This window comes from Triturus cristatus, chromosome 8 (genome assembly GCF_964204655.1).
Source record: "Triturus cristatus chromosome 8, aTriCri1.1, whole genome shotgun sequence".
Taxonomy (NCBI): Eukaryota; Metazoa; Chordata; class Amphibia; order Caudata; family Salamandridae; genus Triturus; species Triturus cristatus.
In genome coordinates, this window is record NC_140591.1 from 374080408 (window position 1) to 374152496 (window position 72089).

The window sequence follows — 72089 nt, forward strand, 5'->3', positions numbered from 1 at the left end:
ACTACCCCACTTTACTCTACCCTATTCTACCCCTCTCAGCTCTACCCAATATACCGCACCCTAGTCTACTCCGACTACTACAATCTACCTCACTCCACTCCAATATACCCCAATCTATGCCACTCCAATCTGCCCCACTCAACTCCACACTAATCTACCCCACTCCACTCTACCCCAATCCACCCCACTCCAATCTACCCCACTCCACTCTACGCCAACCTACCCCACCCAAGCTACTCCTATCTACTGCACTCCACTAAACCCCAATCTACACCACTCCACTCCAATCTATCCCATCCCAATCTACCCCACTTCACCCCACTCCACTCTACCCCACTATGATCTACTCCAATCTTCCCCACTCAACTCTACCCCAGTCTGTCCCACTCTACTCTATTCCGACCTACCCCACTTCATTCCACTCTAATCTTTCCAAATCTACCCCACTCCAATAAACAGTTCTGCATCACAATCTACCCCACTCCAACCTACCCCACTCAAATCTATCCTAGTCCACTTTACCCTAAATTACCCCACTCCAATCTACCCCACTCTACCCTAATGTACCCCACTCCACTCCAATCTACCCCTGTCTTCTCCTCTCTATCCCATTTCCGTTTACTCCACTCCACTCACCCCAATCTACCCCTATTGACCCCACCCCACTCTAGCACTCGCTTTTCTACGCTACAGCACTCTAACTCCTACTACTCTACCCACTTTACTTTACCCCATTCTACCCAACTCCACCCCAATCTGTCCCACTCCTGTCTACTACAATGTTTCATAAACTACCCCACTCTTCTCCAATCTACCCAACTCCATCTATGCCCTATTCCACTCCACACCAGTCTACCCCACTTCAATCTACTCCACTTTACCCCAATGCTCCCATCTCTAATCTACCCCACTCCACTCTACCCAACTCTACCTCCACTCAACTCTATCCCAGTCTACCCCAGCTACTCCATTCTACCCCACTCCACCCCAATCTACCTCACTCCACTCTACTCTAATTTATCCCACCCCAATTTACCACACTCTACCCCACTCCACTCTAACTCCACTCTATCGCAGTGTACTCCACTATGATCTACTCCAATCTACCCCACTCAACTCTACCCCACTCCACTCTTTTCCAATCTACCCCTCTCCAACCTAACCTACACCAATCTACCCCAGACTACCCCACTCCATTCCACTCTAAGCTTTCCAAATCTACCCCACTCCAATCCACCTCACTGCACCACAATCTTCCCCACTCCTTCCTACACCAATATACCTGCTCCGATCTACGCCCCTCTACCCCTCTCCACAGTACCACAATCTACCCCACTCTGCCCTATTCCACCCCACTTCACTCTATGCAGATCTACCCCACTCTACTCTACCTCAATCTACCCCACTCCAGTCTCTCACAATCTACCCCAATCTATCCTACTCCACTCTACCCCAATCTAACCCACTCTACCCCACTATACTTTTAATAATTTGGCAGGAAACAGCAACAAGGAGATAGGACGGTAGTTTTTCAAAAGTAACAGATCTTCGCCTTGATTTTTTAATTTTAATTTTAGGGGAATTACTAGAGCCTCTTTAAAAGGTGTAGGTACAATTGCTTGAGCCAGAGAAGAATATAGAAGAGACATTAACGGGCCAGCTATTTCAGAAATAAACAGTGCTTTAAATGGGCCGGTACTGGCCGGTACAGAGTACCGGCACTTTTTTATTGTGAGAGGGAGAGTACCGGCACTTCTCAAGAGAAATGCAATACTTTTAATTGCAGAGTACCGGCACTTCTCCGAAACAAGCAGGTACTCTGCTACAGAGTACCTGCACTTCTATTTGGTCATTTCAAGCACTGGGAATAAAAGATTTAAGAACCTTAGTGGAACAAGAATCATTTGGTGAACCAGACTTTACTTTAGCCATTAGCTCAAGTGACCGTTCTTCACTGAGAGCAGGGAAATTAGAGAGTATAGTAGGGCTCATCTCAGAAGGAGATATATGAGTCTCCTTCAAGCCCGACACAGTACTGCATTTAATTGTTTAAATTGTTTCAATAAAATATGTATTTAACAACTTGCAGAACTCCTGAGTAAGGGCTATTGCCAGAGACAATTTGTCTGGGCTAGATAATTCAGTCACAATTCTAAAAATATCCTTGGATTTATTGACTGACTGCAAGATCTTATTTGGAACAAAAGAGAGTCTTCAAATGAAAAAATAAAACTTTAAACCCTTTTTAAGGAAATTTAATTGTCAAGGGCGTAGTCTTTGTACCATTTTCCACTCCAGCTGCCGGAGTTTCAATTTAGCAAGTTTCAGTTCCTTGGAAAACCACGGTGAGGATACTGTACCTTCCATATTTTTGGCTTTATGTAAGGGAGCATATTTATTACTGGTGTTTAGTGGCCAGAGAGAGACTTCTCTCTCCATTAACTAAACATCTTGGCAGAAACTAGGTGCAGAGTCCATAAGGGGTGCAGGAAAATCATTTTTATCTATACTTCAACTATTACGGACAAAGGGCCTGATTATGATGGCGGTCGGACTTCCGTCCCACCAGATGGTGCTCCTTTAGTTCAGCTGAGCTCTCAGGTGCTAAGTGCCCAAGACTCCTTCTTGTTGCTAGCCGCCGCACTGCTCAGTGAGTCCCCAGCGAGATTGGCACAGTGCCTTGGGCTTTTCATAGTGTGACCACCCAGACTAGATGAGGACCCTGGTGCACATGCTGTCAATTGACCAGAGGGCACAGGTGGGTTCTTGTTAACTCAAGCTCAGTCAAAAACATCCTAAGTGTCTGGGAGGTTGCGTGGACAGAGGAACCAGTGATTAATCCCGGCCGATCTCGAGGGTGAACTAAAAACCCTTCTACGCAGGGCAGGACTTTAGCATGGGCGACCAAGGCCAGGATCCAATATTCGGAGGGGCGCACAGAGCTGTGTGCATTCAGGTTATGCCAACAGCAGTGCTCCAGCCTTTCTGTGTCCCTGTCTGTTCGTTTCTGTCTGATTTGCCAGATTGAAGTGGTTTTACTCCTTTATTATCCTACGGCGGGCGATGTTTTTAACACCCCTTTAGCCTCCTTCCATGCCCTTTCATCACCCTCTGACGCCTGCAGGAACAAATCAACAAAACCATCTTCTACATGAGGCAGCGAAGCTGTCAGTGATTTAGGTGAGCTGGGGGAGGTCCGAGGATGTTTATTTCAGGGGGCCTACTCATCCAGGTACTGACCAGTGAACACAAAATGGAACCCCTGCTTCCTCTTTAATTCACTACCATCAGCAAGGGCACAAATTTTCTCTCTGCTCACGCCCAGGGCGCTATCTAAGCAAAGGCCGGCTCTGCTTCTATGCCATGTGCAAAAACAACAATTGATGGACAGAATGCAGAACAATGTCATACATTCACCCCAGTACAGAGATCTGGGCCTAAATCCATCGTTTTTTTGCTCACCATGCCATTCCAGTTTGAACCCAGCCATATGCAAATCAGTCTTGACCCTGTGCCCAATGGGAACAGTCCAGCCCGAACTGCCAAGCCAGGTCCTCCCTGGACTGGAAACAAGCATCCTAGGACCGGTTTCGGGGTTTCACCCCTCTTCAGCCAGGATAGCTTGATTCCAGTGGCATGGAGAGCACGGGACTCACGTATTTTTCAAGCAAGCCTGGCTGAAGACGGCTGAAATGCCAGAAACCGGTCCTAGGAAGCTTGTTTTCGGTCCAGGGAAGGCATGGCTTGGCAGTTCGGGCTGGACTGTTCCCATGAGGCACAGGGTCAGACTGATTTGCATATGGCCATGTCTGAACTGGGGTGGCAGAGTGGGCTAAAGAACGGTGATGGATCAAACCCAGATCTGTTGACTGGGTGTGAGTGTTTGATTGGTTCTGATGCTCCGTCCATCACCACCCCCTTTTGTACCGCTCTGCTTCTTTGCCATAGCCACTGCCCACCGATAGCAACCACCACAATCTGGTTAGTCCAGCAAGCACCTGCTTGAGCGGGTAGTGAAAGGAGAGGAAAACAATTATGAGCAGCTGCTGGCCTGCTGGGCCTGGAATAGAGAAGACACCCAGTCCACCTGAATCTGGATCCAGAGCCTATGTTTTCAAAGAGTGACGCGCTGGATCCACTGGAGGCTGTAGTTTAGTTTGGTTGTTACAAAGTAACAACATTAAGTTCTAAACTGAAAAGGGCCAGGCCATCACATAGCAACTAGTTTGACACCTCTCCTCTCCACGATCTGGGACCGGCAGTTTGTTATCCCTATTGCCAGAGGCAACAATAGCAGCACACATGCACTGTGGTGTTAGTTGCTTTGTTTACTGCCGCTCACTGCCTGCAGTGCCTAATTGCTCTTCTAGGAGACAGTATGCATGACTAATGCAGTTCAGTGCAGTGGTGCGGACACCATCACAAAAAAACGTTAATGTAGCCTGTGGGGCGTGGTACTTGGCACGGCTGCCGTTTGCCTAATTGTGGTTAAACTGTAATGTCACCTATTATAACATGATTGTTAATGAACCCAGTGAGTCCCGAGGCATTGAATTTGTATCATTAGGCCTGGCTGGTGTGTCCTGAGGCCTGAATAGTTTTTTCAGAGGCTTGCGTGATGCCTCTAGAGGCCTGGAGATACTGCCCTGTAGCTTGGCTGGCATGTCCCAAGGTCTAACTGGTGTGTTGCAGGGTGTGATTAGTAAGTTCCAAGCTGGTGAGTTGCTACGCCTGGGCGGTGTGTTCCGAGGCCTAGCTGATATGTCCTGAGAACTGGCTAGTGGGTGGCAAGGGTTTTCATGCCTGGCCGATGGGTCTTGATGCCAGAGTAGTATGTTCAGGGCAAGAGGCTTCTGTTTAGAGGCCTGCATGATGTGCTTCGATGTCTGGATATTGTCATGATGTCTGGCCGATGTGTTCCTAGGCTCAGCTGATGTGTCCCAAGGTCCGATTGGTATGTCTGTAGGCCTAGCTGGTGAGTCTCTAGTCCTGGCTGGTGAGTGGCAATGATTGGCTGGTGGGTCCAATGGCCTAGGTGGTGGAGGTTGAGGTTTTCAGGCCTCAGCAAATCTACACGCCCACTTGCTATGGCAAGTCAGATTATTTTAGGGCAAGCTATATTTAGGGCCTACTCGCCCCTTCTGGCGAGCTGACAAACAGCAGGTGTTCTATTCACTCACAAAGTGAAGAAGAATTAAAGATGCCTTTATATCTAGTTTTTATCTTGTCACATTTATTGTGTGTTCAGAGAGAGAAAGAGGTCCTAAGTCAGTTTACATCTACAATTACTCTTCTTTTTCTGACTGTAAAGTTCAAGGATTTTGTAAAGTGACCTGTCTGACAAATGAGCTGTAGAAAAAGTGTGAAATTAAAGGCTGTAGAAAGTCATGTTATATTCTAACACACATTTAAATAGCTTAACCCCTTGCGTGCTCATGACGGAACCACTCCGTCATGAGCCACGGGCGCCGTGTGCTCATGACGGAGTGGTTCCATCATGCTGCGGCCGCTGCGGCCGCTCCGCCCACGCGGCGCTGATTCCCCGCCTGTGCGGGCGAATAATGCGAGCGGGCGGAGTCGTGACGGAACCACTCCGTCATGAGCACAGCGCGCCCGTGGCTCATGACGGAGTGGTTCCATCACGAGCATGGCAGCGCCGCGCTGACCCCGAACCCCCCCAGCGCCGCGGCGGAATTCGTGCCGCGGCGAAGGGGTTAAAAGTAAACCATACAAACATTTAAAAATAAATTGCAGTAGTTATGAAAGCCCTTGTTTTGTAATTCTGTGTGATGAGAAAAATATTTTATTATGATGAAAACAAATCAGAACGCTTTACATGGTGATGTGCAAATGAAAAATATGTTGGCTGAAACCCAATGTTCACATATTATTGTTTATACACTATATAGCTTTATAAGTAAAACTGCATGTTAGTGGAAACTTTTTGGCCATTTCAATTAAAAATGTGCTGTCTGTAAATGACAGTGCACTACCACCTCATGCTTTAGAAATATATTTATTAAAAGAGTTTTTAAAGATGAACTGAAAAACATTCCTTCCTCTGCTCTGACATGATGCTATTAGTGAACTAGGAGGCCAGTCAGTCAGGGGTCATGTGTACCCTTTTTTGGCTAGATTCTTATTATGCATGGAACAAACGTTTAGTCTATTAAATCAAACCAAATAGTTTTTTTCTGCATAGCAGGAATGCTGAACTCACATATTGGAAGGTGCTCTCATATTTGATCATATTTCTTTTAATAAATCTCTATATTGGCATTTTATATTTTTTTACTTACATTGTGGTGTATGCAGATGGAATATTACCAGTTCAGTATCTGACAATTAACAATGTTCAATCATCTTACAGTGATATGTATACATTTTTTCAGTAAAACATACTTCCCATTAAGCTTATCTGGTATACATATCAAACTTACAAACCCCGTAGTGGTCTCCTCATATAAGTCCGCGGTCTGGAGTCCAACAGTTGAGTCAACATAGCCCAGCGTCGGAACAGTTGCAAGCAAGATATTTTTAGATCCAACAATTCAAACATTAATATAACAAAGTTGCCTAGCCAATCCCCGATGCTTAACATTTGCGATTTACGCCCCGGCCTCCCCACTTGGGGTATCCTGTCAGTGAAGTGCGTGCGTGCACCTGTATGTTTTCATATGGCACATTTAGATCCCCTGGGCCATCCAGACACCCATGCAGAATACCTCTGCAAGAACAGGACCAGGGCATAATTATCTCAAAAACGCACAGAAGAGGGGGGACTGGGAGCAAATTGGAAAGAGAGGTCTAGTACCTCAAAGTGTAAATCACAAGAGGGTAGCTGTTCAAACACCGGTCAAGTGAGCAGCGGAGGGCAGGTAACTAGTTTGCTTCACGGGGGGTCAATGTTCACTTCCCTAAGTCGTGCTCCTAGCTGAAGAGACCTTCCCTTACAACTCCTGGGGTTGGATTTTACAAATAGGGTTGTCATATTCATTCGGGTACAGGGTCCCCCGACCACACCTGAATCTAGGTATCATTATAGGGTTACTGGGTGTCGCCATCCGAGACCATTATTTTTTCTTTACTTTATACACTTTTGCACTTCCTGCGGAAACGCCACTGGATCCACTAGGGACCACAAGAGGCGTGAAACATGTCAACCTGATACCACTATTCTATATCACCATGAGCACTACAAATATGCAGAAGGTGAATACTCCAAATCCTATCCCCCTTGTCAAGAGTATTCCCCTTGACACCAGTTTTAACCATATTACACAGACCCAAGAATTAAATCTCTCCAGGGTACTAGTGTGATATTTTTAACCCACCTAGCACTACATCCCACATACCCGCACTCACCACTGTGGCGTGCCTCAAAAAGATCTCAGACAAAGAGCCTTCTCCCAGAGCCCGTGGGGGACTGCAGAGCCACCCCCACGAGGAGCAATGCCCGATGATGATGCATGACACTCGCTTGGGTGTGTGAGGGGACTTCATTAACAAGGAGGAATTCCCCCCTTTAAGAGTTCTCCAACTTACACTCCTTGGCAGAGTTTGTGTCACCAGTTGCCTCTTGCGACTGGACTGGTCCACTATAATTGTCTCTAACCATGTTCTACATCCCTGGCTGGGGAATCTCCTGCCATGAATCTTGAAGTTACTTTGTGCTTCCTGGATCTGGGAAACATTCCCAGTACACACTACTCCTAGGTGCGCAGTTCCACACGGTCTGTGCATGTGGCTAAGCAGGACGTGACTTCCTGCCAGAATCATTGTAGAGCGTGGCAGGACCACAACATATGGAGGAGGTCGGCACCCACTAGGGGGCAGGCAGCAGTATTTTGCCGAAAGTACCTATATGATTTGTCAGGCAATAAGTACGCCCTGTGTATAATGAAAAATTGTATAAGGCGGAATTTAGCGTTCAGTGGGACTTGCGTAGCACTTGCTAATATCATATCCCATTCTTTGTCCACCCATGGCTTTTCACTGTCTGCTTCCCACTTGTTATATAGGAATATGAGTGAGCCCCTTGAGTGTTAATAATGCAGCGGTTAACCAGGGTATGCTATGGCTGCCCGCACCCATGACACGTAAATATTGCACAACCAGGTGAGGCTGGGGCTCGGTGTTCAGGTCTCCCCAGGCCTGTGTCACTGCGGTCATTATTGAGTTGTATAATAGTAATTGGCCCAGGGGAATATCCATGCCCCGGGGCAACCCCTCATATGTCAGTAGGCCCCCCTCTTAATACAAGTCGCTCAACGTCTGTATCCCAGCAGTGTGCCAGGATGCAAGCTCTGCTCTTGCTGTGACCACCCTGCCCCTTGGTGTGTCAAGTAGGGGCAGCGCAGGTGTGTATGGAATCGTCTCCCAAGTAAGGTATAAACTGCGCCTATAGCAGTGGTGAGCCAGAGCCAGCTATCTTGACTGGTGTGGGTGCTTTGGCCATTGGGTGAAACAGGTGATGAGTGCTGACCAGCGGCCATGCCGGTAGTAGTGTTACTGTGTCGTCTAGCAGCAGTCCCACCAGCCATTTCGATACCCACTGTAGTTGTGCAGCTGGGTAATATAATTCCAAATTTGGAACAGCTAACCCACCTTGCCCTACCATTGCATACAGCTTCCATTGTGCTTAGTGCTACCCTGTGCCGCCCCTTATTCCAGATAAAATCTCTGACACATTGTTCGAATTCTTGAAATGTTTCGGCTCGAATGTATACAGGCTTGTTAATAGCCTGTATACATTCGAGCCAAAACATTTCGAGCCAAAACATCCCCTTACCAGTATAACAGCCTGGCAAGTACAATCATTTTTAACAGTGAAATCCGACCCATGACGAATAACTGTAATGTTTGCTAGAATCTCATTTGAGATCTGATGGATGAGATTGCTCTTGTGAGATTGCCATCCAAGATATAATTGGCAGAGTGATAGATGCGGATGCCTAGACATCGAAAGGACATTGGTTTCCATAGGATTGGCACCCTGTTGACCATGAGTCCCGGTTTCTCGGTCTACAAGCTAAATGGATATAGGCAGGACTTCCTCCAATTCACCCCCACTCCCGACTGTCTGGCAAATCACTGCAGGGTCTCTGCGACCATACCAGGCACATTGTGGACGTCCCTCAGATATAATAACAGGTCATCCACGTATAGTGACACTGCATGTTGGTCATCCCCCAAGCAAATTCCCCAGTCCTCTCCTATCTCCTGCAGCTCCGCCGATAGGGGTTCCATTGCCAATTATAATAACAAAGGGGATAGCGGTCAGCCCTGTCTGGTGCCTCTACCGATTGATACAGGCTCAGATATTTGTTGACCGATGCGTATCATAATGAGAGGATTTGTATCTCATAACCGCATGAGCCACAGGAATCGATCTCCAAATCCGTATTGGCGGAGAACCGAGAATAAGTAAGACCAATCCAGCGAATCAAATGCTTTTTCTCAGTCTAGGACCAGACAGTCCGATTGAGGCCCGAGCTGTGGTGCATATTCTTGGATTCGAAAGCACCGCCGTATATTTAGTGAGATATTGCGGGCGGGTACAAAGCCATTATGGTGAGCGTGGATGAGTGATGGGACCTGGGGAGCCAGCCTTGCCGAAATGATGCTAGCTTGTATTTTGTAGTCTGTGTTGCGCATTGCTAGTGGTCTATACAACCCCATTTCCGTCATATCTCTGTCAGGCTTGGGGAGGGTAACTAGGAGCGCCTCATTCTGTGATGTTGAGAGGATAGAGTCCGAGAGCGCGGCATCATATACTATTTTCAACTGCGGCACTAATAGTGTATCATAGGTCTTACAGAATTCTGTTGGTAATCCACTGGGACCAGGAGTTCTTCCTGTAACCAGAGCGCAGATACCGGCATGTATTTCCTCGGATGTGATCAGCTCATCCAGCTCTAGACGCTGCTCGGGGTGAGACAGGGGAGCCTAACTGTAGTGAGGAACTGCTGTATTTCCAGCAGTGAGGCTACAATTGTTGAACTGTATAATTCCATGTAATGACGTGTGAATTCGGAGAGTATCTTGGTTTGTGTATACACTAGCGTGGCATCTGACGTACGGATTTATGTGATGGGCATCTGGGCGTCTGCCTGCCTGACAGACGAACCAGGCCAACAAGTGGCCTGCGCGGTCCGCTGTGATATGTGTGCGGGCTGAATGTGACTTGTAATTTAGACAACACAGTCTCTCCAATAGAGAGTTGAGCTTCACGCTGTTGGCAGTGAGTTGAATTTGTATTATTGGGGATTTCACTACCTGGGTTTCTAAGCAGAGTAACCTGTGTTCTTTCTTCTTGAGATCGGCTTCCAGGGATTTTCCCATTCCTGTTTGCGCACTGAGACAGTGGCCTCGTATTAGTACTTTAAAAGCGCACCTTTCCATAAGGCGCGAAGACACTGTGTGTGCATTGTCGCTAAAGTAGTTAGCAATAGCAGAGCATAGGGCCTCACGAAATGGTGGGTCTTCCAGAGTCTGAGTCTGCAGGCGCCATCTTGGAATGGCGGTCGAGATCGAATCCCAGGACAATCGCAGGTACTGTGGGTTATGGTCTGAGTGAGTCCTACCCATGTATTCTGTTTTGACCACCGCCAGAAATATTTCATTTGTACAGATCAGCCTATGGAGTTGCACGTGGATTCCGCGGGGGCCCGAATAGTAAGAATATATCCTTTCTACCGGATGGCGCTGTTGCCAAATGTCCACAAGACGCCAGTGCACCATCCATGTTTTCAGTGCTTTAGCAGCAAGTACTGTGGGAGTGTCGGGGTGTGGGGGAAAGGAGCGGTCAATGGCTGTGTCCAGCACACAGTTAAAATCGCCGCCCAGTAGCCAGGGCAGCCCGTGCCAGTTGGAAAGTTTCCTGGTCAGTGTGTCAAGGAAAGACGACTGATCTGTGTTCGGCGCATACAAGGATCCTAGTACAATGTGCCTACCATCCAGCCGGCTCCTTACCAGTATGTACCGACCCTCAGTATCAGTGACTGTTTCATCACCAGCGAAAAGGGTACCCTGCTTGACCCAAATTAATACCCTCTCTTGCGTTACAGAGCTCCCTAGCCCAACCAGACGTGTTGCTACCAAGGGGGCTACACGTCCCCGTAAAACAGGTTTGTTAACTAGTTTCTCCTCGCCTTCACAAGTGCAAGCCTGTCTATCAAAACAATAGAGCAGCTCCTCTCCCAAGTATTCAGCATTTGCCCTTCAAAGGAGGCTCTTCCTTAGAAGTTTTACCTCTGGACTAACACCCGTATGGCTTCCTACCAGAGAGATTTAACACTTCTTTTCCCTGCTGGCTTCTATTGACTCCTTACCTGGGATTCAGTTGCACATCTCTCCTGGAGGGTAGAAGCTGTTTGGAGGACAAACTCTGTGTACAATTGTCAAGGGGCACTGAAAACCTTGGTCAACCAAAGGGGAAATGTCTAAAGTTGTACTTTGCATACCAGTGACATTAAGTTTGATTTAACCATCAAATGGGATATAATGCACTGATTCTTATGATAGTGTACCAACTTTAGTAGTCCAGTTCAGAAGTTTGGATGTCAGCCTGTAACTTTGTACTTGTCAATGGGACTACTAACCTTTTCCCAGTAAAAACATCAATTTTGGATTTTTACTGTTGGAACATGTTAAAGTACATATTCTACCTTTTAATATACAGCACCCTGCCTTCGGTATCAACAGGCCTCCCTTAGGGTTGATATATGCATTAAAAATAGAGGACTGGGCTTTGCAAATACCATAAATAGCAAAGTTTAGACAATACTTAAACTACCCTTCCAGTATGCAGTGGCAGACCGGGAGCCACTTTTTACTTTATCCCACTCAGGGTGCAAAAACAAGTGCTGCAGCCCCTGAGGAGACACTGTAACGTACAGGCCCTGGGTACCCCTGGTACCATATACTAGGGACTTACAAGTAAGTTAGGCTATACCAAGTTGGTATAAACCAATACACCATGTACCTTTTTAAGGGTCAGAGCTCATGCACTGAGTCCTGATTAGCAGGAATTAGCAGTCATTCCGTAAGAGACTAGTGATCACAAATGGGCAAAGATTGTGTGGGAGGTGAGGGGTGAAACCTGCAAAAAGCTTTTTTCCTTACACTCCCATACCCTTGATTCCTCGGTTCTGAGGAAGATTCACCAAGACGGGACCAAAGTCATTCTCATCACCCCAGGTAGGCCAAGAAGGGTGTGGTATGCAGACCTCCTGTGATTCTCCATGTCTCCTTCACTCTGCCTGCCATTCAGCCCAGATCTTTTCTTCCAGTCAAGGGGAGTAGTTTTGCGTCCCAATCTCTGAGGCCTCCAGTTAAATGCTTGGAGATTGAGAGGGTACAACTGAGCTTTTTTCAGCTGCCACCAGAGGTGGAAGACCTAATTTTATCAGTGTGTCACCCATCCACTAGGAGCCTACTCTGGCAGATAGAACTACTTTGTTGCATGGTGTACAGACATTGGTTTGGATCTCTTACAGACCAAATGATCCCAAGTCCTGCAATTTGCGCTGTCCCTAGCTCAGAGGGGATGTGCCGTTGACACTGTAAAGGACTATTCAGCCGCCTTGACTGTCTTCCTCTGTCTGCTGAAGCAGCCATCCCTATACAAGTCCCCTATTGTCATGTGTTTTCTTAAAGGCCTCACTAACCTTTTTACTCCCATTCCTTTTGTGGTTCCTGAATGCACCTTACATTTGGTCCTCAGGTTCTTAATGGGAGCCCGTTTGAACCCTTGTATAGCTGCACTCTTCACATGTTGACCCTCTGAACTGTATTTTTGGTTGCTATCACATCGGCTAGATGGATCAGTGAGTTACAGGCCCTTCTACACCCCTCATCTTCCCATAAAGGAGGGGTAACGGTCGCATTGGTGGGATCCTAGGCAGGAGGATAATTACTACCTGGACCGCATCAAATAGTATTGGTCAGATGACGAGCTTTTTGTTGGCTAATTTGGAGCCAAAAGAGGAAAGGTGGTCCAGAAGAGGACTGTATCCTGCTGGACTATCCTATGTATGAAGAATTGTTATGCCCTAGCCAAGAAGGGCCCACCTGAAGGGATCAGGGCTCATTCCACCAGGGCTAGGTCTACCACTTCTGCACTAACTCAAGGTATCCTGATTGCTGAAATATGTAAGTCAGTGATAGAGGCTTTCTTATACTTTTGCAAAGTATTATTGGCTTGATGCAGAGATATGCAGGGACAGACACTTTTCTAGATCTGTCATGCAAGATTTCTTGGGTTAATGGTCTATCAACCCTCCTCCTGGACAGGGCATTGCAGTGAAATCTGGCCTACAGGTGAGGAATATTCAGGTAGAAGTATCTATCAGAAGAAAAAGTTACTTACCTGTTGTAACAGTCTTTCTGGTGACTACTCTATCTACCTGCAGATTCCTCACCCACCCGCACCCGCCCCCATCTTTAGATGAATGATTTATGGGGAAAGTTAATAATATCCCAGTTTGCAAGTAAGTTGGAACTGCAGCATCTCATGAATTAATCTTCCTTTTGCCTTGAAGGCTTGGAGACAATGGAGGGTAACTGAATTTTGTGCACCATGGCTGGCGCTTAATGGCCTTGGAGACATCGCCTAACATCACTTTCAGCGCTGACTGTGTCCAGTGTCCTCTACTGGGGACATTGTGTCTTTGTAGTTTTCCTGATCCAGTCTGACATCTGGGTTTGTTCTACAGGTGAGGAATCTGCAGGTAGATAGAGTAATCAACAGAAAGATTGTTACTGCAGAGAAGTAAAATTTTCTTTTCACTCTTGTCAAAGTTTCAGGCCGATGGTGTTGGAAGTCCCTGTCAAGACTTTACAGTCGAACTTAGAAACATTTCTGGTTCTTTTTCTCATCAACCATGAGGTCAGTTGTGTCTTCCACTGCTTGAGGCAGGCGTTAGGCTCGACTTTGATGGACAGGCAAAGTCCAGAGATCCAGTGCAGTCTTTGTTCTCAATGGCATTTGAGGCTACCCACGTGGATGGGCTTTCCTATTCGAACTGGCGTTTGACTTGAATTCATAAGCCCAAATTGCTAGTATCCCTGAAGAGGAAAAAGTAATTTTGGAATTGACAACTTCCAACTCCTTAGAAAGATCAATAAGAGGGGCGTGACCAAGATGGCGGCAAGCACGGACGTGCAGAGCTGAGCTCCGCTCTAGGCCCGCCCAAAAAGAAATCCTCCATAACGCCTGATCTGGCCAGGCAAATGAAACATGCCACACAGCGGTGACATCATGACTGCTGAACCGACCCTTGCAGCCGAAAACCGTTCAAAAAAGGTGCCACTGGCCTGGCAGCATTCGCCCTCGACCAGCTCGAAGACGTGACCTCGAGTAGCGGTGACCCGCCTGTAGGAGAGTAGGATCTGCTTCACATGGTTACCCCCACTTTTTGCTGCTGTTTCACTGTTTTTCGACTTTAGTCTGGCTGGGACCCTGCTATTAAGGGCCCCAGCCTAGCTGCTTCCTCTCTAAATTGATTGCATGTACTTTAAGTACACTCCAGATTGGATTCTGGGGTACCCTTGTGAGTCCCTAGTATATGGTATACTATGTACCCAGGGCATCAGCACCCCAGAGGACTACCAGGGGCTGAAGCATGTATTATGCCACCCCTGGGAAGCCCTCCAAAATGACTCCACAGGTCTGCTACTGCAGCCTTGGTAAGGTGGTGCATGCACCCCTTACTGAGTTATAGGTTCACTGTACATCACCTATCACTGCACATAGTAACCTATCAGTCACCCCTATGGCAAGCCTTATCAAACCTGAAGGCAGGGTGCTTGGTTATATGTAAGAGGGTGCCCAGGCATGAGCTGAGCCCCTCTGCAGCCTTCAGAATCTCTGGTTGTCAGTGGTGCAGCCGGAACATATACTCTTAAGTGCATTATATCTTAAACGGTTAATGCTAACTTTGGACTGACTGCACGCAAACATGTTGTGTTTGGTGTCAAACACCTTGGAATCATACCTCCAAATCAATTCCTGATGTGAGGATATGATCCCACCCTTCTAGAGGGAGACACATGACAGTACTGGTATACCCGCTAGAAACTTAACAGAGCCCTGGCATCACAAAATGGATGCTGCAGCCACAGACACAGGTCTGGCCTCCTGCTGCTGACCGAAACTCCGGCAGGGGAGGCCTGGACAATAGGTTTCCTGTCACAGGGAGGTGTTAACACCTCCCAGACAGGATGATGTGTATTGGGGCTGGGTGGGAGCACTCTCAGAGTGCTTTGAAGTCCTGCACTGGGGGCACATTTGGTGTCCCTGTGCATAGTCCAGCTCAAACCGGTTCAGGGCCTTCCAGCCCCTGCTCTGACGTGAAACTGGACAAAGGAAATGGGTGTAGCCACCCCTCTTTCCAAACCCTCCCATAGGCGGGTCCCCAGAGTTAGTCCAACCCCTTCATTAGGTATAAGTCAGGAACCCCTGGCAACAGGACTTTAGATATCCCTGGATGAAACTCTGCAACTGAATCCTGGAACTTCGACGCTCTACTCAAGATTAGAGGACTGAAGAAATCTTCCTTGGGGTCAAGGAGTGACTCCCCTGCTTGGCAGGCACCATAGAAGCAATTGCTGGTCTGCATCTCCGAAGCTCCCGACGGACTCCGAAGTATCTGCAGCCCAGGAAGAGGATTTCCAGACATCTCAGAGGCCGACCCGAGTCCCCAGCAAAGCTGAGACCCTCAGCCCTCGTGAGTAGCGTGGAACCGGAACTCCTGGTCACTGTGCACTTTTGCAAGTGCATTGACTTCTCGACGTCTCTTGAAATCGTGCTTGGGGTTACTTATAGCCCCCACCTCGAGTAGAGAATCTACCGAAGATTGTCAGCCTAGTCACCCCGAGTGACCCGTGGGCTGCCATTTTGTGTTTCCTCTCGAGGTCCCTTCGCGATCCCTGGTCCGTCGACTGGTGGGTCCCTGTGAAGGTAACTTTGATTTTACTTGGGCTTCCCTGGGTGCTCCAGACATGCCCTGACTCCCAACCAAGTGGTGAGTCCCTCAGACCTTGCTGGTCTGTACCGAAGCATCTTTCTCCTTTCTGCATGGGCTGCTGTTGCCAAGACTTGTTGTGTCCAATCCGGGCACTGACGCTGCAGCACTCGACATCCTTCATGGGACAGCTTGAATCCAGCTCCTGGTCATCCTCGACGCCTCCTGGTCCTCATGGCCGAAGAGTCAAGCTTCACCTTCTTCACCCTAAACACCCGGCTTCGGTGGACATTCGCCTATCGTCCTGCTGGTCACTGGCAAGTGACCCAGACTCTGTCCCCTCTGCTTTCAGGTTCTTCTCGACTTCGATCCAGGCTTGGATCTCTTTGGACACTTCTCATCGTCCTGGCAGCAGCACTTCTTTGCCAGCTCCCATTGAAAATGACGACGCGACACGACACCATTTGACACCTATGCACCCGGCTTCCCTGGGTGAGGTAACACAAGTACTCCAGTGCTCCCGTAGGTGTTGATCCTAGAACTTCCTAAGTCCCACAGGGTTTGGTCCTAACTCATTCCTAAGTGTCCCTAATCTTTAAAAATATAACCGCGACTTTTCCCCATAGAAGCTAAGGGGAGCTTGCGGCTGTGTTCACACACTGCACACGGCCCCAGTGGGTCCCCTGTTGCACTACCTTGGGTGGTTCCTTGGGGTCCCAGCGATTCTACAGGCTCTAGGCCTTGTGTCTAGTTAAGTCGTGGTTCTTATACCACTATTTTAGTAAATGGTTTGGCTCGTCCCTGGGGCCTGACATGTATTTGTGCTATATTACTGTACTATTTGAAGTGTAACTTATGTGTTTTGACCTCTAGCCTCATAAAGAGACTAGGGGTGTGTTTAGAAAAAATACATATATTTTATATATATACCTGGTGTGGTTGTCTTTCATTTAGCCATTCAAGAGATTATAGACTGGTAAAACAAGCTGCTTTACATTCCTTCAAGACTTAGCCTGAAAGCTTCTCTCCATTGCTACCAGTAGGATAGCTTTCAATAAAAGGTTGTCTTTAACCTATCATCAACAAGGGGTTGTTTGGACTGGTACAAGGTGCCCACTTTAACCAGTGGACAGCATATACCAGGCCAACTTCTCACACCGCCCAGCTGCGCAGCAGATTGGCGCACGCCGAATGCGCTGCCTCCTTGCAGGGATGTGCGCGAAGAAGAGAACACACAGTTTCAGAAATGCCACCGATCTGTCTTGGACCTGCCGAGGGATCCCACGACCCACGCCCGCCACCACCCCCGCTATCAGAGTGGTGCTGGGCTGTGTGGCCTGTTGGGGAGCCCACTCTGTCGGCGTGCAGATATCAGTCGGCCCTGTGAAACGAGAATGTCCGCTACAGAAGATACGCTACCGGGCCCACGCAGGTACACACTGCAATGCCCCGAACCGAGTGGTGCTGGGGCCTACTGCCGCAATTGACCTGCTGAGTGCACCCCTCATCGTCGCCCGCAGGGCTCGTGTAGCTTGAACGCCAATAACCTTACCTATCTACAGGCCCTGCTGCAAGTGTGATATCTTCTTTGGACTAGTGTCCGCGGAGCTACCCACATATGCGGTGGATACCCGTCTACCATATATTAAACCTCCTGGGTCACTCCCCATTTGATAATCCTGACTTATGTGCATTGCTCGGCGCCGGGGCCTCCCGAATCCCCATCGTAGGGGCCTGTGATTCGAAAACTCAGCGCAGGGCCATTGGTGAGTGAGACAATGTCGCACATATGTCTACTTGCTCCCGCCTTGGTTAGTGGCCTCCACTTGTGAACTGTTGGTGGTCCATATATGCGGAATCCCTGATACACTAGATACCCAACACCCTGGTCGATACACCGCAGGTCCAGAGTGCAACAAGTGACAGCTACCCCGGAGCCACACCTACACAACGGGCTGGCGGGGTGCTACCGGAGCCGCTGGCGGACCGGAGAATAGTGCCTGGTGACTCCCCTGGCTCTTACACTTCTACCTCACTCGTTGCCTGGCTGCGCCACGATTTCACGCCCACGCTCAAGTGGGTTGCTGACAGCTATTTGCTGGTGAACCACTACTAGCCTTGTCACTGGGGATGGGAGCTACAGCTGGCAGACCACCTGGCTGCGGAACACCACATGCCCATACTGTCGAGATAGGAAAGTCCAGAACGAATAGGATATAATTTTAGCCATCGGATACAATGAACTTGGCTCCTGGCGCGACGAATACCGAACACACTGGGCCCATGAATCTCGTTGATCACAGTAATCAGTCACACCGGTTCGACGAACTAATGGGCCCATAAATTGATTCGCTCAGTGTGGACATAGGGTTCTTAAGGGAGGACCATAAAAAACTGAAAGACAGAGTGGAAGAATGGTAATCCATTTTAGCATCTCTGCGCCCCACAGTGACCATGGCAACGGCCCAGATCTAGTCCCTCCAACAAGAAGTGGACTATCTAAGGGCCCGAGTGGAGGACCAGGAAAGACAGTCCCGTAGGAATAACGTACATATAGTAGCCCTTCCTGGAACGGGTGGTGGGCCACAGCATGGAGCTCTACTTAGAGTCCTGGTTCTCCACAGATATCCTCCAGACCAAGAGCTCGAAATTCTTCTCGGTTTAACGGGCACACAAGGTGGACCCGGGGGACCCCGCGCCCAGCAATGCCCTGAGACCCTCCGCTCATTTACATTCTACTTCGGGACAAAGAAACTCTGGGATGCCCCATTGCATCTCTTTCTTAATATTATATTTTGTTTGGATCAATTTCATTTCAGTGCAGACTGCCAATTGCCCGTCGGCAAGCCGGTCTGGGGTGGGGAGTTGGGTAATTTTATTATTTGTTTTGATCTGTCTGTTTCCTTATGTAGCACAGGGAGTGCGGGTTAACTGGCATTTTGGTTGTTGCTGGGGTTGGGGGATGGGGGTGAGTGACAAACTACTGAGGGGGTTGATGCTTTATCCACAATTCTGTATTTGCCTTCTTATTTATTGTCAGTTAGATGGCTAATGGTGACTATGCTTTGCTGACCTGGAATGTATGTGGCCTGGCAGGATGTGCTAAACGCCATAAGGTATACCAGTATTTACGCAGCCACAAGATCTTGTTTGCATTGCTACAAGTAGCAAGCCTGACTTTGCAAACTCTCGCGTCCCTTCGTAAGCGCGGGAGGGGCACAGTCCTTGGCACCACATATTCGGGATATACTAGGGGCACCCTTATATTCCTTTAAAAATATTACACTCCCGAGCTGACACACAAGGTCGCTATGTAACCCTAGAGGGTCTCTTAAATGGATTCCCACTAGCATTGATATCCCTCTACGCCCCGAACTCAGGCCAAGCCTCATTCTTACAGTCAATCACACCGTCTCTACTTAGAGACCCTACGGCACCAACATACTGGGGTGGATAATACAACGGTATGCATGATCTTACCCTGGACCGCTCGCGCCCTCCACTTCCGGGTGCACAATCCGTTAAACTAGCACAGCACATGAGGGATTGGACTCACATTACTCTACAATCCACAACCTCCACACAAGGATAGACACCATATATTGCTCAGACAATGCCCTACACTGCGTGTCACACGTGGAATACTTGGCGCACACGATCTCAGATAACAGCCCATTGCAGCTGCATCTCATGTGGGGAGCGCAGAGGGCTAGGGTGTCGACCTGGCGCCTTCCCCTTGCGGCACTCACCGACACGACCTTCCATGCTACCCTGTCACACTCTATTGACTCATATTTTCAGGCCAATGCAGGCACAGCTTCAAGCATAGGGATGGAATGGAATATGTTCAAGGCTGTCCTGGGAGGACACTCCATCAAAACTACCCATGACTCCCATAAGTCACTCACAAATGAGCTCCAGAACCACAAACTGGAGATACAGAGATGCAAGCGGCTTTCCCCCCAGTTCCCCATATTGGTCCCTCGCTAGCACAAGCCCATCTGGCATATAAAGAAACACTAGACAATCTTTGCGTGCTGGATTATAAATCATACCTTGCCCGTCGGCACTCCGACGGGGACAAAACTGGTAAGATGCTGGCAGGGCTATCTATTCGTCTTTTTCCCTGGCGGATAGCCTAAACTATTTCAACTTAGAGGATACGGATCTGCGTAACAGAGGACACTCCTTTGAGGCATTCCCCCTGATGGACTATGAATCACTCCAAACCACCTCGGCACTTGTAAACAGCGGGTCGCCTAGAGATGCAGCTCCACCTAACATTCTGAAACAAGTGTCCAAAATAGTTTTCCCGACCATCCTTGACTTGATTAACGCCTCTCTCGTTTCTGGGGTGGTCCCACCTCTGTGGAAAAGAGCGATGGTAAAGCCTCTCCTAAAAAAATCTGGTCTTGATCCAGAACTATTGAGTAATTTCCGTCCTATCTCGCTCTTCCCAGGGATTAGTAAAATAGCAGAGAAATATGTTAACGCAGAACTCTCAACATATTTGGAATCACACAACCTCCTTCATCCCTCCCAAACCGGCTTCTGTCCGTGCCAAGGAACAGAAACTGCGCTGTTAGCAGTTGTCAAAGAATCTAAAAAGATCCTTGACGCCGGAGGGTCAACAGCGATTATACTCCTGGACCTCAGCACAGCCTTTGACACGGTCAACCACCAAATTCTGATCCATCGACTCAGAAGTTTGGGAGTGACCGGAGTAGCTCTAACATGGCTACAATAATTCTTGGAAGAGAGATCCTTACAGGTTTTTGAGGGTGATGTCAACTCCAAACCTCTACCTCTCCACTGCGTAGTCCCGCAGGGGTCGTCCCTTAGTCCGTCCCTTTTTAATGTTTATATGACCCCGCGCGCATCTATTCAATGCCGATGTTCTACGGCTAGCCTGCATGGGCCCCATCCTGGATCCCAAGACCCAGATGAAGAGTCTGGGTATCTGGCTGGATCAAAATCTCAACTTTATGGTCCAGGCACGGAAGGTTGTGGCTTTCTGCTACGGCATCCTCAGGATGCTCCGTAAAGTGCTTCCTCTTCTCCCCTTCCAGGCAAGAAAGCTCATGGTTCAGGCACTCATCCTTTCCCGATTGGATTACGGTAATGCCCTTTATCTTGGAGCTCCGGTTTCAACCTTCACAAAACTCCAAACTGTGCAAAACTGCGCTGCGAGGATGCTCGTGCGGATCTCGAGCCGGCAATCTGCAAAGCCCGCCCTGAAGTCCCTCCATTGGCTCCCTGTTCGGGAGAGAGTTAACATTAAGGCCATGTGCATTGCTCACAAGATGTTAGCAGGTAAGGGCCCCTCCATCAACCATTCTAGGGTCCAGCCTTATGCGGCAAACAGAAGACTGCGCTCAGCTGATCTAAACCTGGCCGCCGTTCCCAGGATTAAGAGGGCAAGAAGTGGCTGTCGCTTATTTGCTTACAATGCCGCCAAACTGTGGAATTCCCTCCCCCTCTGCCTACGGAGGGAACCCTGCTATCTTGTCTTTCGTAAGTTACTGAAGACTTGGCTTTTCCCCTAAGTGTGCTGTGATGTCCTTATTGTTACTGTTACAGCGCTGGGATGCCCCATGGGTAGCTACACGCTCAATAAATGCTGTTTCATTCATTCATTCATGGCTACGAAAAACGGACGCTTCACAACCTCCCATTACAGCAATATCCATGCCCACAGGTAATATAGCGAACACCCAGGAAGCGATCAATAATTCTTTTTAAGAACACTGTTAGAGTCGGGGATCTCTGGTTGGCGCAAGGTTGCCCTTGTGTCAAGCAGGAACCCTCTCCTCCACGTCAGGGTGCAGGATAACCCCTTTTGAATGACCCTTGCTCACCCTCTAGGTGCGTGGCGTGAGCAGCCAAGGCGATTCCTCAGGCGTTGTTGGTTAAGCACTTACAATCACACACACAGTAAATACATCAATCCCCCCCAGAAACGGACACCAGACTTGGATATATATAAAAATACGCTTCTTTATGTAAAAATAGGTATATATATCTCAGCAGACTTATCACAAGACCAATAACGTTTTCGCTATGCCACCAGGTTATACAGTAGGCAAATGTTCTTTGTTCGTAGTTTCAAATGGTTACTTTACAGTCTCTTGCAAATGTTCCTTGTAGTTCCAGTACTCACAGAGATTGGTTCCTGCGAACGGGGAAATAAGGCGTTGCGGGCCCCGAGCCCGATACTGGACTTCTTTCGTGATGGGGAGAGTCGGCACAGGTCGGTGCGACTCTCAACTTCGGGAAGTGTTCTTGGGTCCTCAATCAGCGGGTGTGGGCAAGTAGGCAGGCGCGGCCCGCGACCCTTTGGCACGGCGGTGCAGGAGGGTCTCCACAGCGGGGGCGGCGCGGCCTGAGATGTCCGGGGATAGCGAAGCGGGGTCGCAGGGCACGGTCAGTGCAGCTGGATGACCCGGCGTAGATCACAGTCGTCGGACGGCTTCCGGCGGGAGGGGTGATAGCGCCTTCAGCGCGCTCCAATGGCAGGCGGTGACAGGGGTGCAGGCGGCCTAGCCCGGGGACAGAGAGCGGCTCTGGACGGAGCGGGGCTCTCACGGGGTTGCGGCAGGCGAGCTCCTGAGTGTCACGGCCCTAGGAGGGGCGATGAGGGGCGCAGTCTCTTTTCCAGCGGGATGCACACACGGTTCGAATTGGAGGACGAGCAAGAAGCACAGAGAACCCACTGGTCCTGGGGTTCAGTTCAGGGGGCCAGCTCAGATCAAGCCCTTGGAGAATGTTCAAGCACAAAGTAGCAAAGTCTTTTCAATAGTCTCTTCCTCTCCTTTCTCAGCAAGGCAGGCAGCAGGCCAGCTCCTCCAGCGTCTCCTTCTCCTTCTAGTCGGGCAGAGGTTCTTTGTGGTAAACAGGATTCTGATTTCTTAGGAGCCAGGCTCCTACTTTTATACCATGATTCTTTTGTTCTTTAGCGCCAGGGGGCCTAGGCCTGGCTCAGTCCAGTTCTGGAGCACTTTGTTATGGTGACTCTGCTCTTTCCTTTCAGCAGCAGGGCAGAGACATCAGCCGCTCCACAGGGGGCGGCGCCGGCTTTGTGGTGGCAGAGCACAGGTCTATTCAAGAGTCAAGGTGTACTCCTCCCACCCATCCTGGTGTCATCTCCCGACCCACCACCTGGCAGCCAACCTGTCTCTGGGGATCCCCCCACCCTGCTCCTTACTGTTGCTAGGCAGAACACACACTCACACAGCAGAGGCGGACTGAGATGGTCAGGTCAGTAAATGCTAACTTTCTAAAAGTAGTATTTACAAACCCAGGATATTAAAATAAACTTGACTACAAGAAGTATTTTATTATTCTGAGTTCAGGCATACTAAACTTGACACTCTACCATGCTCTCTGAGTCCACTGGGGTCACAGCGTTGGCGTGATCCCAGCAGCCCATTCTGGCCTATGGAGAGCAGGTAGCCTTCAATAGTGAAAAACGGAAAGGGCTGTAATTCACTACTAAGACATGCCACACACATCAGGGCATGTCCTACCTTATGCCTACAATGCACCCTGCCCTTGGGCCTACCAGAGGGGTGGCTAATATGTAAGTAAGGGAAGGTTTAGGGACTGGCAAGTGGGGGCACTTGCGCAGTCAGCGCGACGGTCCCGGACCGCGCACAGGGTCTGCGGTGGCAGACCCTAGACACATTTTACAAGGCCGCTTCTGTGGGTGGCGCAACCAGCGCTGCAAGCCCACCAGCAGCATTGGCATTCACAAGCCCCGGCACCCCTGGTGCACTTTACTGGGGACTGACAGTGAATCCAATAAACCAATCGTGGACATCAATTACAGGTACACTTTACTTAGGGAGCACTTGCACTGCGGCACGGATTAGCCGTGGCGCAGTGCCCTGAGCGGACAACACCAGCAAAACAATCGAGGCACACCATCAAAAAAGTGGAAGGGAAACTCACGCCAAGGTGCCAGGTCTAACACGTGTCCCCTCCAGCTGAAATGTGGGGAGAACTACCCTTGCCCAGGGGGTTCCTCGTCACTAAGGCGGAAATACCTGGACAGACCGTCAGCGTTGGCGTGATCTGTACCAGGACGGTGTTCCACCGTAAAGTCCATACCCTGTAGGGAGATGGACCACCTCAACAGCTTCGGGTTTTCACCCCTCATTTGCATCAACCATCTGAGGGGCCTGTGGTCCGTCTGAACCCGGAAGTGAGACCCAAACAAGTAGGGTCTTAGCTTCTTCAGCGCCCAGACCACAGCAAATGCTTCTCGCTCAATTGCACTCCACCTACTTTCCCGTGGAAGTAACCTCCTACTGATGAAGGCTACGGGTCGGTCCCAGCCCTCCTCAGTCATCTGTGAAAGAACAGCCCCTACACCATGCTCTGAAGCGTCTGTCTGTACTAGGAATTCCTTGGAGAAGTCAGGGGCCAAGAGCACGGGCGCCGTGCACATGGCAGTCTTCAGGGTGTCGAAAGCTTTCTGACAGGTGTCAGTCCAAATCACGTTCCTGGGCTGCTTCTTAGAAGTCAGCTCTGTCAAGGGGGCAACGATCGTTCCATAGCCCTTGACAAACCTCCTGTAGTACCCAGTGAGCCCCAGGAAGGCCCTCACTGCGGTCTGCGTCTTGGGGGGTTCCCAAGCCAGAATGGTCTCAATTTTGGGTTGCAAGGGTGCCACCTTGCCACTCCCCACTTGGTGTCCCAAGTACACCACGGAACCCTGCCCGATCTGGCACTTGCTTGCCTTGATCGTGAGGCCTGCTCGGCGCAGAGCCATCAACACTTCCCAGAGGTGGCGCAGGTGTTCGGGCCAGGTGGCACTGAACACTGCGATGTCATCCAGGTAGGCGGCACTGAACGCATCCAGCCCAACCAGTACCTGGTTGACCAACCTCTGAAAGGTGGCAGGGGCATTCTTCATCCCAAATGGCATGACTCGGAACTGGAAGTGCCCATCTGGTGTAGAGAATGCTGACCTCTCTTTGGCCCCATCGGTCAAGGCGATCTGCCAGTACCCAGACGTTAAATCAAACGTACTGAGGAACCGGGCAGCCCCCAGCCGATCAATGAGCTCATCAGCTCTGGGGATGGGGTGCGCGTCAGTCTTCGTGACTGAATTGAGTCCTCTGTAGTCCACACAGAACCGGAGTTCAGGTGTGGCTCCCGGCGCAGCAGCCTTGGGGACCAAGACCACGGGGCTGGACCAAGGACTGCTGGAGGACTCAACCACCCCTAGCGCAAGCATTTTGGAGACCTCCTCCTTGATGCAAGCTCTGACCCTGTCAGTTACCCTGTAAGCCTTGTGCTTCACAGGTAAGCTGTCTCCTGTGTCCACATCATGGACGCACCAATCTGTGACACCAGGAACCAGGGAGAATCGGTCGGAAAACTGTCCCAGCAAGTGGCGGCAGTCTTCCTGTTGTTCGGGCGTCAGGGTGGGTGAGAGGTTAACTCCATCCACTGACCCATCTTTCTCAGAGGCCACTAAGAGGTCAGGAAGAGGCTCGGTCTCCTCTTCCATTCCATCATCAGTGGCCAGCAGCATGCCCACTTCGGTCCTCTCTAAGTGGGGCTTAAGGCGGTTAACATGTAGGACCCTCAAAGGGTTCCTGGGAGTCTGCATGTCCACCAAGTAGGTGATAGGACTTTTGCGCTCCACAACCTCAAATGGACCTGTCCACTTATCCTGAAGTGCACAAGGCTCCACTGGGGCCAAGACCCACACCTTTTGTCCAGGTTGAAGCTCTACCAGAGTGGCATTCCGGTCGTACCACCGCTTCATCTCCTCCTGGCTGGCTTCCAGATTTGCCTCAGCAAGTTGCCTGAAACGCCGAGTCTGGTTTCGGAAGGCCAGCATGTAACTATATACATTCTGGGGAGGTTTCCTGGGAGATTGCTCCCAGCCTTCCTTCACCAAACTCAGAGGTCCTCTTACCGGGTGACCATACAGAAGCTCAAAGGGGCTGAATCCTAGAGACTTCTGTGGCACCTCTCGGTAAGCGAAGAGCAGGCATGGCAAGAGGACGTCCCACTTACGCCTCATTGGACCGTCCAGGCCCATGATCATGCCTTTGAGGGTTCGGTTGAATCTCTCAACCAACCCGTTTCCTTGGGGGTGGTAAGGAGTGGTGAACTTGTAAGTTACCCCACACTCCTTCCACAGGGATTTCATATATGTGGATATGAAATTGGTCCCCCTGTCGCTCACCACCTCTAGAGGGAATCCCACTCGGGAGAAAATTCCCATCAGTGCCCGTCCCACCACGGGGGCCGTCTGTCAGAACCATTACCGACAAGAAGCCTTCGATCTGCACTATCAGTGCCCATCAACCAATGAGAAACACAAAGACCCTAAGAACTCTGACGTGGAGTAAGGCCTGGGAAGTATGGAATCTTAAGATGGCCGACGCTCCGGAGGAGTTAGCGTTCTAGTCTTTCTCGTTGCTCCAGAACTCTATGAGAAGCGCGCAACTTAGAACGTTGGCGCACTTCACCTGAACCCGTCACCCTAGCAGCATCCTTGAGTCCGAGTTAGTTTTAGTGAGGGCATTTCCCGTAGTTTCCTGACAGGAAGAGATTCCTAAATACCCTTGTCTTGAACCGTGGCAGTTTTGGATTTCGTGTTTGCGTGTGTAGTTCCACCTCAAGCCTTCCGCTCCTGAGGTAGTGTTCAGCTGGAGCTCATGCGCAGTTCAAAAGAGTTTGGAGTTTCGCAACAGTAAACCCGTCAGCTGTTTTAGGAGGAGAACCTTCGTCAGAGAGTCACGCGTCGGTGTGGCGCGCCTGTTCCAATTCCTGAGAGACATTTGACTGAAGAGTCAGTGAAGAGTTCGAAGTTCCATGAGAAGAACCAGAGCTAAGTTTTGAGTCTAAAGTCACACCGTGTACATTTTATGATGTAAATAAGGAATAGTGTTGTGGTACAACCCAAGTTCATCTTTCTACGAACAGTTCCTGTGAAAAAAGAAAAAGAATATTATAAATGATATTTTCCTGTGTAGAAGATAGGTATGACTTAGTTTCAGGGAATCTAATAGATTGTGGTGAGGTATAAGAAAAGACCACTAATTTTTTGTGTTAACATTAGGAACAATTAGAAGAGAGATACGGAGCAGAAAAGATAGCTGTCCAATAGAAGAGAAGCAACACTGGGTTTACAAGCTGGTATGTAGAAGGGGCTAATAATATAAGACTAAGGTTATTTAGAGGAAGGAGATTAAATAAAACTAATAGTCTAATGTTTATTCAGCCTCCTGAATGATCCAACCAGAAGCCAGTTAAACAGAAAGAAGACCCAACAGGAAGCAGTCAACCAGTGGCAGTCTCTTCTCTTCTCTTTTGTTATTTTATCCAATCCCCCTACCCCCTCCGGAGAAGGCATTAACGCATCTTTTCATAGTGCTGCGTTGGTGGTTCTTGGAGGTGGTGTTGGGAAAAGGCATCTCTGTTCCTGCGCAAGAAAAAAGGGCTCCTGACAGAGTGAAGTGCCCACGTATTGATTGCGCCCGAACAGAATGGCTGAAGGTTTGGAGTTGCAAAAATTAGGAGAGGTCTTACACATAATACAAAAAGAATTAGCCGCAGTTAGGGAGGAAAACAGGGGTTTGAGACAGGAGGTAATGGACACAAGGAGGGAAACAGTCGAGCTGGCAGCAAAAATTTCCAGTTTTAATCCGACATCCAGTTTGAAATTCCCAGACACAGAAGGTGAGCACTCCACTTCTAGTGTAGCCACACATGTAGTCCATTCACTTTCTCCTGTTATTCCTCTAGCCCCTCCAGAAAGATTCAGTGGTGATCCTCAGAAGGCTCAAATCTTTTTGACGCAATGCTCCCTGCACTTCATGTGTCGTCCTTCGATTTTTCCAGACGCACAGTCCCGTGTGGCCTTTATTTTGTCATACCTTAGCGGAGATGCCGCTAGTTGGTCCATGCCCTTAGTCACCAGAGACGATGCTCTTCTTTATCACTTCGTAGATTTCAAAAAAGAATTTTTGAGGATATTTGATCGCCGAAAGATTTCTCAAGCCACAGACAATGAACTTTTAGAATTAAAGCAGGGGAACAAGGATCTTGTAGCATATCTAGCTCAATACAATAAGTTGGTGGTGGAAACGGACTGGCCGGAATGTAAAAGAGCAGCAGTCTTCTATCGTGGATTAAAAGACGAATTGAAGGATGTTTTGGCCCAAATTCCAAATCGACCTACCGACGTTTCAGCCTTAATCGATTTGGTTTTGGAAATCGATTTTCGTCAAAGTGAGAGGAGGGGTGAAAAGCGAAAGGATTTCAAATTTAGCATACCGAGATTCGACAGAACTAAGAATGACTCAACGAAAGTACCAGACAGTCAATCTGGAACCGAGCCTATGCAGATAGGAGTGGTTAGGGGTCCTCTGACCAAGGAGGAGAAGGAGAGAAGACGGCAGAATAATTTGTGCCTGTATTGTGGAGGAAGTGGACACTTCGTCAGAATTTGTCCAAAAAAAGCCAAAAATGTTCTCAAAGGAGAAGGAAAACTCCACGCACCACCAATAGGAGGAGTTGGGTTGGTAGGTGCTGAGGATAAGGCAACTCCAGAAGAACATCATATCGCGAACACTTTACAGTCTTCATCTCCCCACCTTGTAATTTCAATGAAAATTAAGTTCAGGAATGTCATTTTAACTGAGGTGTCAGTTATGATTGATTCAGGGGCAACAGGAAACTTCTGCGATATCAAATATGCAGCCAGCGTCGGACTAAGACCCATCTTGAAGTCAAGAAGTGAACCAGTAAGAGCCGTAGATGGAACTAATCTTTCCTCCGGACCGATCACTAGTCACACGGAACAAGTAGAGTTGACCTTTCAAGAGGAACATCGCGAACTTATCCAGTTCAATTTAATCGATGCTCCTCAGTTCCAGATTATATTGGGCCTGCCGTGGTTAACGGAACACAATCCAAGCATCGATTGGGGAGCGAGAACAGTGAGCATGAATTCAGAATTCTGTAAGGGCAACTGTTTTGACCATCTCGTGGAAACTAAGGAATCAGGACCAGCAACCTCCTTGAGTGAACAAGAAGTTTCAGTGTGTGTGATCCACACTGGTGAAATTCCATCTGAATATAAGGAATTCGAGGAAGTGTTCAACGAGATAGAGGCAGAGAAGTTACCGCCACATCGGCCATTTGACTGCAGGATAGATCTGGAGCCAGGCGCTCAATTACCATGTAGCCGAGTGTATGCCTTGACAGAGAAAGAGAATGAACACTTGAAGGAATACATTGGGAAATACTTGGCCAACGGATTTATCCGTCCATCCCAGTCTCCGGTCTCCTCCCCTTTATTCTTTGTGCCCAAAAAAGAAGGCGAGTTAAGAACCTGTATAGACTATCGAGCCATTAACAAAGTTACCATCAAGAATCGGTACCCTCTTCCTCTCATCTCTGTGCTGTTAGACCAGGTAAAGGAGGCACAGATTTACACGAAGCTAGACCTGCGAGGGGCATATCACCTGATCCGGGTTCAAGAAGGGGACGAGTGGAAAACGGCGTTCCGAACAAAGCTAGGCTTGTACGAGTACCAGGTCATGCCTTACGGCTTATGCAACGCACCAGCAGCCTTCCAACATTTTATAAATAGTGTCTTGAGTGAGTACATCGATCAATGCGTCATAGTATATATCGACGATATATTGATTTACTCCAGAACAGAACAAGAACATCCAGGCCAGGTGAAGAAAATTCTACAAAAATTGAAGGAGAACCACTTGTATGTTAAACTGGAAAAGTGTGCATTTAGTGTAAAAGAGGTGGAATTTCTTGGATTCGTGCTCACGCCGGCTGGAATCACGATGGACATTAAGAAGGTTAAGGCAGTTCTAGAATGGAAATCTCCAAGCTGTGTGAAAGAATTGCAAAGCTTCATTGGTTTTGCCAATTTTTACCGGAGGTTTGTGAACGAATTTTCACACAAGCTAGTTCCTCTTACTCGATTGCTCAAAAAGGGGGTTCCTTTTGAGTGGTCTGAGGAGGCAGAAGAAGCCTTTAGGTCACTTAAAAAAGAGTTTACCTCCGCACCAATTCTATTGCATCCAGACCCTACCGAACCTTTCTATTTGGAGACGGATGCTTCGGATCTAGCAATTGGAGGAGTCCTCTCTCAACGACACAAGAAAACTGGACAACTCCACCCAGTGGCTTACAGATCGAGGAAATTAACACCAGCTGAAGTTAACTACACCATCACAGAAAAGGAGCTACTGGCGATCAAGGACGCTTTCCAGGAGTGGAGACACTATCTGTTGGGAGCGAGACATACTGTAACCGTGTTCACTGACCATAGGAACCTAAAATTCCTGAAATCTGCAAAAACCCTTACCCCGAGACAGCTGAGATGGTCGTTGTATTTCGCGGATTTTGATTTCGTGATCACTTTCCGACCAGGAACTAAGAATGGGAAGGCTGATGCCCTGTCAAGATTAACAATGGAAAAGCCTGAAGGCGACCAAGAATCAAAGACAATCATTCCAGAGCACCAAATACTTGGGGCAGTGAGTCAAGAAACCTTCGAGGAAAGGGTAGCTGGAGCAATGTCACAGAAAGAAATGCATGATTGGGCAGAGCAAGAACCTTTCCGAAAGATTCAACATGGACTACCTTGGCATGAAGAAAAACTGTATCTGCCTACTCTAGAGCTTCAACAATTAGTTTTGAAGAACAATCATGAGAGCAAATTAGCCGGGCATAAGGGCATTCAAAAGACTGAAGACCTGATTAAAAGAAACTATTGGTGGCCACAAATGACTAAGGACATTCACTCTCATGTGAAGGCCTGCGGGATCTGTGCGCGAGGAAAATCGGAGAGACAGTCACCTAGGGGGTATCTCCAATCTATGCCCACACCCCCACATCCCTGGCACACGGTTACTGTAGATTTGATAGTGGACTTGCCTTCCAGTCAGGGTTTTAACACCATATTTGTATTTGTAGATGCATTCACCAAGATGGCGCATTTTGTTGCACTAAAGGGGCTTCCAACGGCTAGAGAACTGGCTTACCAATTTGGCATACACATAGTGCGAGCCCATGGTGTTCCCCGAGCGATTATCTCAGATCGGGGTTCACAGTTCCTATCTCGCTTCTGGAAGGCCTTCATGGACAGCTTGGGAGTAGAAACCAAATATTCCACTAGCTATCACCCGGAGACAGATGGGCAAACTGAGAGAGTCAACCAGGAACTAGAACAGTATTTAAGGATGTTTTTGTTAGATCAAGAAGGGGATTGGCCAGAGTATTTGTGGGCTGCAGAGTTCGCACACAATAATGCTAAAAATGTTTCTACGGGTTTTTCTCCTTTCTATCTAAATTATGGTAGGCATCCGAATGCTTCTGTAATTGGTAAAGAAATCTCAGTCCCAGCCGTGCAGGAAATAGTACAAAATTTAGCCCAAGTCCATCACACTGCCACTAATAATTTAATACAAGCCAAGCAGACATACAAGAAATATGCTGACAGGAAAAGAAGGGAAGGTCCTAAACTGCAAGTAGGAGACAAGGTTTGGTTAAACGCTAAAAATCTTAGACTCAAAGGAGATAGAAAATTCCAACCAAAATTTGTAGGTCCTTACCCCATAGAGAAAGTAATCAATCCAGTGACTTACCGTTTGACCTTACCACCTGAAATGAGGATTCATCCTGTGTTTCATGTTTCCTTACTAAAAGAAATATCCTCAGATGTGAGAATGGACCTTCCTCCTAAACCTGTGCATTTAGAATCAGGAGTTGAGTTTGAGGTTAAAAGAATTCTAGACTCTAAGAGATCTAAAGGAACAGTTTACTATTTAGTGGACTGGAAAGGCTATGGTCCAGAGGAACGATCTTGGGAGAAATGCTCTGATGTCCATGCCCCCCGTTTGATACGATCCTTTCATCTAAAATTTCCTCGGAAGCCTAGATTGGAGGGACCTCCTTTGAGAGGGGGTACTGTCAGAACCATTACCGACAAGAAGCCTTCGATCTGCACTATCAGTGCCCATCAACCAATGAGAAACACAAAGACCCTAAGAACTCTGACGTGGAGTAAGGCCTGGGAAGTATGGAATCTTAAGATGGCCGACGCTCCGGAGGAGTTAGCGTTCTAGTCTTTCTCGTTGCTCCAGAACTCTATGAGAAGCGCGCAACTTAGAACGTTGGCGCACTTCACCTGAACCCGTCACCCTAGCAGCATCCTTGAGTCCGAGTTAGTTTTAGTGAGGGCATTTCCCGTAGTTTCCTGACAGGAAGAGATTCCTAAATACCCTTGTCTTGAACCGTGGCAGTTTTGGATTTCGTGTTTGCGTGTGTAGTTCCACCTCAAGCCTTCCGCTCCTGAGGTAGTGTTCAGCTGGAGCTCATGCGCAGTTCAAAAGAGTTTGGAGTTTCGCAACAGTAAACCCGTCAGCTGTTTTAGGAGGAGAACCTTCGTCAGAGAGTCACGCGTCGGTGTGGCGCGCCTGTTCCAATTCCTGAGAGACATTTGACTGAAGAGTCAGTGAAGAGTTCGAAGTTCCATGAGAAGAACCAGAGCTAAGTTTTGAGTCTAAAGTCACACCGTGTAAATTTTATGATGTAAATAAGGAATAGTGTTGTGGTACAACCCAAGTTCATCTTTCTACGAACAGTTCCTGTGAAAAAAGAAAAAGAATATTATAAATGATATTTTCCTGTGTAGAAGATAGGTATGACTTAGTTTCAGGGAATCTAATAGATTGTGGTGAGGTATAAGAAAAGACCACTAATTTTTTGTGTTAACATTAGGAACAATTAGAAGAGAGATACGGAGCAGAAAAGATAGCTGTCCAATAGAAGAGAAGCAACACTGGGTTTACAAGCTGGTATGTAGAAGGGGCTAATAATATAAGACTAAGGTTATTTAGAGGAAGGAGATTAAATAAAACTAATAGTCTAATGTTTATTCAGCCTCCTGAATGATCCAACCAGAAGCCAGTTAAACAGAAAGAAGACCCAACAGGAAGCAGTCAACCAGTGGCAGTCTCTTCTCTTCTCTTTTGTTATTTTATCCAATCCCCCTACCCCCTCCGGAGAAGGCATTAACGCATCTTTTCATAGTGCTGCGTTGGTGGTTCTTGGAGGTGGTGTTGGGAAAAGGCATCTCTGTTCCTGCGCAAGAAAAAAGGGCTCCTGACACCGTCACTGTCCTCAGAGGGATGGCTTCAGGGTACCGGGTGGCATGGTCCACCAAGACCAGGATGAACCTGTTGCCCAGGGCTGTCTTGGGGTCCAGAGGCCCCACAATGTCAATACCCACTCGTTGGAATGGCGTACCGACCACAGGGAACGGTTGCAGAGGAGCCTTGTGCTTCCCTCCGCTCTTACCACTTGCCTGGCAAGTCTGACAGGTTCGGCAGTAGGAATCTGAGTTCTTGTGCATTTGGGGCCAGTAAAAGTGGGTGACAAGCCTGTCATAGGTCTTGTCCATCCCCAAATGTCCTGCTAAAGGCACATCGTGAGCCAGCCCCAGTAGGAAGGTTCTGAACTTCTGGGGTACCACCAGCACACGGGCTGACCCAGGTTCAGCAGCCTTAGGCTCGGAATACAGGAGGTCACTCTCCCAGTACACGTAGTGTGTTTTGGCCTGAACACCATTGGCCTGGTCTGCAGCCTGCTGCCGCATACCCACGAGAGAAGGGCATTCTTTCTGCTCCCTGCAGAATTCCTCCCTGGAGGGACCTCCTTCTTGCTGCCAATGGGTCAGCTCAGGCAAGTCTCCCAGTTCGGCAATCTGTTCCCCGGTAGGCTCCAGGGCATCCCCCTCAGGGTCTGCTTCCTCCTGGGCCGTGGGAACTTCGGGGGCCGGTTTCCCGCGCCTCCTGCGCCTTCTCCCTAAGGCCGGTTCCTGGACCTCTCCCTCAGGCTCCAGGACCCTCTCAACACCCCTACTGGCTGCCATGGACCGGGTGGTCACGCACGCCCAGTCGGGTAGACCCACCATCCTCAGATGCGTGGTCTTCTCCACCTTTTCCCAAGGGGAGCTCTCCAGGTCGTTCCCTAGCAGACAATCTACAGGCATGTCAGTTCTCACAGCGACTTGTAGAGTACCAGAGACCTCCCCCCACTCAAAGGGAACTTGAGCCATTGGACAACGACTCTCTATGTTGTCAGCATTGACAACCCTACAGTAGGCATTGGGTACAATCTGCTCTTGAGACACCAGGTGTTGCCTCACCGAGGTCACGCTGGCTCCTGTATCTCTAAGAGCCTCAACCTTCTTTCCATTGATGGTTACTACTTGCCCATATTTCTTAGTGTTAGAGGGCAAGTAGGTTACAGGGACCATCTCACTGTCTCCTAGCGAGACTAGGGTCATCTGCCCGGGACCCCCACCCTCCTGGACTGCTACCTCCTCCCCAAAGTTAACACTAGCTACTTGCCGGGGTGGAGCACCAGTGGGTGCGGTCTTACCAAACAGGCGACACTTAGGATCAGAGGCAATGTGACCCGGGTCACCACACCTATAACAATTGAAGGGCCCCTTGGGAACAGGTCTACCTGTCGGGGCCCCGTTCTGCTGCGGGGGTGGGGGAGGCTGAGAACCCTTCTGCTGGTTCCCTTGGGAGTTACTTTGGGGGCCTTTTTGGAACCCCTTCTGTTTACCCTTGTCCCCCCCACTCTTCTGCTGGGGACCCTGCCCACCTTTGGCGGAGTCTCCCACTTGACCCTTGTGGACCCTGGTGCTGAGCCAGCGGTCCGCCTCCTCAGCAAGCTTCCTCGGGTTGGACAGCTTGCTATCAATCAGGTGCTGGCGTAGCTCAGGAAAACATTGACTGGACAAGTGCTCCCATGCAATTAAATCAAGCAGCCCTTGATAATCATTCACTTTGCTACCCTTCACCCAACCATCCAGCGCTCTGCAGAAAAAGGTCACATACTCCACATACGTACTCTCAGGGATCTTCTTCGTCTCCCTGAACCGCTGTCTATATAGCTCCGGAGTTAACCCATACCTGGTCATTAAAGCTTCCTTCATATGGGGGTATGAGGTTTGGAGATCTAAGGGTAAATCTAACAGTGTGTCACGTCCTTCAGCAAGGAACCTTCCCCACAACCCCGCTCCCCAGTCTTTCTCAGGGACCCGGAGTGAGGACATGGCCACCTCGTAGGCTCTAAACCACTGCCCTATGTCATCCTTTCTAAAATACTCCTTTACTACATCTTTGGGGATGTACACCTTGGACTCTACCTGCACTGGTGGAGTGCTGCCACCAGAAGGAGCGGTGTCCAAACTTTTCGCCTTCAGCTCCAACTCCTTCAATCTGATATCATGATCCATTTGGCGTTGTTGTGCCTCCAGGGCCAACTTCTGCTTTTCCATTTCCATCTGTCCTGCCAACTTTGCCATCTCCATTGCATGCGCCCTGTCTGCTGCCCTGTCTGCCAGCTCCTCTGGCGACCGGACTCTGCTGGGCTCCTCAAGGTTGTCGGGCGGAACGATGTCCCCCGCATTCCGTGGGTCTCGTGACTCCTTCCAGGCTCTCAGTGCCTTGGCGTACTGGGTTCTCCTCTTGAATCCAGCATGGGGGACTCTGAATTTTACACTGTAGCCTTTCAATTGCTCTATCGTGTAGCCTTCCAGTCTCTCCCAATCCACCTCATCTATTCCAGAAATCACAGAGAGTGCTCTTCCAGCGGAGTGTGAGCCAGGCATGGTTGCAGTAATGGCAGATGTCTCAACAAAGCTCCCAAAATGAAAACCTGTGGCTGCGTTATTTGGTCTGCTCTCACTATCTGGTGATTAATAATTCCCTGTATGCAAATTACAAGTGCAAATCCGAAATCCCACCCGCTGCCAACAATGTTAGAGTCGGGGATCTCTGGTTGGCGCAAGGTTGCCCTTGTGTCAAGCAGGAACCCTCTCCTCCACGTCAGGGCGCAGGATAACCCCTTTTGAATGACCCTTGCTCACCCTCTAGGTGCGTGGCGTGAGCAGCCAAGGCGATTCCTCAGGCGTTGTTGGTTAAGCACTTACAATCACACACACAGTAAATACATCAATCCCCCCCAGAAACGGACACCAGACTTGGATATATATAAAAATACGCTTCTTTATGTAAAAATAGGTATATATATCTCAGCAGACTTATCACAAGACCAATAACGTTTTCGCTATGCCACCAGGTTATACAGTAGGCAAATGTTCTTTGTTCGTAGTTTCAAATGGATACTTTACAGTCTCTTGCAAATGTTCCTTGTAGTTCCAGTACTCACAGAGATCGGTTCCTGCGAACGGGGAAATAAGGCGTTGCGGGCCCCGAGCCCGATACTGGACTTCTTTCGTGATGGGGAGAGTCGGCACAGGTCGGTGCGACTCTCAACTTCGGGAAGTGTTCTTGGGTCCTCAATCAGCGGGTGTGGGCAAGTAGGCAGGCGCGGCCCGCGACCTTTTGGCACGGCGGTGCAGGAGGGTCTCCACAGCGGGGGCGGCGCGGTCTGAGATGTCCGGGGATAGCGAAGCGGGGTCGCAGGGCACGGTCAGTGCAGCTGGATGACCCGGCGTAGATCACAGTCGTCGGACGGCTTCCGGCGGGAGGGGTGATAGCGCGTTCAGCGCGCTCCAATGGCAGGCGGTGACAGGGGTGCAGGCGGCCTAGCCCGGGGACAGAGAGCGGCTCTGGACGGAGCGGGGCTCTCACGGGGTTGCGGCAGGCGAGCTCCTGAGTGTCACGGCCCTAGGAGGGGCGATGAGGGGCGCAGTCTCTTTTCCAGCGGGATGCACACACGGTTCGAATTGGAGGACGAGCAAGAAGCACAGAGAACCCACTGGTCCTGGGGTTCAGTTCAGGGGGCCAGCTCAGATCAAGCCCTTGGAGAATGTTCAAGCACAAAGTAGCAAAGTCTTTTCAATAGTCTCTTCCTCTCCTTTCTCAGCAAGGCAGGCAGCAGGCCAGCTCCTCCAGCGTCTCCTTCTCCTTCTAGTCGGGCAGAGGTTCTTTGTGGTAAACAGGATTCTGATTTCTTAGGAGCCAGGCTCCTACTTTTATACCATGATTCTTTTGTTCTTTAGCGCCAGGGGGCCTAGGCCTGGCTCAGTCCAGTTCTGGAGCACTTTGTTATGGTGACTCTGCTCTTTCCTTTCAGCAGCAGGGCAGAGACATCAGCCGCTCCACAGGGGGCGGCGCCGGCTTTGTGGTGGCAGAGCACAGGTCTATTCAAGAGTCAAGGTGTACTCCTCCCACCCATCCTGGTGTCATCTCCCAGCCCACCACCTGGCAGCCAACCTGTCTCTGGGGATCCCCCCACCCTGCTCCTTACTGTTGCTAGGCAGAACACACACTCACACAGCAGAGGCGGACTGAGATGGTCAGGTCAGTAAATACTAACTTTCTAAAAGTAGTATTTACAAACCCAGGATATTAAAATAAACTTGACTACAAGAAGTATTTTATTATTCTGAGTTCAGGCATACTAAACTTGACACTCTACCATGCTCTCTGAGTCCACTGGGGTCACAGCGTTGGCGTGATCCCAGCAGCCCATTCTGGCCTATGGAGAGCAGGTAGCCTTCAATAGTGAAAAACGGAAAGGGCTGTAATTCACTACTAAGACATGCCACACACATCAGGGCATGTCCTACCTTATGCCTACAATGCACCCTGCCCTTGGGCCTACCAGAGGGGTGGCTAATATGTAAGTAATGGAAGGTTTAGGGACTGGCAAGTGGGGGCACTTGCGCAGTCAGCGCGACGGTCCCGGACCGCGCACAGGGTCTGCGGTGGCAGACCCTAGACACATTTTACAAGGCCGCTTCTGTGGGTGGCGCAACCAGCGCTGCAAGCCCACCAGCAGCATTGGCATTCACAAGCCCCGGCACCCCTGGTGCACTTTACTGGGGACTGACAGTGAATCCAATAAACCAATCGTGGACATCAATTACAGGTACACTTTACTTAGGGAGCACTTGCACTGCGGCACGGATTAGCCGTGGCGCAGTGCCCTGAGCGGACAACACCAGCAAAACAATCGAGGCACACCATCAAAAAAGTGGAAGGGAAACTCACGCCAAGGTGCCAGGTCTAACAAACACTATACCTTTCTATATAAAGCTCCAGAGACCGGTGACCTCGCTCTTATCCAGTGGTTCTTGTCGCATGTCCAACTTCCGCAGGCAACGCAACCACACTATGACTCACTTGAAGACCCTATCACTGCAGACAAGATCTCTGAATCCATTAAGCAAATGACAGCAGGTAAAACCCCAGGGCCAGATGGTAGGCCGTTGGAATTTTACTCAACTTACCCCGATCAACTTATCCCCCGACTGGCTACTATATATGAAGAAGCGTTTGAAAGAGGTGAACTCCCACCTACCCTGCAAGAAGCAACACTGGTCGTGTTGCCCAAACCAGGCAGAGACCCACTCCAGATGGCCTCGTATCGCCCTTTGTCGATGCTGAATGTAGATTATAAAATCCTACGTAAACTACTAGCCAATAGACTGATCAAAGCAATACCCATACTGGTACATGAAGATCAGAATGGTTTCATCCCGGGTGGAACACCGGGCTGAACCTGTGCCTCTTTTTTACGTTGTTAGAATGGGCACGCACAGAATTTGATATACCCTGGATAGCATCCCTAGACATTTAAAAGGCATTCGATACCTTGAGCTGGCATTATTTACTGGCAGTGTTGTCTGGTTTCGACTTAGGCCCTAACTTATTTGGGTGGGTACGTATACTATATACGAAGCCACAGGCTAGAGTGAAGACAGGCGGCACCTTCTACCTACCATTTGCGATAGAGCGTGGCACAAGGCAGGGCTGCCCTCTGTCGCCCATTCTATTTGCCCTGGCCATGGAGCCACTGGCATGCAAGCTGCGCCAACGTGTACTCGTTTCGGGCATATATGCAGATCAGTGGTGGCACTCAGTGTCGCTATACGCAGATGACGCATTAATTTAACTGCGTGGCCAGATCACTGCTTTGCGGGAACTGATGGCCCTGTTGAATGACCGTGCGCAGGTCTCTGGCTTATGGGTCAACTGGCCCAAGTCAGCAATGTTCCCAATGAATATACTCTTGACAGACCAGAGACACACCAAGCATCATACACCATTGGAATGGGCGTTTGACACCTTCAAATACCTGGGGGTGCAGGTTTACCAACCATAGGGTAGATGCAATCGAAGGAAACCTAGGAAGAGCAATCACTAGGGCTCGCACAGCTCTCCCATTCTGGCTGAGTTTACCCTTATCCCCCATGGGGCGAGTGGTCATCTCCAAAATGCTTTTACTCCCCCAACTTTTTTACTTTTTCTCCATACTTCCTTACCAACTGCCGCAAAGATTATTTAAAGACATGGAGCACCAAACTACGAACATTATTATGCTGCAGCGCAACTGCAATGGTCAATGAGGTGACTTGCGAGGAGCAACCTCACAGAACTAGTCACTCAGGCACTACCTTGGGGACAGCCAGCAATATTGGAGTGGCTCTCGGGTTCTACCACTGTATTGCAGAAAAAATTAGGCAACATTCTATTGGTGGCGGCGAGATGCAACTGGTCCAAATACGTATTACCTAGAGATCAGGCTAAACCATACGCTCCTGACCTGCCGCTGGAGGTCTTGACGGGCTCATTTGCTTGTTACGGCCGCCCAGAGCTTGAGTCCTGGAGAGTAAGGGGGCTGGACGCCTGGGGCAACATGTTTGCGGACTCGCAATTACAAACCTTTGAAGGCTTAGTGGCAGACTTCGAGATACCATAGGGGACATTCCTGCTCCATGCATTTCTAACTCAGCAGTTCCTCCAGACATGGGGCAACGATTGCACTGAACCTGCTACATCACAACTCCTACAAACCTTACTGACTCATGGGTATGGTAAGCACGCAATAACAGCAATCAACAACTCCATTAGGCCTGACCACACGCCTCTTTTGACATCATTATGTGCTTACTGGGATACAGAATTGTCAACCACCATCACCGACAAACAGTGGTCACAATGCATCAGCTACCCCAAAATTCTATCCACAAACGCCAGACTGAAGTACACCCAATTTAATTATTAACATCATACATACTTAACACCACATAGATTAACAAGGATGCACCCTGCTTCCAATGACGCATGCCACAGGTGCCTAGCCTCAGAGGCAACGTTTACACATATGGTATGGACGTGTCCTTGCATTCAGTTATATTTGAACGAAATCGCGGCAACACTTACAGAGGCGGCGGACACCCCAGTGATGGTTGAGGCCACTAATTTTTATTCAGAATCACAAAGTGCAATGCCTCTTGCAAAAGCCTCAATACATTTTTAGACCTGGCCTTGCGCCTAGCAAAATGCAAAATAGCAATGTCTTGGAAAGAACAACTTGATCCCAACATATAAGCATGGCTTCTCGACCTCCGTAGCTCACTAATCGAAGAACACACAGTGCAGCTGTCTAATGCATTAGGCGCACCTGTACGGGTCAACCCCATTCAATGGCAAGAATACGTGTCGTCCATTGAGACTAAGTTATCTGCAACACATCCGACCCCGAAATAGGTTACACCCCCGCCAAATACTCCTCTAATAGATCATGCCCTCATACATATGTAAAAAAGCAAACACAAGGGGATGATGGACAGAGCGCTGAAACTTTTCAGACACTCACCCCAAGTCACAGATCTGGGTTGAATCCATCATCATTCTGTAGTTCACTTTGCCACCCCAGTTCAGACAAAGTTATATGCAAATCAGTCTTGACCCTGTGCCTCATGGGAACAGTCTAGCCCAAACTACCAAGCCATGTCTTCCCTGCACCGGAAACCAGCCTCCTGGAACCGGTTACAGGCTAACAGCCCTCATAAGCCAGGCTAGCTTGAATCCAGTGGCAAAGTGAGCAAGGGACCCATGTCTGGGAATACCCTGCCAACTTAGGGCGAACAAAGCAAACACAAGGAGATGATGGACGGATCGCTGAAACTTTTCAGACACTCACCCCCAGTCACAGATATGGGTTGAATCCATCATCATTCTTTCATCATTCTTTAGCTCACTTCGCCACCCCAGTTCAGACCTGGCTTGGCAGTTCAGGCTGGACATTTCCCATGAGGCACATGGTCAAGTCTAAATTGCATATAGCTGGGTCAGAACTGAGGTGGCGAAGTGAGCTAAAGAATGATGATGGATTCAGCTCAGATCTGTGACTGGGGCTGAGTGTCTGAAAAGTTTCAGCGCTCTGTCCATCATCTACTTGTGTTTGCTCATACATATGTAAGCACAACCCATCTCTGTGACGCGGGGGCCATGCCCGGTGAGTGTCTCGGGTCGGACTGTGGACGTGTCTTCACGACGTGGACGACACTTATCCGAACGCACACGTGGCTCCATGCCCCAACTCATCAATGACCAAAACTAAGCACGAATCAGACAGACGAGATCGAACATCTTTACAAAGCTAGCAGTTTAGTTTTTATGTATTGTATAAAACATTTTACATTTCTTTACATTCTCCTGTGAAACTAAAGGCGAATAATGTGACCACTGCGTTAAGTTTACTGTATTTGTCATACCCTGGCACCCCGCCTAAGCTGCTCAAGCAATTGTTATTGCAATGCTACGCATAAGATTATTGTCACAAGAAAATCACTTGTACAAATTGTTGAAAACCAATAAAGAATATAAAAAAAATAGAAAGATCAGTAAGAGAAATCACACACACAAAGCAATCAGGAAACAAGGTGGGAACAAGGACAGCACCAGAAGAAGAAGAAGAGGTAAACACTGTCCTACTAAGTGACTCGGGGACTGTAAAGTAACCTTAAAATTAGATACAGTTGTGACATTGTGACTATGCAAGAACACTTCCTCTATTCTACATTTATAATAGCTTTCATCAACAATAAACATAATAAAATGCTTCAACTAGGTCTTGAGGGAGATGTAGGAGAATGACCAGAAATGCAGTTTTACCTTCACGGTTAAGGTGTTTTTGCTCCCCACCCTATAAAGGTTGTGCTGATAATAGTTTGGCACTAGTGAATATCCATATTTTTGACACAATTTTGTGACTTGCTCTAAAGTCCCTTGCACACTTAGGCTCTTATGCTCAAAATATATTATTTGTTTGTTTGTTTGAATAGTTTTATAAAGCACGAACAAGACCCACACGGGTATCAGAGCACTGTACAGAATTGATGAAAACAAGGGTACAAACACAATGTGACAGTAGGTGAAGTTAAAACAAAGGGGAAATTGAACAGGTTAAGAGATGGGGGTATCAGCGGTGCCCTAGAACACGAAGAGCAAAACAGCATAAAATAAAATGCACCAGAGAAGTGCAATAAGAATCAGGGAATTAAAAAAAACACAAGAGCAAGATCACAAGGTAATGCAGTTAAGGAGCCCTAGAGGACTAGAGCAAAATAACGTAAAAGCATACCATAAAACGCATCTGTGTAGTACAACAAGAATTAGGGTATTAATACAATCAAGAGCATGATCATAGGATGATGCTGTTAACATTTGTTCAGGAGTAGTCGTTTGACCATTTTTTTTAAAGGATGTAGTGCAAGGATTGGATCTGATCTCGGAGGACAGGGAGATGCAGATTCTCGGGGTAAGACCAGTAAAAGCACGGTTGTGAGATCTTTTCTTTTTGAATCTTGGAGGTTTCAAGAGAAGGGTGGATGTACTTCTAAGGTTCCGGCTGGAGCCCGATAGTTCAAGCTTATTTGCCAGGTAATACGGGGTGTTGTAGTGTATGGCTTTATTAGTTAGGCAAGCTATCTTGAGTCGGATTCTGGCTTCAATAGATAGCCAATTTAGTTGCAGAAGGTCGGGGGAAATGTGGTCATACTTTCTCGAGCCCATTATGACTCTAGCTGATGCATTCAGGGTAGCTCTGAGTGGGGCCAAGCTAGCTCTGGGAAGTCCAGCAAGGGTCACCAGCCCATATTCCAATCTAGAGATAACCAGGGATGGAACCGCCGGCCTGAGGTCTTCGAGGGGGAGGAAAGGTTTTATTTTCTTAAGTGTGTTAAGTTGGAAATTGGCTACCCCAGTAGTAGCACTGATGTGCGCTTGCATGTTTAAGTGTTTATCCAAGGTGATACCTAAAGATTTGGCAAAGTCTACAACATGAGGGGTGCAGTTCAGAGCAGTTAGATGTTTAATCCAGTCAAGGGTAGGAGCCAAGTGATTGGGTGGGGAGATCAAAAGAAAGTCCATTTTGAGAGTATTTAGTAGGAGATGGTTCTGAGCTAATCATTGTTGGGTTTGTGCCAGTGCAGCATGTAATGTTTTTATGTCCTCTTGAGAGGAGATCTTCAGATACAGTTGTGTGTTATCAGCATACATGTGGTACTGGATGTTCACCCGGTTCAGAATGACAGAAAGTGGTTCCATAAAAAGGTTGAAGAGAGTGGACGAGAGCACGGATCCTTGGGGACTCCAATCATGACAGGGGTACTGGATGCAAGGGAATGTTTAACTTTGATCCTTTGTGTGCGGTTATGCAGGAAGGAGGCAAACCAATTTAGGACCGGGCCCGAGAGACCCATCCTGTGTTGAAGAAGATCAATCAGGTTTTCATGTTTGATGATATCGAAGGCTGAGGACAGGCCCAGAAGGATCAGGAGACAAGGGACATTTTGCTCAATATTAATTCCCATATGGAATTTATTGTAAGAAAAAGGAAAGATGTAATATTGCCTTTGATAAAACATTTTACTGTATCTCCGTTCCCTGTGTTCTTACTTAAAATGTTTGCCTCGCTTCCTATGTTTTTCCCTTTATAGGCCTGATTCACAAAGGGAAACTTATACGTTTGTGTACTTTTACAAGTGTATGCCTTTCACGAAGGTATTTTTCAGGTAGTATCTTTATAACTGCGAAGTCTCCGAACATAAAATGATAGGACTGCCCACAAAAGTGTAAGTTTACCTTTGTGAAACAGGCCCAAGATATATAGTGTGAGAAATTGAAAGGCACTTCTGTAAATCAGCTTTGCCTGAGTTTGGAAAAAAAAGATAATTATTATGTGTGATTGTCATAGTCGCATACTTTTATGATTTAAACCTTGTAAGTCCATTCCTGATGGGTAATTAATTTCATATTGTTACACACACCAACTGTATCACATTTTGGAGCAGAACATTGTCATTAAGTATAATTTTATTGTGTCATTGAGCCGTATTAGATGAGCAGGAGCATGGTAAAAGTTGGCTGATATATTTACATACATCTTAAAGTTGTGTTTGTTAATTTTCAATCTCTCAACAGACCTTATGGACCGTATGAATCTTATGGACCTTATGAACATCATGGACTTCCCACTCATCTGGAAAGTTGGTAAGCTTTTCCTCAGATATGGCCATGATCTTTCTGAAGATTAAATTCTTGTCCATGAGCAACAAAGAAGCCTAGATTGTAAAAGATTATGTGGCACTTGTTTTGCCATCCAAAACATTTAGCATCAGCAGCAGAGAAAACCACTCTATTATGCTTTGTAGAATGGAAGAACCGCGGGATGCGACAGAAAGGATTAACCTAATGCTTCTCAGGTCGATACTGGGTTTGTATGTCTGTCAGTGATAACAGATGAACCACCACTCCCCTGTCTTAAACAAGCATGTGAGAGTGATAGCACTGGGGACAAATGGGAGGGATGCACTTCGTGCTTCTACAGGCGATAGTGAGATGAAGTAGCTCATGTCTACTCCTGCTTGGTTCATTGGTTTTGGAAAATGGAACACATTCCACTTTGAGGCTGATTTTTGAACGCCAATGTAAACCTATTTTACTGTATTGTTATATCAATGTTTTAGTTCTCTTGGAGCATATATATCTATTCTTGAAACTGCAACGGAGTGCATGTGCACTCTCCCCCGAGCAGTAGCAATCACTACACTCTACTTCAGCCCCATTCATTTCCAGTTTTTTTGTAAATCAGTGAGTTAGTCCCTGATTTCTCTTGTTCAAATTTCTTTTTACTTTGTCATTTCTACTTTGCTCTCATTTTATTACATTGTGATCTGGTGGTGTTGTTGACAGGCACTGCATTCTGTACTAATGTCCCTGTGACTAGACACCCAATTATAAACTCTTGCTTCTCATTGAGTCAAGGCGCTCAGAGCTGGTCAGGACAGTAACAGCTAGAAATCAATATTTGAAACTAAACTTGTCATAAAGTTAGAGGACAATGCTTTTAGATCCTTGCAGGAGGTAAGAAGCCTCTTTTATGAAAGCTTACACGCTATATGAACATTTAGTCTGTGGTTAGGGAAGGGCTCCTCCAGCATAGTGTAATTAGTTTGAGGCGTAAGGTCAGGATTCGTCACATATTCTGACCCTGACCCGTCAGAAGATCCTCCAAGTTCAACAAGATACTACTTAATGTTCAACCTCAATAACAAAAGCTTTCATACTGACCTCAGTGACAAGTCACTTTAAAGAAGGTTTCACTTGGTTATCCAGAGGCTCGATCGGCCCACAGGTAAAGGGGGCGGTGTTGCGATTATCCATAAAAACGATTTAACCTGTCGTATGTTAGGGAGCCCTTTACCAGACTGCGAGAACGCTGCTTTCTCCATAGGATTCTCACCAGTGCTCACCTTCTCGGGTATTTTAATATACCGACCCCCTGATCTCCCATAGCAATTTTGCAATTCCTTGCCTGACCTGGCAGCAAACCTTGCCAGTACCTTGGCCAATTTCACTTTATTGGGAGATTTTCATCTCCACTTTGATGATCCTTTGCAGATGGCTGCAACTGAGATCACAAAGGACCTTGCGGCCTATCAGTTCCAACAAAAAGTCACTGATCCCACCCATATCAAAGGGCACCTATTAGACCCCATCTTCTCAAACTTGGAGGATTTAGTGGGAGGGAAACCCACCCCTGTACCGTGGTCTGACCACTTTCGTATTCCACTTTTTTGGTTCCAGTCACCCATAGTGTCTCACATGAAACCAACCCGAACTAGCTCACGTCCCTTGTCCAAGTTGTCAATAGAACAATGGACCATAGAGTTAGAGAAAACTATGCCAGTGCCAACCACTGACGTCGTTACTGCCAATGAAAATTTTAATAAATAAATTCAAGATTCCCTAGATTTGCTTCTTCCCGAAAAATTGATTCATACTAAAACGGGAAGTAATAGAATGGGATGGTTCTCTTAAAAACTGTGGGTTTGAAAACAGATTTGTAAGAATCTCGAGAGATCTTGGAGGAAAGACTTCTTGAGCGACAGGAAGTTGAAATACAGAGAAGCAGTCAAACTATACAAAGCTAAAATTAAATTAGCCCAGGCAGCTTACTACGAAGACAAAATCTTAACCCATCCACCAGTGAGATCTTTCGTATTGCCAAAACTCTTCTTAGAGCTCCCCCTCTCCCAGTAACCACCGATACCTCAGGTTCCCACTATAACGATTTAGCTGAGTTCTTCCTCAACAAAATTAAAATCATCTTCACCTCCTTTCCCTCGACCAAGGGTTGCACACTGAGTTAAATACCCACAGTAACCAACATCTCCTGGAAACTATTCCCCTGATGGATAGGCCAGTATTCGATAGCATCCTGCCTCAGGTAAAAAGTGGCTTGGCCAAAGACCCAGCACCTCTAAAGACACTGAGACAGGTGGCAGGAATTGTTTCCCCCGTCATTTTAGAGTTGATTAACGCCTCATTTTCCTCGGAAGTGGTCCCTCCTCTATGGAAGGAAGGAATGGTGAAGGCACTTAAAAAAAAACCCAGCCACAAAAACCCAGACACACAAACTCCTCCACCCATCTCAGATGGGTTTTCGACTTCGCCAGGGAACTGCAACGGCCCTGCTTTAAGTTGTGGAAGAGTGAAAAAAAATGGTGGACTCCGGAGGCACCACTGTGGTCATTCTTTTGGACCTCAGCGCAGCATTCAACACGGTTAACCATCCTATCCTGGTTCACAGACTCAGAAAGCTGGGAATAACCGGAGTCGCTCTGGCATGGCTACAGTCTTTTCTGAGTAATAGATCCTTTCAGGTCATTGATGATGAGGGGACCTCTATACAGATGACCTATGCTGTGGAGTTCCTCAGGGGTCATCCCTGAGCCCCACCTTATTTAATGCTTACATGAGCTCGCTAGCAGAGTCGGTATCACCTTTTGGTGCACACATAGTGACCTACGCGGATGACACGCAACTTGTGGTGGGGCTTAATAAAGCTGACAATTCCCCTCCTAGTCTTCGCCCTTGCCTGGAAGAAATTGCCAATTGGATGAATGACTACATCCTGAAATTGAATTGGAAAAAAGCGAGGTTATGGTCTTGGGGAATCGGTCCCCACTTGACCAAAATACAATATGGCCGACTACTTTGGGCCCTGTCCCTGCCCCTAAGACTCAGTTAAAAAGCCTGGGCGTCTGGTTAGACCAAGACTTTACTTTTAAGATGCAGGCACATAATATGGCGGCCAAGTGCTATGGGATCCTGAAAATGCTTTGAAAAGTCCTCCCTCTCACATTCCAGGCAAATAAAAACATGGTTCAGGCCCTTATCCTGTCACAGCTGGACTACAGGAATGCCCTTTATTTGGGTGCTCCAATTGCAACCCTCTCCAAACTCCAGATTATACAAAATTGGGCAGCCAGACTTTTTCTGGGTACTCCTAAACATCCATCAGCCAAACCTGCTTTGAACTCCCTCCACTGGCTTCCCATCATGGAGAGAGTTAACTTCAAGGCGCTGTGCATTGTTCACAAGTCACTAGCCGGAAAGGGCCCTGCCATTAACCACACCACTATCCAGCCCTATTGGGCTAACAGACGTCTTCGTTCAAATGACTTGAACTTGGTTACTGTCCCCAGGATTAAGAAAGCCAGAAGTGGGGGCCGGCTATTCTCATATAATGCTGCCAGGTTATGGAATTCCCTTCTACCCCACCTTCGAAAGGAACCTAATCATTTGGCCTTCCGCAAACTGTTAAAGACTTGGCTCTTCCCTTAGCCTGGTTGGTTTCCTTACTTTCTGCTGCTACCAGCGCTGGGATGCCTTTGGGTAGCCATGCGCTCTACAAATGCATCTTTCATTTGATTTCATTAAAGAGTGGATGGTAGGGGGGAATTCCCCTGCACAACTCAAATCATCCAGCTATCTTACTCTGTTGTGACAACTTTAATATGTGATCCAATCACCGGCGACTTTGTTCACCAGATACCTATGATGGATATCTACAGTACTTAGTATTTGAACTAACTCCATGCACGACCTTGCCAATACTGATGAAGCTGTGTAGACTCACTGATAACAGCCTTTAAAATCTTTTATTTACCATCCTGCATGGCGTACTATTCAAGTATTATTTCGCAATGGCAGGGATCAGCCATTTATTTGAACAGGTGGAATATGATTATGCCTACTTCTCAACCCATCTATTACTGGCAAAAACGACTGCCATAACCTGGAGGGTAGAACTTTTACATTTTATCTGTGGCATCTAATTAGCGGTTAGGGATTCGTAGCTTAAAAATGCGAATCATTTTGACTGCTGGTCATAGTTAAACCTTTTTTTGATATATGTATTATATGAATACATTTCATGATGGAAATCAAAATGTTATTGTTTGTAAAAACCAGTGATATGAAACTCAGGCTAGAATATTAAAGTGAAGTGTAACTTTCTCATGTTGCAGTTCAGTATCTTTTAAGGAAAGTTTGTGATCAATGTATGAATAGATGAGCAACAAATGTATCTTACCATTATCACTGCTAAGTATGAACACTGAGGAGAAGTTGCTAGTCATGCACAAAGATGGCTGCACCTTATTGGTCTACCAGCCTTCTTCCCAGAATCGTTCGTCATCCCTTATGGCGGAAGGCACGAAAAGCACATAAATAGTCCTCCCTGAATTATGTGGGTAGCAAAGAGCTGGGGGAGAGACCAGAACTGAGGCAACAACAGCGCTGTCTGGGACTAAGACGGCACGCATTATGGGTTTAAGATGGCAAACGTCATCCTGTGGTGGAGAGGCCTTGGTGGATCCGTGAAGACACTTAGCGCTCTGGACGATTTGAAGGCACATTCTAGGGGTATAAAGGATGACCTAGCACCCTCCCATGTGCATTGCCCCTGAGAGTCGCCGTGTAATGTGCGGGGCTAACCCAGCAGAACGTCGCATATTGATCAGCAGCTCCCTCATAGAGCTGTGAAGAGACAGAAGTCCCTTTTCTAGAATACATTTTGCGTTCTAAAGAGTGCACCAAAGAAGGAGTATTGCACGAGGGGCATGCATTGAGGGTGACCCAGAAGCAGGGAGTTCCCACTTAATAGGGGTGATGCCCGTGGTGAAAAAAGACTTGCTGGCACTCTGCATAGAAAATTGAGTCTGGGAAGCTGAGGAGCGCTAAAGAAACAAAAGATCATACAGAAGGCATGATAACATGATAGGAAGCAGCACTGCATTTGAGGACCAAGGCCCGAGTGCCTCAGTCTTGCCTAAGCAGAATTTATTAAGGGAGCACGATGGATGTCATTTGAGGGCTCTAGAGATTGGGGGGTGATAATCTGGAGTTTAGAAGTCTCTCCTCCCTCTTTCTTCCCTTCTGGATAGGTCCCAAGGAGAGTCACAACATATTTAAACTGATATACACATAGAGAAGCAGAAGGGCCCTCACTGATCACTAAGCACCACAGGGAGACAGAGGTCCACACCAAAATCCTAATGAAAGCTGCACAATGGGTAGGAGCAGATCCACAAAAAACTTCAGCAGAGTACAGTGGCCAGGATCTAACTGTATGCTGTTGCACTCAGAGGAATCACACATCCCTCAGGAGTCAGCGGGAATGCATGAACTTAGCTGTGCTCGCAAACTGGGCCAAATACTCAAGGCTATCAATGCATCCAGGGAAGTGTTGGAGGCCAAAATAAAGTTGCAACAAACCTCGGTATCTTATGTGATAAGCATTGCTGAATAAGGTTAGTCGAAATGAAGACACCATAGGGGAGATGCAGCTGTAAGTGGAAAATTTACAAAAATCAAAGATGAAGTTCACTGGTAGAGTAGAGCTTCTGGATTAGGTAGCAGAACACGTTAGGGCAGGAGCTGGCAATACAACATGCCAGATACTGTGTAGGGGGCTGACATGGTCGCTGTTAGAAATGAGGGTCTCTCATTGGCAATGGGTTGCACCTTTGTCCAAGTAGGGACCCTTGCTTCTAGACCGGGTATGAAAGTTACACCCTTAGATAACCCCTGCTCACCCCCTTGTTAGCTTAGCACGAGCAGACAGGCTTATCTCAGAGGCAGTGTGTAAAGCATTTGTGCACACATACAGTAATACAGTGAAAACACTACAAATGGGCACAACGGAAGTTTAAAAAAATAGGTAACCTTTATCTAAACCAAACAAGACCAAAACGACAAAAATCCAACATACAGTTATCAAGATATGATTTTTAAAAGGTAAACCAAGCTATAGATGTGACACTTTCTACACAAAGTACCTTGGATGCATCAAAGAATGATAAACAAAAACAGCAGCAGGGAAGGTGATGCCTCGGTTCCTTATGCACAGGCAAGGTGATTCATAGGTTCCTTGCTCCAGGGGACGTGATGCGTTGGTTCCTTGCTGCCACTCAGGGGAGGTGATGCATCAGTTCTTTACTGAAGAGGAGGTGATGCGTTGGTTTTTTACAGTGTGGGGAGGGATGCATCGGTTTCTTACTGCGGCCCGGCATGGTAGACTTGGCTCCCTGGTGAGATGCGTGGGGATTCGGGATGCGTCGGTTCTCAATGCAGTGGCAGCAGCAACGGCTCTGCGTTGATCTCTCCAGCCGCGGCCCCACGATGTGTCGGTTCTTGCAGTCGCACAGCAGGACCTGTGTCGGAGTGGGTGTGGTGATCTCGGGACTTCAGAGATCGATGTCCGAGACTCGGGGTGCAGCGATTTCTCTATCCATGGGCAGGCACTGCGTTGGTTCCTTCAGTGGCACAATGGCGATGTGTGGGAATTCTTCCAGCACAGCAGTGTTGCGTCAGAAATGGGTGCAGATGCGTCACGCTTCTTTAGTTGCTTCTCTTTTCTCAGCCCCAGCAGCAGGAACAACCTCCAGAGGCCCAACACGGGAACAGGCACCTCTTGGCAGGTCACAACTCCCAGCAAGAAAGTTCAGGGGAGCTAGTGGTGAAGTCTTTGTATCCCTGAGACTTCAGAACAGGAGGCAAGCTCTACTTCAAGCCCTTGGAGACCTTCAAGCAGAACACAGAGCACACAGCAAAGTATTTGTCCTCTCCTTGGTAGAAACAGCCACTACACACCAACCCCTGACAGCACACACCAAAGGGGCAGCACTTCTCCTTCAGTTTCCCAGCTCTTCTCCTTACCAGAGGTTCCTCTTGAGTCCAGAAGTATTCTAAAATTCTGGGGTCTGGGCCCCAATATTTATTCTCAATTTCTCTTTGTTCTCCTGTGGCAGAGTGGCTCTGTGCTCAGTCAAAACCAGTTCTGTACTCCCTGGTCCAGCTTCCCAGCATGCTGTGGAGACAGCATTGTGTAGGGCAGACCAGGCCCATTCAGGTGCAAGGAAATCTCCTCCCACTACTCTAAATGCAGCCCAGCCATGACTCATATAGGAAGGGCAGGACACACCTCAGCCCGCCTGTGACTGTCTACCCTGAATGTGCATCCCTAGCCCCTGTCACTCCAGAGCCAGATAGTCAATCCACAAACCAGCAGAGGCACACAGGATGGCTAACCAAGAAAATACGCAGTTTCTAAAAGTGGTATTTTCAAACACACAATATAAAAGTCATCTTTACTAAAAGATGCATTTTTATATTCAGAGTTCAGGCATACTAAACTCCATCTTCCTACCTTGTCCCAGTGGGAAGTTATACTTAAAAGATGTTATCAATAAACCCTCATTCTATCCTATGGGACACATAGCCTTTCCATAGTGAAAAATGATTTACGCTGTAAGTAAGTAAATAATCTTTATTCGGTTTAAGATACCCTAAAAGTTCCAAATTCCTACAAATAATACATATTTCATATCAATCAGTTACACGTATCATCTCCAGACTCGCGCATGTCAGAGGTTTGTGCTTTGTCCAAATCAAAGAGATTTGCCATAAGTCTAAGTACATTTTTTTTTACTTATAAAACACCCTCAAATAAGACCAGTGGTGTGGAGGCCATACTCTGACATTTCAAAACATAAACATGGAGGATATAATAAAAGTACTATACATAATAAAATACAATTAAAATACGGAAGGTAAAATATGCTTTGAAATTCCATGCCTTAGACCTAGTTTCACAAATACCATATGGTTCTCCGAGATACGCAGAAACAGTCAATGTCATAAGCAATAGGCCATCCGATAGTATTGCAAGAATTAAACAATGCAATACATACTTTAATAAGTGTATGATGGAAATGCACATGCTATGTAAGGCAAGGTTTGTTGTACTTGGAACTTGCTGCCATATTCCTGTTTACAAAAAATCCATTAATTCCCTGGGTATAATACAGTCATGGAGCATATACATCTATTAGGTTGCGAAAGCTGTGTACGAAACGTATTGAACACTTAAGTGATAACTTTATAGAGATGGCAAATAATTATTTTCCCATAGCTTCCGTAAACAAATAGATGATGAGATGTACCTATAAACAGTGTGGCAAACCATGTCTGTTTGTAATAGCTGTAGATATAGTAGTGCAGGTCTACATTGCTTGATCTTCAGCGACCTCAACAATGGGACTAACAGATTCTTCCTAATCCTTTTATATAGCTTGCAAAAAAAGAAAAAGTGCAGCTGCGATTGGACCGAGTCCTTGTCACAGGGACATATTTTAAGGTCCTGATCGCATCTAGCTGATGAGGGATAGGCAACCAATAGATGTGACAGACTAAGGCAGAATCTGACTGTTATAACGATGGGAACGAGGGATGGTGAGTAAATAGGGCTCCATGAATCTAGTTGTTACTAATAAGCTGTATGTTTTAACTGAACGTTTGCTAAGCTCCACCTCGTATTTTTACTCTTCATATAATCCATCCATTCTTTCTTGACCAGGGTTTTCGTTTCACTAGTGATGCTTATGGGGTGGTTAAAACTTTCTTGCCTCCATATCATTGTCAGCTGTATTTTAACGTATTTCAACCAGTCAATTCTATCTGTCCTGTCTAGCCTCAGGCAGTCGCTGATTACAGCCTTGGTTAATGCTGCTTCAGGGCGATACCAAACTGAGATCCATAGCTTTAATGGTGCTAACAAGACAAGATCTCTTACGTGGTCAAGGCCTAGTTCTTCGTGACAAATGGATGGAGGTACAGACCTGGGTAAACATAAAACATTGCATAAAAATTTATTTTCTGCAACCTGTAGTAGGGAGGGCTCATGTATTCCCCATATCCCTGCTCCATAGGTGGCTGCTGAAATGTATCTAGCCTAATATATATTGAGCAGCACGCCCATTGGGGAGCTTCCTAGTTTCTTAGCAAACTTATTAATTGCACCTACATTTTGTTCAAAATGAGAGCATGATACCCGAGCAAAGTGATTCCTATTACATGCCTTATCGAAAGGTAACCCCAAATACGTAAATGTACTCACTGTTTCCAGTCTAGTGCCCTGGATATAAAATGGTTTGGTCTTCCTGTTAGAAAGGCCACAGATCATAGTGATGTACTTTGTTTTACTAGTTTGTAGCCCTAGGGATCCCATATAGCCTGCAAATCCCTCCAGCAACCTCTGGAGACCCATACCTGTTCTCGACATAAAGACACAGTAATCCACATACATTAATATGGGGATGACTCTGGTCCCTGCCCTAGGAGGATATGCCATAATTTCTCCTCGATGCGTCTCCAGATCGTTGATATATATACGTAAGCCTAGATCCACAAAAAAAACTATATCTGAAAAGTGGTACACATCAGAACTTAAGGCACTGATAAAGAAGTGCAAAATACTGGAACATGACTGGAGAATGCCCAGATCAGACACTGACAAGATAGCATACAAAGCTGAACTCAGGAACTATAATTATGCTATCAAGAAAGCTAAAAGGACATATTTTGTGCAAAGAATAAACGAAAACAGCAACTCAGTAAAAGAACTATATAAAATAGTATGAGAATTGTGCAAACCGACTTGCATGTCCCAAACCCTGCATCCATCAGCAGAATGCTGTGAAACGATCAGTAACTTCTTCACTGAAAAAATAAGCACAATTTACTCGTCATTTAACATCAACGCCCCAGCAAACCCCATTGATTGGGAAAACACGGACCCTCATCCCGATGCCCCTGTACAGCTGAGCAGTTTCGCCCCCTTTACAGAAGAGGAAGTCGCCAAGGCTATGGGGAAGTCAAATCGGGGTCCCTCCTTGACCCCTGCCCACATTTTATCTTTGCGCAGATCATACCCACCCTTAGCCCATTTGTTACGCAGCTATTTAACAAATCTCTGGAGACAGCAGTTTTCCCGGAGATTTAGAAATAGGCCATAGTGACGCCCTTGCTGAAGAAGGCGGGCTCAGATGTGACCAATCCAGTTAACTACAGGCCTATTTTTCAACTCCCCTATCTCTTCAAAGTAATGGAGAAGTTGGTCAACAGACAGTTGTCGAATTATCGAGAAACCAATGACCTGCAGGACCCCTCCCAAACGGGCATTAGGGCTACCAGCAGTAAAGAAGGAACTCTCTTGGCCGTCCTGGATAATGTAAGAGCATTACTGGAACAGGGAAAGGCAGTTGCCTTGATCCTGTTAGACCTGTCAGTGGCGTTCAACTCGGTCTCCCACCAGCTCTTACTGGAAAATCTGCACGAAAAAGGGATACACGCAAAAGCTCTTCATTGGCTCAGCTCGTTCTTGAGCAACAGATCTCAAACCTTGCACCTGGGTGACTTCTCATCAAGTCCAAAAACCCTAAGCTGTGGTGTCCCGCAGGGTGCATCCCTTGGCCCCACTCTATTTAATGCCTACATTTCATCCTTGGCAAAAATTGGTACAAAGTGGGGCTTCAGCATTTTCTCGTATGCGGACAACACGCAACTGACAATAGCCATCAGAGACAGGCATGAGGACACTAGGACCAAACTCAATAATTGTCTCACTGAAATGACAACCTGGATGTTGGACCACTGTTTGAAGCTCAACGCTGAGAAATCCGAAATCCTACTCCTCAGTGGAGCCAATCACATCTGGGATGCTTTATGCTGGCCTCACTCAATGGGAAACGCCCCTGCACCCAAGCAGTGTGCAAAAAATGTGGGTGTTCTCATTGATAACACACTATGTAAGATCATTTGCGGACACTATGTGGAAAAAGCTTTACTACGCTGAAACTTTTAAAAAGGCTCTTTCCCTGGATCCCACTGGAAAGCAGGAGGACAGTCACCCATGCCCTGCTTGTTAGCAGGCTGGATTATGGAAATGCTCTTTTCGTTGGCATGCCAGACTACCTCTTCAAACGCCTGTAGGTAGTACAAAAAACAGCGCCAAAATGGTGTGCAACAAGGGCAGTTACAGCTCAGCAACTGATTGTCTGAGGCAACTTCACTGGCTGCCTATGCGTCAAAGAGCACGATTTAAGCTCTTAGGGCATACACACAAGACACTCCATCACACTGGCCCTAGGATTATTCAGAATAAAATCCAATTTTACATCCCTTCCAGATGCCTAAGGTCACACCAGCAGGCGCTAGCCGAGACGAAAAGGATCAGAAAGACCAGGGCAGGGGGACGTACCTTTTCATACCTTGCGGCACTACACTGGAATGGGCTTCCACTGGAGCTACAGCTGATCAAGGATTACACTGCGTTCAGGAAGAAACTCAAAACCCACTAATTCCCTAAAGACTGATTTCACTCATGGAATCAGTACCAGCCTTACTCACCACTGCCCGCTACCTCACTGCTGTGATATCCCGATGGGATGAATGTTGTGCTATATCACTGAATAAATAAACAAATAAATAAATAAGGAATGGGGCAAGGACACACCCTTGACATACTCCCTTACTGATTTTAAAAGAAGGGGTACAGTCCCTGTTCGTGCCGTACCTGACACAGCCCTCAACATCCTCGTGTAATTTACTTAGGATGTGCACCAACCCCACCTCCACCCCCAAGTTCAGTAGTTTGACCCATATTTTACCTCTGTCAACATTGTCGAATTCTTAGCTTAGGTCCATGAAGGGGAGGTATAGCTGTTCTCTCTTGGCCCGTACATATTTGCGTGGATGAGAGCAAGGTTGAGGCATTGGTCAATCGTTCCCAGTCCACTCCTAAACCCAAACTGAACTAGTGTCAGGATCTCGTTATCAGTTACCCAGTTGTCCAGCCTCTCCAAGATTATCCTGCCCAACACTTTCGCTGTGCAGTCTATAAGCGAAATTGGGCAATAACATTTGGGGTCTCCTCTGTCACCTCTTTTAAAGATTGGGACTATGATGGCACTGGACCAAGACTTAGAGGGCCCACACAGGATAACACTGGTTAAGATGTTAACTAGAATGGGTGCCTACAGCACAGTGTTGTTCTTAAACAAATCAATTGGCACCCCATCCGGCTCGGGTGCTTTGTTGCTTGGGCATCTTGCGAGAGCTAGGATGACTTAGTCCTTTTTTTGTATTATTGTACTTTTATGATATTTTTTAAATATCCAATAAAGGATTTGATGATGATGATGATGACTTAGTCTAATCCAATGGGCAACTGGCCATTCCCTAGCCCCCTATCCATGTTACAATTGATCAACACTTGCCCATGATTTAAAAACTGGGATCGTTAAAGACATGGCTAAAATAGGTAACACAGGTTTGAGCTAAGATGGGTAGATCTGTGTTGCAATTGTGATTATGAGCAAAATACGGGGAATTAACAACTTTCCAAAAGGTATTTGAATCTTTCACTATGCAGGCCCTCTCCAGCTGTTCCCATGCATCCATCCTTAAATTCACTTTCCTAGCATCAAGCGTGGCCTTGTAGATACGTCTGCAAGAGCGAACGGTCTCCATTTTTTGTTTAAATTCGTTTTTATTATTATTATTCCGAACAGCCAGTATGCATATCATACATCTCCATTCGCATAATATTATTTTACATTACAATGCATTCATGGCACTTTACAGATTTATCATCATCGCTATATTGCAAATCCAATATGTGCTGAATTGACATTCTGTCTGAATGATAAAAAAATGGAAAAGAAAAATGGGGAGAAAGGTTAGAACAAACGGGAAATCTCAACTGGAACTAACATATACAATTATGTTGAGTAACAGGTGCTTTATCCGCCATGACCACACATTTTGAATACGTATCATCCCAGCCAAATGAACTGTTAACTTAGTGACATGCCAATGAGTTGTTCCAGTTGGTCATGTCTGCAGAACTGATGTGTAATGTTGAGTCTCAGGGACTATCAGTAGCCAGGCATGTTGTGTCCGCTCTCTAGAAGGTCTAATGGATGCCAGCTGTGGTGCTGTTTGTTCTTCATCACTCACAGTCGTGTCAGTTGTCGGGTCCGAACCCTGCTCTGCGAAAATCTGACAGGATTGCGTCCCATGCCGGTGCCAGTGGGTGCTTACTTAGCCCTATTGCGTCTTCGCGGCAGAGTGTTACGCTCTCAGCCTGCGCCCAACACAGGAGGGAATGATACCAGGCCTTTGCTACCAGGGAATTTCCAGCGACGCTTAAGTAATCGCTTAGCTACTATGAAGCCTAGGTCTATATATCTAGACGTCACCTTACATTTCTTAGATCTGTGGTAGAGCCCCAAGATGCACACCTCCCATGTCCAGTCTAATGTTCGCTCCTTACATTGAGCAGGCTCCTAGTGACCTCTCCCCAATATGCTTGAATAGCTGTACATGACCACAACATATGCAGGAGGTCTGCCCACGGTTCGTTACATCTCGCACATTTGGCATCTGTACGAGCAAAATATTTGTTTATTTTTGCTGGTGTGAGGTAGGCCCTATGTATTATATATTATTGAATGAGCCGGAACCTCAAGAGCGAACGGTCTCCATAACCCTAGGTGAGACTTTCAGTGCTTCTTTGAGTTGTGTATTTACCCTAGAACAGTGTCCATCAAACCACTTCCTGACCTTTTTCGGGCGTTTTGATGATTTTGTTGTTGACAACTCTGATATATGCCCACAAATTTCTAGGTATGCCTCAACAACTCTTGTTCAGAGGGAATCACAACCTAGGTCAATTTCACTCTCACAGCTTCCCAATAACTGTTTTAGGAGCTCCCTTGAGTCTACCTCCAGCCAGCTACACCTAAGTCTCAGATTTTTGGACTAGTTATGTAGTAGCACCAGATGTTAGGCCCAGTTTTCGATAGATAGCCTGTGGGTTATGATCGCTCATTTTGGTGGGTAAAATAACCTAATCTGTAATACTGTCTCTAATCTCTGGTGAGACAGCAATAAAGTCAATTAAGCTCCCAGAACCTCTCCCGGTGAAAGAAACCGGTCTGTCACTTGGGTCGCTCAATGAATCAACAGTTAGCCGTAGATTATTTGTTAACAAAAGAATGCTTAAGGCAGACACGCATGAACTGTGATTAAAATGTGTAAGATCCGAAATGTCAGTCTCCCAAAGACCACAGACAAGGTTACTAGTATGTAGACACAACCTCTTATTAAAATCGCATCCCCCCACAATATATAAAAATCCCCTGAAATACTTTCAATGACTTTGTTAAGCGCAAATCCCAGGGAATCTACAATTGTACAATCATTTGCGTCAAAGTTGTTGTAATTGAAATTGATAAGAATTAACAGGGCATTGTGCCTAACTTGATACATATAATCTGAAAAAATGCCGAATCCATTATTTTGCAGTGAAGAGTCGTACTTATTAAAGTTAATAAACCTCCACTATTGTGGCCATGTGAGGCTGGAACCACAGAAGTTGAAATTGTATAAAACTCATTCAAAAATATGTGCTCGCAGGCCCAGGTCTCTTGTAAACAGATAATTTGGTGATCACCAATCATGTCTAGCCATTCATAGTCATGAAGTCTATGTGCAATCCCTGCTATATTCCAAAATAGGACCTTTAAGTCCCACCCTTTGTTTGCTGTTTCCGTTGTTAACCTCTTCAGTGCCCATGACGAGCTGGACTCGTCATGGGCCGCGGTGGCGCTGTGCCCATGACGAGTCCAGCTCGTCATAAACCCCGCCCGCTAATGCAACGGCCGGCACAGGGCGGGGAAAGGGGCGGGCACTGAAGGGGTTAAGTTGACTATATGTTGGTCTTTTGTGCCTAGTAGGTATGCAAAACAGCTGTTGTTGACTAGGGTTCTTGAGCATTAGGGTTAGGTGAGACATCAATATTGGGCAAGTAATCAGTGTTAACCTTGCTTTCAAGATTCATGTCTGGACCACCGGGCTCCAGTCACTCAACATCAGCCAATGATGACAAACTGTTATGGGTTGGGAACAGGTGAGTGATAAAGAGTTGGCTAGGATACAGAGGACTCTTTGTGCCAAGGTGTGGGTGTTTCATAATGTTTGGTCTATAAAAAAAAACTCAGTGGGACCGCTTTCACATGTTGGTTGTGGATGTCATTAGGAAGTCTGTGCAGAATTAGGCCCACTATCCGGGCATTAGTAAAATTAACAATGATGCAATCGCCCTGCTATCCCTTTTGGCACAGTGCCTATCCATTGAACTCTACCAATGTTTGAGACAGAATTGCTGCTCATATCACCCAATGGATGACCTAGTTTTTGAGTTGGACTTCCTTCTCCAACTGGCCATTTATCAAAGTGGGTACGTTTTTTAAAACGATGACCAGCGGGGATGCCCATGGTGGTAATTGGATAATAGGGAGAACTGAAGTGTGTTGCGTGGACGAGCTATTGGATTGGCGACCTGCACGTGATACTGATTTTAAACTTGGTTCCAACACCTGTGGCAGCTTATGATTGTTAGATGTGTCGGACAGATGGAGCTTGGGGGAAGACTGGTTTGGTTTCATTCTATTGCGCATTTGAATTGTTGGTCTAGCCACTTGAAATCCATCAGAAATTACATGTTCACAAGCAGGGCTGTCCTTACTGTAAAAACGAGCCAACCCACTTTTAGAGTGTCATTAGTTTTAGCATTCAAATCAATTAGTTGGGTTTTTATATCCTTCAGTGTCAATTCAATTCCCTTTAGGGCCGTAAGTACTGGATTTAAAAATTTGGCACAGATGGACTCCATTATATCTGCCTGTCCCTCCAAATCAACAGCCAAAGTCGATGGTGTCGTAACTACATTGTGTTTATTCACCTCGGGCCGATTCACAGAACTTATCTGAGATAAAATCCTAAACATACTACTTTTGGTATTCACAAAAGGCATTTAGTAGTAGTAATGTTAGGAGTCCTATTAAATGCCTTCTGTGAATACCAAAAGTAGTAAGTTTAGGATTTTATTTCAGTTTAGTAGTAGTGAAGTTAGGAGTCCTTAGTAACTTTACTACTACTAAATGCCTTCTGTGAATATCAAAAGTAGTACATTTAGGATTTTATCTCAGATTAGTTCTGTGAATCGGCCCCCTCATGAGGATTCCCAACCTGCAGTTTATTGCCATCACCATCCAGAGTATTGACTTGAGTTATAACTGTAGGGATTTTCTTAAAGTCCAATTTAGATTGTTTTTTAGGGGGACTTTTCTTGTTGCCTGGTGTGGGAGAGTTACGTATTGACTCTGGGTGTAATACCTTTATGGGGTCCTGAGTAATATCCAAGGTACCATTAAAGAAGCCTCGGTTATTTACATGGTGAGCCGGGTGTGTCGGTGCTGTTATCCCGAGGGGTGACTATCTCAGAAGAGCTGCCTGTATTGGCTTTCAATAGGGCTTTTTTTGTGGCACCCAACCTCTCTTCCACAATCTTGATTTCACTGTTGATAGCCCCCATGGCATCAGTCAAACGGCATGCAAAAGAATTACTAGTGTTTCTTTTCTTACTTGCAGGTCCATATGCCAAAGGCTTGTGCTTCGTGGATCCCAGGTTCGAAGAAGGGGGAAAAAAAAAAGAAGTCGAAAGATGTTGGGCCAAGAGTGATGCCCCAGCCCACTCTCTGATGGCCGCAGACGGGTGCAGTCGGCCTGCTCTTCAACCTTCACTGTGGGAGAGCGAAGCTGCCTTTACAGCGCCGGTAGGACTGGCATCACCTCCCGCACCACGGAATGCACTGAATAGTGGGGGACCGAGTCCCACCCCAGCCAGCTGCGCAACACGGTCTGTGTTCGCGGGCCTCAGATGGCCCTTCACAAAGATCAGTGTTCCAGGAGGTGCAATTAAGTTAAATACGGAGGGCTCCCAGCGGTGATCGGAAAACTCACAGGATAGTCAATAATTAGTGGTACAGTTTGGTTTCCCTGCAGTCCGGTCACTGCCTCTCACTCTGCTGCAGGCATCCACTCATTGCCGGAAGAGAGGAAGAGATGCAGATGGCTGATGTGAGGCTCCTTTCGCCGACAACGCACCACAGGGGTCCACAGCGAGGCTACGGCAGCTCCTCGCCAGACTGTAGTGAACTATGGTTCACTAACAGGACATGCCAGTCACACAGGACATGTCCTACCTTTCACCAACACTGCACCCTGCCCACAGGGATACCTAGGGCCTACCTTAGGGGTGACTCACATGTAATAAAAGGGAAGGTTAGGAGTGCACCCCATTACCAGGTTGACATGGCAATAGAAACTGTGCACAGACACTGCAGTGGCAGGTCTGAGAACCTTTTGTAAAGCTGATTGTGTGGGTAGCACAATCAGTGCTGCAGGATCACTAGCAGCATTTGATTTACAGTCCAGGGGCACACACAGTGCACTGTACTAGGGACTTAGTAGTAAATCAAATAAGCCAATCATGGAAACACCAATCCATTATAGACAGCATATGCACTTTAGCACTGATCAGCAGTGGTTAAGTGCCCAGTGGCCTAAAACAAAAAAAAACAGGGTCAAAACAGGAGGCCCAAAAACAAAAAGTCTGGGGATAAACCTGCTGGAAAAGCCATGTCTGACAGTCGCTTATCTGGAGAGGTTGTTGTCCACAGTAGTGGCTGCACATGGCTTGTCACAATTCTGTTTTTTTTTTAATTTTCCCAAAACCTTTATTGACAAAGTTGCATAGACAAATTACATTCCTGCACTGAATGAAAGTACCATGCACATGAGAATAATTGAAAATCGCAAAGAGGACCATTAGCACAAAACATCATAAAGCAACACAATTCTTTGAGTTGACCAGAGCACACCAATTACCTGAGAGGCACTCAGACCCGGGGGCATAGCCCTGCTACTTGATAAGTCACCTTCTTCACTATAGAGATAGACACTTGATACTCCAGCAAGTTTGAAATACATACAACTCAGTGGTTATATTTCTAGACTACACATACAAGTTGGAATTTCTTGAGATTAAAAAGGAAATGCAAGAACCAGGCCTCAAATACCTGATATAATTTCTGACCAAACTTAAGGTAGTGATAGATGGACACACGCTGTTCATTGAAGAACCAATAAGTGCATAGGAATGGCTCTAGAAACCTAGGGCAGGCACAGTAAACATGGCAGCGTAACTGCGAAAAGGATGACAAGACAATACCAGAATTAAACAAACCATCTACAATGCAGGTCAGAGCATCTGCATTGCAGCCGGGAGCTACCCTCCACAACCTGGTATAGCAAGAAATACATGGAAACACATCATCTGCCACTTGGGAGAGCTCGAACACTACCATAGCAAAGGGTCAGCCACAGCTGACACTCAGGGCTGCAGATGAGCTTGAAATCCCCTTTTTGAAGGGACCATGAATAAATAAAAGAAGAGGCAGGGTCAAGTAAGGATGAGAACAATGAACATGGCAAGATACTGTTGGGGCCTCTGAGTAAAAAGGGCAATCTTGGGCATCTACTTGAGAGGAGTTGGGATGAGCGAGAAACAGGCTACCACTCCTCAGTATTCCTTTAGCCAAAGGAGAGATCAGAGCACAAAATATATGTATGGTTCACTGGACTGATCATCGCTGCCACTCTGACCTAGGGTTGGGAACTTGGAGTAAGTTACGTTATGCATGCCCAGTCCAAGTACCTCAGCGTGAAAAGCCCCATAACAACAAGCAATAAGGAGAGAGCAGCATGCATGGAGAAGGTACTTGAGGGGGATAGAAGGCCCAAGGATGTATTACTAATCTATCTTTAGATGGTGGCACAACACCTAAATAAATTTGCATTTCTTAATTAGAAGGTGGGGTGACTGACCAAGAGATATAAAATCCTACCCGACTTAAAGTGAAGATGAGTTGATGTTGCCTTCCTCCAAGGAACACATTTAGCAAGCCAGGAAGTGACTAGATAAACAGAACCCCCAGCTAATGCAGGGGGGAGCGGTACTGATATTGGCCAACCACAGAAGGTGTTGGGAAAAGAGACAGGCGCTTTACAGCAAGGCGGGGACCGACGGCAAATCAACACCGTGCGCCGGTCACCATACCTACCGTTGGCATCTTCCCCACTTGTATTGATCTTGGGTAATGTCCCACCATTGAGGGAAGGACAGTTGGAGTCAACTGCAAAATTAATTAATAAATCTTTGCACTGGCTAACCCATCAAGTAAACCTAAGAAGGATCCGGGGGGACTCACTCAGTAACCAAGTTATAATGGCTAGAAGAGTAGAATAGTTAGGATCAGCCCAAAAAACATTGAGGGGAGATTGTGTGACTTTAAATGTTAATAATCGGTCAACAACACGTTTTCTTATAGATCAACTGTGTTGGATCTCACGTGATTGTTCTGACATTAGAGCTTTGTTGTATGCATTCTTTTTCAAGTCAACAAACAGTCAGGGTAGTGGAATCAGTGGTTTTGATGCGCCCACAGGGGGAAGGGACCCAAATCCGGTGCTCAATGCAACTCTGGTGGTATGGGATTAAGTATAGAGAATAGATTTGCCCCCCTTAGTGGATTGGATTGGTGTGATTGACTAATGCCAGAAGTGCACCCCAGATTACAAAGTAATAAAGAGCTAGTAGGGTATCATACCGCATACCCAGAAAAGTGCACCCCAGATTACAAATTAAGAAAGAGCTAGTAGGGTATCAAACCGCATACCCAAAAAAGGGGGGTAAGATCGATCCACCATACAACCAATCCAGCTGTTTGGATTTGTCGCCGCAATCACGTCCCATATCGATATCCTACATTTCCTGGAATATTGCGGGTCTGCAGTCTAAGGTAGAGTCACAGGACTGGCAGGAATTAGTAGAGCTTTATGATATCTGCATATTCCAGGAGACGTGGTCTACCAAACCCCTGTATCATTTGGGATTTTTACATTTCTTTAAACCGGCAATCCAAGGGCAGAAGGGTAGACCTGCAGGGGGACTAACTATCTGGGTCAAGCAGAATTTGGGTTTCAACAGGAGTATAGTCCCTATTGATAGCCCAGATATCATGGCCATACGCCTACAGGCTAACCCTAATACTGTGATATTGATCATTAATATCAATGCAAAGGGTCTTACGGAGGAAGACAATCGAGTACAGTTAGCTGTCTAGAGGACTTTCTGGGCAGACTGGTGGGTACCCCCAAAATAGTTATTGCAGCGGATGTTAATACCACCTTCGAACCCCTCGGTAACGAGGATTCGAAACTGACGGAAGAAGAAGATGTACTATGGAGTGTCCCTAGCTTAGAGTTACCCCCCATTAAGAGATGGTCAGAGGCAGCCCTCCAATTTTAGGCATTGTGTATGGAGGGGGGACTTAGAGCAGGAAATGGTTGTTCGTCCTCCGATAAGCAGGGAGCCAATACTTTCAATAATGGTGTGAGCACAAGTGTGAGCACACGGCGACCGTGGCTCATGACGGAGTGGTTCCGTCATGAGCAGGGGAGGGGTTAAACAAAGCAAAAAAGGATTGGAACGAACAGAGGTGGGCAGACCTTTATCAGGCCAGCAAAGACAGTAACTCCTAGTTTTTTTGGCAGCAGGTAAAATGGGGGAGAGGGAGGCAAGCTCCTGCGCCCCACAATCATGTAGACCCGGAGAAGTGGGTCTCCCATTTTGCAACGCAATTTACCTTGGAGGCAGGGGGTGAAAATGAGGAGGTACATTCTACCTCGTTTTCTGACACAGTATTGAATTTTGACATAGAGGAAGTGGAAATAGCACTAGACTCAGTTGCTAAAGGCAGAGCACCAGGGCCTGATGGCGTATCGGCCGATCTGTTTCAGAAGGACAAAACAATCTGGCTTGAGTATATACTCTTGCTAGTGAATGCTATAGCCAGTGGGGCTGCCATTCCAGGGTCATGGAAGGGTGCAGAGATTTTGCCAATATTTAAAAAAGGGGATCGCTCGTGCCCAGGCAATTACAGACCGATCAGTCTCATAGATGCCATTACAAAAATTATGGGTAGAATGGTACTAAACAGGATACGAGATTGGATTGAAGACAAGAATATACTAACTCCTCTAAATGCAGGATTTCGCACCAACGTGAGCACGATAGACCAGGTCTTTTGGTTTGTTCTGATTTATTGGCGAGTCGTTGTGCTGGCTGGAGGTACCATTTATGCAGCCTTTGTGGACTTAAAATCCACCTTCGACCTGGTTTCATGAAGTAGACTTTGGAGGGTATGCAAGGATTTGGGTATGCCTATAGAATTGTTATCTGTTGTAGAGCATTTACATGTAGGAAACTTTGCCCAAGTACGCTGGAGCAATTCCCATACTTATGTTTGCAGACGATACTCTGATTATTTCCTAGACCCAGAGCAGCCTGCAGAAGGCCTTATCAAGATTCAAGGTGTTTTGTAAAGATCGTGGGTTAGTGATAAACGCAGATAAAACAAAGTTTATGGTCTTGCATAAGCGCAGAGCAATAAAAGGCAGGGTGTCCCTTAATGGCGAACTATTGGACAAAACTGATGTTTTTAATTATCTGGGGATCACGTTGGGGAATAGACTTAACTGGAATCCCCAGATAAATACCCTGGCCCTAAAGCATAGTCACTTAGCTTGTGTTTTGCTGAAGGAATATAAGACCTCACATACCCAACCCATGTACCCTTTACTTAAGATTTATAACACTAAAGTTATAGCCCCTGTAATATATGGCGCAGAACTCTGGGGTTTTAGTGACCTAAAGCCACTAATCTTAGCACAGAACAAATTTGTGAGAAGCGTTATTGGCCTACCACAGAGCACTCCACTAAAACCATTCTTCTATGACTTAGGCTGTAGCAGACTGGAAAATGTTGCTAAGTTTCGTCCAATAGCTTATTGGCGGAGATTATGGACCACCCCTGCGTTGCTGCAGTACACAGCTGCTCTAAAAGACGTATGGGTCCTAGATACTTCATGTAAGATCAAGTGGCTGCAAAATATAAAATCTACATTGGTTAATATCGGACTGCAACACTTGTGGGAGTGAGCCAGAGAGCCAACAATTTCCCCCCCAAAAAGAGATGAAAAGACTCTACTGGTCTATGGTGGCAAATAATAATACAATTACCTTGGAGCCAACATCTCTGATGGGCATATTTTTAGAATTTAAGCCCTGCCCACAATATGAGCAGTACTGGGATGTCATCACAAAACCTAGGGACAGACGTTTATACTTCCAATTTCGGGTAGGCACATTACCTGTAAATGTATTCACATGCATATGGCATAGTGAAAACAACAGAAGGTGTAAGCTTTGCTTAGAACATGAGGAAACTTATCAGCAATTTTATTTGTTTGTCCGGCATACCAGGCTCCACGGAAAAAATGGTTACGCCCACTATGTAAGAATATGGGCGTTAGAAGCAGTGCTGTCGCCCTGAGAATACTGCTGACTGACTCTGGTGCACAATGTGTAATAGCTGTTGCTAAATGTTTGAGTTGGACGTGGTCAATCCGGGAAAGAAATACGGCAAAGGTTGGTATGACCACCCAAGTATCCAAACCATAGTTTGGAAAAAAAAGAGAGAATATGAAACGATACAGACACGGGCATGCGAGTGTTATACAGGAAAGTGGTTGCATTCCATTATTAGATGGTATTTCTTTATCGCTAGTGTCACTTATGGTCATGGGTTCCAAGTCTATATGTCTGGTTAAGAAATGCTGATTGTATTAATGAGTCATTTTAGGCCTTTTATATCAATAGGAATGTTAAGGTATTTTATCAAATTTATTTAAACGTCTTAATGTTTGGATTTTTAACATGACCGCATTTTAATACGCATATACTATATTATGATTTATATTTTTTAATGGAAGGAAAGTGCCTTCTTTTGTAAATGGTCTTTTATTATCTTAATTGATCGAAATAAAGATTGATTGACTAGCTAAAAGAGATGCTGGAAGGACCAGGTGTATGCTGCAAACTACTTGTACAATGCAAGAGGCTCATTTATTTGACTAAAACCTGGGGTTCCATTTGAGGTTGCTGCCGCCCATGTAGATGGGGAAAGAAAATAAGTTCTAGTGCAGGGAAGTTTGTATGGCATCCAAGTGATGAGCAGCACATATGACTAGACTCAGTTACTGAAATCCTTGGCTCCGATATTAGAAATGAGAACCAAGACTTCTGGGGATGATTGCAGTTGTGTTGCGGATGTGTCTCTATACCACTCTACTCTGCTGTTTGTGGCGCAGGAGTTTGCAGCACGGGCAGAGAACTGGGGACTAAGAGAAGGCGACCACATGGAATACTTTTTTTATTCCCCGTTTACAACTTACACATCAAGTTGTACAAGATGATACGATAAACAACAGTGAGCTTGGCACACATGTGGACTATATGGGCTGCTTGCCAGGAAGTCACGTTATGTGTTTATCCTGAAAGAACAGAACTCAGTCTATGCACATTCTCAGCAGCTTGCAGGTCCCATCTTCACACTCAGCCCCATACTTGTACATTTGCATTCATCTTTATTTTCCTTGGAGGACAAATGTAGAATGAAACCTTTATCATGGTGTTATTTCTTTTCACAGTCAGTTTTTTCCTTCAATTCCTGGATAATCACGTCTTGAACTTGTGTTTGATCTCAACAGTCGCTGCATGTGGCGCGTGTGTCTCTGAGAAGACTTGACCTATTGAGGTGGGGTCTAGTGCTTAGCTCTGTGAACTTTTTAGGTCTCGGGACCATCCGGTCGGCAGACCGGAAGTCCGGAGATTTAATGTCTTTGAGAAGAGGGGCTTGCACCCGCCCCTCTTCTCTCCTGTTCTCCATTGGCTGGCCTCTTAAATGCTGGCCAGCCACTGGAGAAGAGGTCCAGTCACTCCGATTATGCCCCGTCCTTTTCGGATCGGGGGGCGTGTTTTTTGCGAGAAGTCTCAGGGAGGAGACAACAGCAAAACACGCCCCCGAATCCGAAAAGGACGCTCCCTTTCTCCGAGGCAGTTCTTCTCAGCCTCGGAGAAAGGCGGTGGTGTGCTTGTACTCTCCCCCTGCTCTCGCCTCATGGGAATATCTCCTATTTGAACAATATGCTTTCACAAACGCATGCTGCTACAGTTTTCATTGTTGTACCTCGAGGCCCATATGTGTCTCGTGCTGCGAGCAGCCAGTCCCTGCCCTGTTTACAGCTGCCCAGGAGGGCCTGCCCAGAAAGCCCATATGGCTGTCCAGCCTAAATGCAGCTGGCACATCGTTCTCACCGGCTGTAATCGCGTCCCTCCTGCTTGATAAGCCGCGCACAGCCCCGGGCAGGCCCAGCCTCCTCGAACAGGCACCTCCCACTCTCTAACCCCCGTCCGCCTCCCCGCTTCCTGCCCCTGCCTTGGTCCTGACGTCGCTCTAATAGCAGCAAAAGGCGGGTATTTTCTTTTCGAGAGGGAACCCATCTCCTGCTGGAACAGCTTTGAAAATAATATAGTGGCTCCCGGCCTGCTCCCCCTGAACCCTCTCTGCAGCCCGGCTGACCTTCCGAGCCCCGGGAACAACCACTGTAAGCGAAGGGACAAGTGCAGCGTGCGGCAGCTTCCATCTATCCCGTTTCCTGTACAAAGACTCGGCTGCGGCTCTCCCTCCACCGCACTGGACTCCTGTCATCCGAGGATAGCGGGTTTGGGTGCTCGGTCGCTGGGAGGAGCATGGCCCCGCCACATCGCTGGCTTCCCCTTTATCTGCTCCCGCTTTTCTCCCTGGCACTGGCCTCCAAGCTGAACATCCCCAAGGTGCTGCTGCCCTAAGCCCGGGGGACGAAAATCAACTTCACCCTGGAGGCCACGGAGGGCTGCTACCGATGGTGAGTGTGGGGTTGCAGGGCAGGGAGGGCACGGCGAGGTGACAGGAAGCAGAGCGTGTCTGCTGCGGGAGCGTGAAACCGCCGCAGGCCTGCACTTTGCAAGCCTGGGGCACAGCCTATTCGCTTACCCACGTGCTCACAATGCTCTCATGTGCGTGCATCGCACCCAGACCAGTGCACGGCAGCTTCGTGCATTGAACACATGCAGAGCTCCGAACCACGTGCTCAGCTTGAACCCAGCGCTTCTAAACACTAGCCCGGCCCCTGAATTCAAGGGTGGCCGGGATCACAGCTGTTTTGTACACAGCAGAGCTTCCAAGCATGTAGTTACGCATTGTTGCCAAAGCTATCCGACACAGGCATACTTTAACAATCGGGCATGTATCACAAACGCATGGAACGGATTGCCGTCTATTTTATTTATTTATTTTGCACATTTGTAGAGCGCTCTGATACCCGGAGGTGTCCTGGCGCTAGAAAGATAGACTGGTGTGTTGAGGCGAGCTTACTGAGTGAAGAGCCATGTTTTTAGTGCTTTTCTAAAGGCCATCAGATTCTGGATTTGTCTAAGCGCAAGGGGAAGTTTATTCCAGGCCTCCGCGGCCCCAAGAGAGAAACTCCTGCCTCCCCAGCGAGCTCTTTTAATTCTGGGGACCGTGACCAGCGCCAGTTGTCCTGACCTCAGAGTTCTTGCTGGTTTGTGCCAGCGGAAAAGGGATTTCAAGTGCCGAGGTCCCGAATCGTGGAGGGCCTTAAAGACCATGCAGAGTGCCTTAAAAATGATTCTTTTACGGACCGGCAACCAATGAAGCTTATCCAGTTCCTGTGAAACCGAGGCAAATTTGGGTGTGTCAGTGATAAGACGAGCGGCTGCATTTTGCAGAAGCTGGAGTTTGCTTAGTACGCTCTGTTGGGCGTTTAACATCAGGCTGTTACAGTAGTCTAGGCGTGAAAGCACTAGACCCGTAACTATTGTTTTCCTGTGTTTCTTCTCAAGATAAGGTAGTATTTTTCTGATGGTTTTGAGTATGAAATGAAGGGAGGAGGAAAGAGCATTCACCTGGGCTTTAAAAGTCAGGGAGGTATCCACCAGAATACCGAGATTTTTCACTTTGTCCACCGGATCTGGGAGAGGTCCCAGTTCGTCTGGCCACCATCTCGGGGACCAAAAGTTGTCTCTGTCACCAAAGAGCAGAACCTCGGTTTTTGAGGAGTTCAGTTTAAGGCAACTTTGTGCCATCCAGCGGCCAACTTCAAGCATGCAGTTTCTGAATCTGTCAGCGGTATTTTCTGTATTTCCGGGAAGGAGGGACACCACAATCTGTGTGTCATCGGCGTACGCCGTGAGTTGAAAGCCGAATGATCGAATCACCGGGGCGAGGGTGGACACATATACATTAAAAAGGGTTGGGCTCAACGAAGACCCCTGGGGAACTCCGCAAGGAAGCACAAAGGAGTGAGATTCATGGCCGCCCAGCGCCACTGTCTGAGATCTGTCAGACAGAAATGCTTGTAAAATTTTTAGAGCCTTCCCCTGAATTCCACAGGCCCTCAGCCGGTCCACCAAAAGCTTATGGTGGACCGTATCGAAGGCTGCCGAGAGGTCTAATAGAATCAGAGCTGCTCTGCCCCCTGTATCCATCACCTGCCTGACATCTTCCATAGATTTGATCAAGGCGGATTCCGTACTGTGCCCTTCTCGGAAGCCGTGTTGGGAAGAGTCCAGTACATCCGCCGATTTAAGGTAGGCACTAAGATGTGTGTTCAAGTAACCTTCTATTATTTTGGCCGGGAGTGGGAGTCTGGCAATCGGGCGATAATTATTCATCTCCGTGATGTCAAGATTGGGTTTTTTTAGCAGGGGTAAGATGGAAGCTTGCTTCCAACTAGAGGGATATTCCCCTGTCTCCATGAAATGATGTGTGAACCATTGCAGAATTACATTAAGGCAGACAGACATGAAACGGAGAGAAGGCTACACTCGGAAGTAGAGGGTGGGAGGCGAGGAGAGGGGCCATGAATCAAGAAAGGACAGGAATCAAACGGAAGTAAGTCGAGGTCAAGTTTTCATGAAGGCTTTTAGAGAATTTCTTAACGAGAAAGCCATCAATCTGTGGATGTAAGCAGTAGAAAGATACATTATATACATAACACCCCGTATACGGGCAGACACCTCAGACATTCAAGTCGGAGGGTACTGATTATTTAAACATTAACAGCCCTGGTCTGCTGTGTGTCACACCTAGAGCAGCACTTTAAAAGATAGCTCGGGGATCCCAGGGTCTGCACTCGGCACAGGGGGTGGTGCAGCAGATGCTTTCTTTAGGAAAAATGTCATTTAACGATCTCCCCTTACTCTTCTGCATATATTTACATAAGGGCTAGCACCTCGTCAGGAGCGAAACACACCTCACAAATGAAAGTGCAAAGCAGTATGTGTGATGAGAGCGAGAAACTACCAATCCCAGATTGCTTTATGCTTCACGTTACGTGGGCCGCTTTAAAGCTATGAAGGCTGCTGGTGCGGCCACTTGTCTCTTTCATCATGCATTTGTGCGGACAGACCACGCCCCTCACCAACATGTGATAGCATATCATGAACGCTGAGACAGCTGACCATGTGATATTTTGTGTGCATGGTGGTTCTGAAGTTAGTTTTTGGGGTTATATGCTTGTGCAACTGCAAGGTCTTTGCTTTCCTGACTCTTTTTGAGATTGAGTCAAAAAGGTGGGCTTTTTAGGCCATGTGGTCCATGCACCAAGAGTTCCCTCCTCATGGTGGTTGAGGGCAGTGTGTCTGTCAGAGAAGACCCAAGGCATCGGGTCAGAAGTAGTCGTAGTCACAGAAGTTGTTGGTTGGGCCTGTCAGGTCTATGTTGTC